This window comes from Neltuma alba, unplaced genomic scaffold (assembly GCF_004799145.2).
Source record: "Neltuma alba isolate B1F8T4 unplaced genomic scaffold, ASM479914v2 tig00012187_pilon, whole genome shotgun sequence".
In the NCBI taxonomy this organism is placed as follows: Eukaryota; Viridiplantae; Streptophyta; class Magnoliopsida; order Fabales; family Fabaceae; genus Neltuma; species Neltuma alba.
In genome coordinates, this window is record NW_021636728.1 from 110,915 (window position 1) to 166,099 (window position 55,185).

The 55,185-nt window shown below is 32.5% G+C and overlaps 4 protein-coding genes across 13 annotated transcripts; 2 read left to right on the plus strand and 2 right to left on the minus strand.

Moving 5' to 3' along the window:
* Nucleotides 1-9,212: 9,212 nt before the first annotated feature.
* On the minus strand, nucleotides 9,213-15,993 carry LOC114724399 (pentatricopeptide repeat-containing protein At5g46100). 10 transcript variants are annotated; one of them, XR_003738311.1, is made up of 3 exons: nucleotides 13,282-15,970; nucleotides 12,129-12,167; nucleotides 10,722-10,803 (listed from the first exon to the last, which is right to left on the minus strand). XR_003738311.1 is itself a non-coding variant. In XM_028910733.1 (2 exons), exon 2 carries the CDS (start codon nucleotides 15,488-15,490, stop codon nucleotides 14,051-14,053), a length of 1,440 nt encoding a protein of 479 aa, XP_028766566.1. In that variant the 5' UTR covers nucleotides 15,491-15,811; nucleotides 15,917-15,993; the 3' UTR covers nucleotides 10,951-14,050. The 10 variants fall into 10 exon arrangements, 4 of the variants coding, with proteins under 4 accessions (XP_028766566.1, XP_028766570.1, XP_028766569.1 ...); XR_003738306.1 differs by adding an exon at nucleotides 9,213-9,702 and having other exon boundaries at nucleotides 10,595-15,970; XR_003738307.1 differs by lacking the exon at nucleotides 10,722-10,803 and having other exon boundaries at nucleotides 10,951-13,369; nucleotides 13,441-15,970.
* LOC114724400 (protein DMP6-like) lies at nucleotides 9,688-12,270 on the plus strand. The gene has a single exon (XM_028910738.1). It carries the CDS (start codon nucleotides 9,779-9,781, stop codon nucleotides 10,409-10,411), a length of 633 nt encoding a protein of 210 aa, XP_028766571.1. The 5' UTR covers nucleotides 9,688-9,778; the 3' UTR covers nucleotides 10,412-12,270.
* Nucleotides 15,994-40,558: 24,565 nt separating the features above from the next.
* Nucleotides 40,559-41,044, plus strand: LOC114724414 (F-box protein At3g08750-like). Its single transcript, XM_028910762.1, has one exon. It carries the CDS (start codon nucleotides 40,559-40,561, stop codon nucleotides 41,042-41,044), a length of 486 nt encoding a protein of 161 aa, XP_028766595.1.
* Nucleotides 41,045-42,765: 1,721 nt separating this feature from the next.
* Nucleotides 42,766-46,257, minus strand: LOC114724439 (uncharacterized). The gene is made up of 3 exons (XM_028910788.1): nucleotides 45,601-46,257; nucleotides 45,347-45,499; nucleotides 42,766-43,149 (listed from the first exon to the last, which is right to left on the minus strand). Exons 1-3 carry the CDS (start codon nucleotides 46,216-46,218, stop codon nucleotides 43,003-43,005), a joined length of 918 nt encoding a protein of 305 aa, XP_028766621.1. The 5' UTR covers nucleotides 46,219-46,257; the 3' UTR covers nucleotides 42,766-43,002.
* Nucleotides 46,258-55,185: the final 8,928 nt, after the last annotated feature.

Genomic DNA, 55,185 nt, shown 5'->3' on the forward strand with positions numbered 1-55,185 from the left:
TAAACATTTAATATCTTTGGTTTTATCCGATCGAGCTATACAAAATGGCTTTAATATTCATCATTTCATTAACACATTTTGTGCGTTATAAGAAAAATATCTCTGTCTAATTAGCTATATATATATATATATATATATATCGACATACAATGTTGCTTGTGCAACTTTTCTATTCAGATTTTAGAAGGTTGTTGCATTGTCAGACAAATCAAGCAGCTGATTCTGGCAGTGATTAATTAATTTTAATAAACATAAAATGATTAATTAGCTACACTGACATGCTAACTAAATCTGTAAATCACACTACATTTTCAATATTCCATTCATAAAGTGAAAGTAAACTTTCTTTGTCTTTTGCCACTTAGTTTCCAAGATTCTCCCCTTTTCCCAAAACTTAATACATTTCTGAATCGAAAGAGTTAAGAAATTTAAAGAAAGTTGCCAACTATTCTAGGATTTAACGTGTAAAAATGAAGCATTCTTTACTTTTTTATTTTCGCGAGGAAAGAGGTTGTTATGATTATGATAAAAGCATTTATGCTTTCATAATGTTTAAGTGATTATGTAGTGCACACAACTAACATACAATCAATGTGGGTTTCCCCACAAAGCCTCAATTTGAGGGGAAAAAGGGTTTTAAATAAAATCAATTGGTGCCAAAAACACACACAAAGCCAAACACATCAATCTCTTGAACAAAAAGTTCAGGTTGCCAATTATTTTGCGAGAGAAAAAAATAATTCGCTTTCATGCGGAAAGATGTAGACGACTTTCTTGAATAATAGTCCAACTTTAATTGAGACTATTTTAATTTATATGAATTATAAAATCTATATAAAGTGGTACGGTTTACAAGTTACAAATAATGCGACTTTTCCATGCTTTAGGTAATTTTTAAAATTTTTTTTACATATTTAAGTAGTATTTAAATATTATAAAATAAAATAGAATATTTAAAATTTTTTAAACTATATATTATGCATAGAACTTATCTATTTTTCTTATGTTTGTTTGATTTTTCTATTTATTTACTTCAAAGCCTAGTTAACTTCAGTTATTTAAGTTATATTGGACAAAAAATTAAGTTATTATAGTTTAAGGGTTATTAGATTAATTACTTTATCATTATCCAAAATGTTTATGATGAAGTGTGTTACTTACGCAATTTGTAACGTGAAAGAATGGCCAATTAATCTTTTCACAGTCAATGGAACCCATAATGATTAACTTTGAATCACTTGAAATATAATTCACATTGTGACATTCAAAGAATAAGTGAATTTCATCAATTAGTTAATTCAATTATTATTTTTGTATCTCTAGTCTTAAATTTACTATATGTGATTATTTTATTTTTTTCTTCGGAAAAAAGAAGTTAAGAAGATTCTAATCTCCCATCCCATGCAGGCATGCATCGCAACCTAACCCATTAACACTTTTCTCTCTCACACTCATAATAAAAATAATTAATGGTCATTTGTTGTATTTACTCTTGAAGTTGTTTTAAATCTGAAGCAAAGAACAAATTTAGATTCCCCCACACCACTAATAAATTGCACTCAATTAGTCGTCACTATGTGCCATTAATTTGACAGCATTTCGTAGTCATATATAATTAATTAGAATACTAATAATCACAATAAGTTCTTAAGTAGTGCCGTATATATATGGGTCCAGTTTCTATATGCTGATCATAATAATGACGCAGATATATATATAATTATGCTTCATAAAGAAGTTTAAAGAACTTTAACTTGTGGATATTACTGTTCCCTAGAACTGTGAAATAGCCAAACCAAAAACTGTGTTAGGACAAAGGAAATGATTTTTCAACAAACGACAACTCAACAAGTTTGAGTCACAAGATTACTCATCAATGCTGTCATTGTCTATGACTCTTGTAGTTCTATCTATGAGATACTTTTAAGTATGTTTTACATAGATCAAGAAAATTTTTAAAATACATTAATTCTTTATTAAAATATAACAACTTCTCAATTTATTTCTAGTTAATATATACAACTTAAAAAAAAATAACTATCAATACTATAATAAATAAATAACAAAATAGTATATCATATTAAAAATTTAATAAAATAATTTATAAAAAAGAACAAGAAAAATTTTCTCTCTTTTCCTTATAAATGGGAGTAGAGGAGTGTATGTTTGTATGCACATATGGCTGGAAAAATTGTTAATAATTAACACGCTATTTAAGTAAAGCGTGAGTATAATTATTGTTAATGAAAAAAATTGCGTTGAAAAGTTGATAAGCTAGTTTAGGTTTTAGGGGCTGGGTTGCGTTGGGTTGGGTTTGTGGTTGGCAAGGGTTCAAAAACATAACTCTTCTAATACAATAAAAACAAAATTGCCTTAAAAAAATTTCTTACTTGATAATGATATGGTGCAATTAATGGTTTATTTGGTAATAAGGTTTTCTGACCCTGTTTATTTAAGGGAAAATCACTAACAGGTCCCACAGAAGGTAATTTATTACTCTGAGGTCCCACGAAATGTCAAAATCATTAACAGGTCCCAAGGGACCTCAAAGTAATATTTTCGTTTTGTAAAATGACATTACTACCCCTCATATTCCAGATTCACATTTGCTCTGTCATTACGATTTACAACCTCAGCAGCGACTATTAACAACCTAATGAGAGGGCGTTAACAACCCTAGCAGTATCCGTTAACAACTTACTTTATAGAATTATATAACCTCTACATAAGAGTAAATTATAACCAAATAATATAATACAACAACTTTAACACTAAAATGGGAAGCTTTTTGATATCATTAAGAATTTTAACTAGATCCAATAGGATTATAGTAATATTTTAATGCGAAGATCCATTTACAACCTCAATAGCGACTATTAACAACCGAATGAGAAGGCATTAACAACCTAAGCAGTATCCGTTAACAACTTACTTTATAGAATATATAACCTCCCCATAAGAGTAAATTATAACCAAATAGTATAATACAACAACTTTAATACTAAAATGGGAAGCTTTTTGATATCATTAAGAATTTTAACTAAACCCAATAGGATTATAGCAACATTTTAATGCGAAGATTCATTTACAACCTCAATGGTGAGTATTAATAACCTAAAGAGAACTGTTGACAATCTAGGCAGTATCTATTAACAATTGACTTTATAGGATAATATAACCTCTAACAACTATATAAGATTAACTTTAAGACTATTTAGTTATAGTTTAGTTAGTTATAGTTAGAAGTTATATTATCCGATAAAGTTAGTTGTTAACAGACACTGCTATGGTTGTTAACAATTCTCCTTAGGTTATTAATATTTACTGTTGAGGTTGTAAATGGATTTTCGCATTAAAATGTTGCTATAATCCTATTGGATTTGGTTAAAATTCTTAATGATATCAAAAAGCTTCCCATTTTAGTGTTAAAGTTATTGTATTATACTATTTGATTATAATTTACTCTTACGTGGAGGTTATATAATTCTATAAAGTAAGTTGTTAACGGATACTGCTTAGGTTGTTAATAGTCGCTATTGAGGTTGTAAATGGATCTTCGCATTAAAATATTACTATAATCCTATTGGATTTAGTTAAAATTCTTAATGATATCAAAAAGCTTCCCATTTTAGTGTTAAAGTTGTTGTATTATACTATTTGGTTATAATTTACTCTTATGCAGAGGTTATATAATTCTATAAAGTAAGTTGTTAACGGCTACTGCTTAGGTTGTTAATGTCCTCTCATTCGGTTGTTAATAATCGCTGTTGAGATTGTAAATGGATATTCGCATTAAAATATTACTATAATCCTATTGGATCTAGTTAAAATTCTTAATGATATCAAAAAGCTTCCCATTTTAGTGTTAAAGTTGTTGTATTATATTATTTGGTTATAATTTACTCTTATGTAGAGGTTATATAATTCTATAAAGTAAGTTGTTAACGGATACTGCTAGGGTTGTTAACGCCCTCTCATTAGGTTGTTAATAGTCGTTGCTGAGGTTGTAAATCGTAATGACAGAGCAAATGTGAATCTGGAATATGAGGGGCAATAATGTCATTTTACAAAACGAAAATATTACTCTGAGGTCCCTTGGGACCTGTCAGTGATTTTGACATTTCATGGGACCTCAGAGTAATAAATTATCTTCTGTGGGACCTATTAGTGATTTTCCCTTTATTTAATAAGGTGTATTGATTAAAATAATACATGCAAACATTGTTGTCAAACTCACGAGTTAACTCTCTAAATTTAACGTTTTTATGTTTTCAGCTAACAAAATCTTGTTGACTCGTTCTTAAACTCGTGAGAACTGTAAACTCGATTAAACTTATGAGTTCATTTGCCGAGTTTACTGTTTTACGTTTTTAGCTTACAAAATTGTGTCAACTCGCTCTTAAACTTGTACTAAATTTTTAAATTTGATTATGTTTAGTGACTTTATATGTGATTTTTATAGAAATTTCTTTGTTGAATATGATAAATTATGAACATTGATAGATATAATTTTAAATATTTAAATTTAAAATATATTTAAATGAAACTGCTCTAATTTTTTATATATTAATTATTTGATTATATACGTTTAATATTAGTTTATTAATAAAAATAAACTCTTACGAGTTTACGATCCGAGTTCACATTATTATCACGAGTTTGTTTAAACTCGCGAGTTTGACAACCTTGCATGCAAATCTTAAAAGCATATTGTAAGAATCTATATTGGCCTTGAAATATCAGTCGTTGTTGAAAAGTTTGCAGCCGAAGAAGTTAGAGTCTTGTGATACATTTGTGATACATAGTGTATATATCTAATGTAGAAAAGGCACAGTGTATGTGATATAGTTTTATATTATTCATTTTTTAATGTAAAATTTGGACATTCTACTATACTTTTATATATGACCCTCTGCATGCAGTAATAGTTCTAGCATAACTCAAATTAGGATTAATTCATATGTAATATTAAATAAAGGATCATTCTCAAACACATGTAGGTTTCTGAGATTGAGAGATTGATAGAGAGCTCATATCTTAAAAGTAATTAATTCAATATTTGTTTCCTACAAAAATGAAATTGTTTTCGAACATAATTGAATTTAGAATGATAATGATTGTTTAGAGGTTCAAAATAACTTTACAAAATCACTTTTTGGTTGGGTTTGGATGAACTGTTCACAATTCAAAAATCAACACATGTTCAAAGCTACCAAACCCGTAGGACCAGATTCTGCATTCTAAAAAGTTCTTGTTTTTCTCAAGATTCCCCTGAAAAAAAAAATTGGAGTCAAAAGAAAACAAGAAAATTAAAGAATTATTAGGATAATTGATTATAAGGTCGAATAAAACTAAATTTCATTTAATTTGTAATTTTTCTTACCTTTTTGACAAAACACTTTATAGTGGCTGGCCTTTTATTTTGATACATAACTAAAATATTAGCGCATATATTAATGACTGTTTTCCTTTTTATTCTCTCCTAATAAATTTTAAATATTATTATTGTATGCTTTATTATTGAAAATTTTTAATGAAATTGAAATGATCTTGTTTTGGCATATGAATATAAAAAGTTTAAGCATGAAAATGATTTCAATGGCGACAATTACTTTTCAAATATTGATATTGATATTATCATTTCACGGTTCATTCAAGCATAAGTTAGAAAAAAAATGAAATTAATTTAGCCATTATTTCTTTGAAATAATTTTTGTTTCAACTAGCATAAAATGTGGTCTCATAGTGAGCCCTCCAATATGTAATGTTGGGATTCTGAGTTAAAATGTTGGTATAAGAAGCATAAATAATTACTGGATTAATACAAATTTTGGTTCTTCAAGTTTGTCTTAATTTTAATTTTGGTTCTAGTTCCTCAAGTTTATTTTTATTTAAAATATTAATATCTATAATCTAATAAAAACCTGAACTATTTTACTTCTTAAGGGACTAAAATTTATAGTTTGAAATTTGAAAGACCAAAATTAAAATGAGAGTAAACTTGAAGGATCAAAGATTATATTAACTCATAATTATTTTTAAATTTCTTATACATTAAAAATGTCATTTTCATAATTAATGATATGCTGTTATGCATTCTCAAGTGGGCTTACTTAGCGTAAGGCAAGTTGAGTAATAGATTTAAAAGTTTTTTTTTGTGTGATAATAACAGACCTACAAGTTTGATATTATATTGAGACACTAAAAATTTCTTGAAGAATATAATAAAACTCTCCGAAATTGTTTCTGGGAACTAAACGCAGGTTAAAAGAATTAAACTAAACCTATATATATATATATATATATATATATCATTATGTGATTGGTTTTTCTCTAACTTTACCATATTTGATGATATTCACTCTATTTTTATTTCATTTATTACTTTCATCATTAATTCTTTGTAAAAGAATTTATTTGTCCATTGGTAAGTAAAGTCCTATACTGATAATATCCATTTACGAAACCTCAAAAAACAAATGCAAGGAAACATCATTTTTATTTATAAGTTGAATAAAATACTAATCAAAGTTGGTCCAATCGAGTCGTTGCTTCCTTTTATTAGTTAACTAATGTTTTAGATCCGAGTCCTGCATATGAAGAAAATTATCATTCAATTAGATCATACCACTTATATGGTTTGATTTAACTTAATTTTAATTATTCAAGGTGTAATGTCGCCTCTTAAAATCTGTTGGTATAACCAAATTTTTTTTTAAAAAAATGAACAGCATAAATATACAAAGCTAGACTATTTTTTTTAAAATAATATTTATGCTACTTCTAAGTATAAGAATTAGATAACTAATTTATGAATATTAAAAATAAAAAATAAATGTGTTTTTTCTTAGATTAGTCCTTTAATAATATATATAATCAATAGAGAAAATTTGAAAAAAATTTATAAATTTAAGATCATACATTGTATGAGATAAAAGTAAATTAGGATCTTATATTTAAAACCAAAATAAAAATCAAACTAACTCTTATATTAAGGACCAAAGAAAGTATAATGTGAATTCATTGAGATCTTACACTTAAAATAAAAATAAATTTCTTAACTAGCTCTCACACGTTTAGGCTAGGAGCAAATATGTGTGTGTTGTATCAATATTTTACCAAGTACAGTTAAAAAAGCCTTGTTTCAGTTTGAATTAAAGTTGTTGGGGCTGTGGTTGGGGTTGTTGGGAAATTAGTCAATGACATAAAGTTCGTCACTTTGATTATAGAATTATATATCCTAATTAATTAATTAATTAATTATCATAATCAAACGAAAGTAAATAGGTTTGATTAAAAAAGGGCTATATTTTATGATTTAGCAAATCCATGTACTCTTTGATCTTTTTCATTTGTTGGCCAAAATTTACTCTTTGATCAAAGCTAGCATGAATGGCGCTCAACTAATGCTTCAATTTGCATTATATTTTTAATTGCTGAAATTTTCATCAGCAAATATAATTTCATTGATTAAAAATAGGTCAAGGTACAAATTTATTTAAGAAGTTTTTCACTTAATATCCCGAAAGTTTTTTTGGAATTTAACGTTATCCTATAAGTTTAAAATTATAGTAATGTTGTATCTTATTATTAAAAAAATAATATTGGTTATTTAATATTGACACTGATTATTAATATTTTTAACCATAAGGATAACGTTGCATCTTAGTCCACTAGATAAGAATTAGACGCAATTTTAAAAGTCATGCATAAATATTTTTGTAATAAGAAAATGACCCGAGTCAAGCCCAAGTCTTGGAAAGTGACGTTACAATTCTGGTCCAATTGCCGTTGAACATTTGTGTTTGCCTTTTCTCCTTGCATGGATTTAATCACTTTCAAGAAAAACTAATCCTTTATAAAACAAAATATTGTTCAAAAAGTTGAAAAATGGGGATTTTTTCCATCTTACCTCGCCATACCAAATTTTGGACCAATCTGAGCCAAGTTGTAAGGTTGAGATTTTAGTGCAAGCCCATCAAACATGAGAGACTTTTAATAATTGGGCTAAGTTAACATTTGAAGTTTCTTTCATTTTGAACTCCAATGATAAGATATAAGTCCAGCATGACAAAATAGTTGAATTTCCCTTTGTAACGTTAACCTAATTTTATAAGAAATACTTACTTGTTTTTTAAAATTTCTATTTTATTTTAATATATTACCTTTTGTTTTATTTTGATTTGCTTTAAGGAATGCTGTAATAATGAATTCCATGTCACTAAAGAAGGTATATTAATAAAATCTAATGATCATGTTCTCTTTTCTTCAAAAAAATTGGTATTTAAGGAAATCTCAAATATAATTTCATTAAGAAGTTAAAATATTTTTAAATAATATTTGAAATGAAATGAAAAAGATAAATAAATTATACTTTTTTGGAAATTAAATAGTGGTGGAGTCTATGATTAACAATTGAACGAAATAAAAGTGATTTCATCTTTTTTGAATATTGAAATGATAATACTACGACAAAAGTGCACACTTGAGTTTATTTTGCTTTCTTAATTTTTATAAGGTGTTTTTTTTAAACCTTTTGACTCTTAATGCTATTAATGAAAAATGTGATATATTTTAAACATTGACTAAATATTATTAACTACTAACATGTTAAATTCAATTTTAAAATAACGATAATTTTTATAAAAATTATCATTTGGAATTGATGATATTAGGGTTAGATTACTGAAAAGATGCTTTTTAAAATTAAAGAAATAAATTGAAACTTATTGTAAAGTCAAAAAAATAAAGGTAAAATTTTGCCTAATTACTCTTCTAACGTTATTTGATATAATATTAGTATTAAATTACAGTGACAAAATATTTGAGAGGACATACTTTACTTCAGCATTTTCCTAATTCAAATTTCTATAATGGAGAAAAAATTAAATTTATTTTTAATTTTTTGAGTTATCCTTTAATTCAAAATCAAACTTTATTTTTATTTTTACTTTTACTTTTAGTTCTTTTAAAATTAAAAATATAAAAGTTAAATTAAAACTTACAATAGAATAATTGTCGTCAAATAAAAATAATCTAATCTTGGTATCGTTAGCAGCAAGATTCCCCCAAGTCATTGCGTCTCAGCAAACCATTTCTTGCAAAGCCAAACTTCAATTCTCAAAAGCTAATAACTGAACACACACACCCTGCACGCGCGCGCACACAGAAAACGTAAACATGAGTTACATAAAGGTAATATATGCATCATATGGCAAAATAACGGGTTCGTCCTTTTGAGTAATTTTTATCCCTCCACAGAACCATAGGATCATGGTGAAATATCATTTAACAAAATTTCAGTTCATGCTTCTAATTCTGAAACTGAAAGTTTTGTTTAAGAATCTAAATTAAAACTTAATTGGCTCAAGAACAACAAAAACAATAAATATTACTACCTCCGGTTTTAATTATAAGAACGAGGTCTTATAATTAGGATCGGAGGCAGTATATCATATCCAAGCATTATATTTTGAGAATTATCATATCTGGCATTTTCTGGTATGCTTAAATGAGCAACATATAACTTGCAAGGCATGATGAGCTCAGAACCACAAAACAAGATTGCAGTGAACGCTGATTTCATCGAGTTTTCAGTTTGTTTCTTGCAAGGCATAACAAGCTTCCCTTCTCTCTCTAGTTTTACTTCCATGGTTCATCTCTGCCCTAACTATATAGAGATTCCTTTTCAACAAAACTATGCTGCAGAACAGAAGTGATTAGATCAGATCAGAACAGAATACACAAAGGCAAGTGAATAAAAAAGGCCTTTTATGTGATGGGGATCAAATTCGGACTTGGTGATTCTAAGGAACATGATGAAGAAAAACTCCCACTTCTGCTAAACATGGTGGTGCCGGAAGCCGAGAGGAACCTGATTCAGAAAGCCATGAACCAGACATTCCAGAGCTCGGCTCATTTAGCCAATCTATTGCCTACCGGTTCGGTCCTTGCTTTCCAGCTTCTGTCACCAATCTTCACAAATCTTGGAACCTGTGACTCTGTGAGCCAGTTCATGACTGCAGGACTTGTAGCTCTCTGTGGAGCTTCATGCTTCCTGCTATGCTTCACTGATAGCTTCAGAGACAACAAGGGGAACATATGTTATGGATTCGCCACCTTCAGTGGCTTGTGGGTCATTGATGGATTGACCACACTTCCACCTGAACTTGCGGCAAAATATCGCCTAAGGTTTATAGATTTCATGCATGCAGTAATGTCTGTACTAGTATTTGCTGCAATTGCAATGTTTGATCAGAATGTGGTTAACTGCTTCTTTCCGGAGCCATCAAATCAAACACAAGAGGTCCTCACGGCATTGCCTGTGGGCATCGGCGTTATTTGCAGCATGTTGTTTGTTGTATTTCCTACACAGAGACATGGAATTGGCTTTCCCCTTTCCACAAATTAACAGTTTGGAGTTCCTTTTTGAATCTTTGTATGTTGCCTTTTGGAGCCACTTTCAGGCATTTGACAGGTTATTAAACTCACATCCACAAAGCTATTTTTATAGATTTGTATGTTGGAGTAAATTATACAATAGTCAGAAGAATTGCACAGTATAGAATGCATTAGAAGGTATAGAATATACAACCTTCTGATATACTCTGTTGTTAGAAGAATTCAATATCAGATGTTGAAGATTTTATGGAAGCTCTGAGGCGGACAAATCCGCCATGCAAGAAAGCGTTGGAACCTGAAATCTTCGTGAAATTTTGTAATTTGCATGCCACGTTTAAGTGACTCAAATTCAAAAGGCTTGTCATAGGAACATTTGAGAAATCTACAACGGAGATGATACGCCTAAAAAGTTAGAGAACCCATGTTTCAATCAGTCCTATCTAAGAATCCCATACTTCAAATAAAGAATTCGAATCCCAAACAAACGAATGACTAAAACAAAATGATAATAATCAATTATCGGAAGACCAAGGGGAAAAAAGGTTTTTTTTTTTTGACATAATGTAGGCAGTCATTAATATAGACTAATGCAAAGCATTAAACTTAATCTTCCTCTCATAAATATTACCATTCTGAATAGATAATCTATTTGAAAAAAAAAAGAAAAGAAAAAAAGATCAACACCGGCTCTTCCTTTTGGAAAGTCTACACACGCAGAAAATATCTGAAGAAAAGAAGGCAGTTTGGTCTTCTCAAGAAAGCCAGGAGCATGCCAAAGAGAAGAATGCACTCTCACTCAGCAAATCAAAGCACATTCAATTCTCAAAGGCAACAAGTATACCATGCAAATGCAATACAGCCTGCCATCATATAAAGTGATGCACTGGGCAAAGAATGAGGGGAACAACCTGAGACCTCCATGCCAAAGTTCAGCTCTCCTCAACTAATCTGGGAAACATTGAAGGAATGGACGATGGCAAAAGAAAAAGGAATGCGATAGAATGAGGAGCCCTGGGGATTCAGTAAGGACCACTGGCTAAGCAGTATATATCCTACTGTCTATAAAGACGAGTTGATTCAAAGGTCTAATTGAGTACTGAAATGATTTGCAGTTCAAAGGATAGTACAAATTTATAAAATTATAATCACAGGTGAGGATACAAAATCATTGAAAATGTCACATGGGGACGAACATGAACAAAGCGAAAGTTATGTCAAAAACAAAATTCATGAATACGAGACATTACTTCCCTTTTATTTTGATTGTAGTACTAGCTAACAAAAGTGCTCCTTTTTGTAAGCCAGAAAAAAGTGGTTTCTGGAGAACCAAAGGGCCTTTTTCCAAGTGCTCGTCCATTTCTGAAAAGGTTTATCCTAACACACCTACTTACTTTTATTTACTTTTTTAGAAATATTTCCTCCTTCAAATTAAGCTAAACCAAATGAGCTCTATATCCTGCAAAGGACCAGAAAATAAGGATGATCTCTGTTTCACAACTATCTAATTTCCAATTAACCATAGAATCAAAGTACTATCACTTATATGAAACAAGACAATAATATGCCAAATGCTACTTCAACTGAAACATTAATGTGGGATTGTCAGGGAAGTTTTACATATATGGGATCCTACTTAGATACACAGAGGTAGAATAAGTCTCCAAATATGTATCTAGGGTGGAGCAAGAGGAAACTGTGACTTGGCAATGAGAAGGAAAATATATTACCTGCGGCAGAAGCACAATATGTCATATGATCTGGGAAGGCTAAAACCACGTAAGTTACAGTGAGAAATTGATGCAGCAGCAATGAAAGGTAACATACTCTCCTTCAAGTTGAAGCAGAGCTTCACCTTCAACAAACTTTTTTTGTTAAAAACTTTTTTGGGAATGGGGTGTAAAGCAGGTGAACCTCTAAAACAGTAATGCTAACAGACGACGATTTATAACAAAGTGTTTCAAATCACCATAAGCAGGCTATTTTCTCTCCTTTCCATTTTCCGGTTAAATTTATAATAACAATTTGGGCACATCTATTAGAATCCACTGTTAAATACCACATCAACATGAAGAAAAATCACCCAAAGTCAGCAGTAACAATCTAGATATTCCGTCATACCTGAAATTTACAAGGCCTGGAAAAATTACTTTCACATGAAAACAAGATGAAAAGATGCCACCATTAAAATTTAGAGGACAAATTTTGGAAAACGATTCAAAATACTAAGGACAGCCTGCAAAGTTAAGATGAATTTGGCAATCAATCACATGTGGAAAAGGTGTTAGATTGTGCGAGGAGGGCACTCATACTTTTAGCTCTAAGTACCAATCAATCCAAATTTGTTAAGTAGATCAACAGAGATGAAGATGAAATGAAAGAACAAATTAACAGATATGGTCATCTACGCTAAGATTTTTTTTCACGTGTTATCTAGTGGAAGACAAGTCATTGAAGCCATAAATAAACCCATTGCAAATCAATTTATTCTCCCCCTGCCCCCTCTCTCCTCCACTCCATGTGCAGTGTGGCCATGCTTTGGGGAGTGGCATTCATTTTCTTATCTAGCAAGAATAATTGACTTGTTCAATTTTTTGTTATTGGATGAATACAACATAACCATTTAAAAATATCATGTTAACCCTAAATTCAACATAATAAAAGAGAAATTCTCTTAGGCCATAGACATAGAAATCCATAAATAAAAAACTTCAACAACAATGCAATAATTGAATAAATGAAGAACAAGGGTGAAAAACGCATGCTTTGATTTAGGAAATTTACAGCGCCTGACTGAAAAGTTTACAGTGCATAGGCAAAGAACTTCAATCATGAGTAATGGCTTTGAATGAAGCAGGAGACCGCACAAATCATAGAGCTTACCTTGCCCAACGACTCTAGCAAATACCTCCCTCCAAACAGGCTCATCACCAGAGTTTTTAAGGAGGTTGGGAAAGAAATAAGAAAGTGTCTGCAAAAGAAAAGAGTGAATCTATAGGCAAGAGTTGGTCATAAGGGAGCCCGTTTGAAAGTCTTGCATACCCAATTCCTCAATTTGAAGCTTTATTTACAAATCATGAAGGCTCTAATCATCACTTCATCAGGAGACATTAACCATTGGAAAAGAGAGAAAAGGGATCTAGGAGTTAAAAAGCATGTCAGCTTATGCTCAATGAGAAAGAAGCAGATACAGTTAGCTTGGGTCAGCAAAAGATTTGGTCAATCAAAATTATACAAGCTAAAAATAGAATAGTATTTTAAGGAAGAAAAAACCTCTAAGATCACAAGATCAAGTAATTAAAAAGGAATACAAACATTTGTATAAAATTTAAAAATTTTATGACTTCTAGAGGCATATCCTAGCAAAGAATTGAATTACGCAACTAACTCAAAGCATTAGGGAAATAACTTGTTTCTAATTGCAATCTATATGTCACGATTGTCATAAATGCCTTCAGCAGCCTTTGCGCAAATATGACAAGTCATGGAGGCGATTAACAAGCTTTCTGTTCAAACACTTTCCATATCCCTTTTAATTGACATCTAAGTAATTCTGCATTTTTTCTCCTTTCCCCAGAAGGGAAGGAGAGGATACTGCTAAAGGTTTTAGTGAGAATGCAGCAATGGTCACATACCAAAAGTTTATAAAGATTCAGCTTTGAGGTTCAACAAAGTCATGCATCAGCCCAGCCAGCAGGAGCTCAGTAGCTTCTCTCACCTTCTTTCGATCCCAAAGTCCACTCATCACTGCATTCCAGATTCCCTCATCTGGAACACAACCGTCTAACACCATCTCATCAAGAATGCGAGCAGCTTTGTGCTCGTCTCCTTTCTTACTATAGCATTTAATTAAACACTCAAAAGTACCAGCTTCAACAGAGATACCCCTAGTGCGCATGCTGAGATACAACTGAAAAGCACGTGTTGGATCAATGTTGTTGCATAGGCCTTGGACCACCATGTTATGGATTTTCACATGACGGACCCAAGTTACTCGGTTAGGTGAGACACCACTAAGCACCATCTCATCGATGAAGTTTGCAGCTTCCTGATACCTGCCTACGTCACAGAAGCCACTTATGATTTTCCCATACAGCCCTGCATCTGGCTTTAAACCTTGAAGCCTCATCCTGTCTAGAACCTCCACTGCTTTGCTAAGCTTTCCTTCACTACACAGTCCGTGAATTAATGTACTATAAGTAACCATGTTAGGCAAATGATGTTTTTTGACCATCATATCTAACAGCTCCTTTGCTTGAGAAGATTGACCACCTTTACATAAACCATCCATTAGAGAACTGTAAGTAAAAACATTTGGTTCGATGTCAGTTCTCTTCATCTCCTCAAATAATTTCATAGCTTCATCCACATTATTAGACTGACACATTCCACGTATCAAGCAAGTATAGGTAACAACAGAAGGTGCAAGGCCTTTCTGCCTCATCTCATGGAATAAATCCTTTGCGGGGGCGATTTCTCCCTGTCTACACAGCCCATTAATCAAAGTACCGTATGTATAAGAATCTGGTGGGTATCCTCGATCTGGCATCTCACAAAATATCCGTAAAGCAGCATCAATTGTTTCATTTTTTTTGCACAGTGCTTTGATCAAAATATTCAGAGAAACAACACTTCGTGGAATGCCCATTTCTCTCATCTCCCTATAAATACTAAGCGCCATCTTTAAATGGTTTTCCTCTACTAGGATATCAAATATTGTAATATAGGATTTTTGGGTGGGTCTTAACTGAAAGTCTACCATCCCACGGAAAATCCTGATGGCATCAAGGGGTCTATGAACACGTCCATAAGCTCTGCAAATGGTTAATAATATATCTTCCGTGACCGTACAATTTTCTTCCTTCATTCTGTGAAGCATCCCTTCGGCTGATCTGAACTGGTTCGCGGAGGCTAACCTAGAGATCATGAGACCAAAAGTATTGTGATCATGACGGAACCCATTATGATACTCAGCCGTTGCCGAATCAAATATCACAAGAGCTTTATGTATGTCCCTTTCTGCTTTTATTAGCTGCTCAACTAGACCAGCTGTAATTTGCTTCGGCCATTTCATCAAAATTTTACCGCCCATGATCCCCAGCTTGCAACACTCAGCAGATTTCAGAAACTTCTAATTCCAACACCTCACTAGTCACTACAGGCATCTTGAAGCAATAAAAAGCTGCAAGGAACAAAATATCATACCGTTTCTCATAAGAAGACCAATGTCTTTTTCAGCTTCTCCTGTACAGTACTACAACACGACGAAAGGATCGTGATATTCTATCGTAATCATTAGGTACACTCGAATATCGCTAGGGAAATCACATTATTCGCAACTCTCTCTTGTGCGTGGAAGCATCTTCTCAGCGTCTTTGAACTCCACGTTAACTAGAGCCGTCGGACCAGAATCCTTCCACCACCCGAAAGCGAACGAAGAAGATAGTAACTAAACCCACTCTGTAATAGGAAAATTAAAACTTATTTGAATTCGAAGAAGATAGTTAGTAAAGTATACATTGAAGTGACAAAGAAGTGAATCTGGAAAGCGAACGAAATAGACTTGTTGGTCTTGGCCGCTGTCTTCACCGCCGCGCCCGTATCAGATTGATGAGTGCGTGTTTGGCTCAGTCAAGGCGTGGGAAATCCGCATGACGGCACCGTTTGGGGTTTTTGTGTTTTTTTTTTTGGGGGGTTGTTCGCTTTTTTTTTTTTTTAAATTTTTTTATTAAGTTCAATTCAATAAGTTTATAATATTTTAAGATAAAAATTAATTAATTTAGTATATCGAATTAAGGGTGTTCAATCTGTCCCGTTCTCTCGTCCTGGTCCCGGTGAGTTCGAGACGGGACAAACAAAATTTCGGGACGGGACGGGGTCCTGTCCCGTCCCGTTCCGGGATTTTTTTCTTTTAAAAATTATTTATTAATAATTATTATTAGATTATTTAATTTACTTATTAATAATAACTCTTGTTTTTATGGTGATTTGTAGCTCTTAAATTGTAGTATTATTTCAACAAAATCTCCTTTCTTAATAAAATAATTCACAAAGTCATTATATAGTGTTTTTTTTACAATATTATTTTTATACACTTTTTATGCTATATAATTGAGTTTTCTACGTAATATTTTTTTATAATATTTTTTATCTTTATAAGCCCAAAAAAATAAGTATTAGAACATAAAAAAATTCATATAAAAAATTATAGTTTTTTTTTTAAAAAGGGGGAAGCGAGATGTCGGGACCGGGACAGAACCGGGACGGGACGGGACACGAGACAAAATCCTTGTCCCGTCCCTGTTCACCGGGACGGGCCTGTCCCAGTCCCGTCCCGTCCCGTAAACACCCCTATATCGAATGCTGTTGATGAAATATTTTTCAATACAAGATACACTAAAAAATAAATTTAAAATACTGAATGCTCCTAAAAATATATTTTAGGATACTGAATAGACTAAAAATTAGTCAATTTAAAATATTAGACACTTCTAAAAAAATATTTTAGAGTATTGTCAGACTTAACCCAAATAAATAAAAATAAAAATTAATTAAAAAATTTACCCAAAAAAAGGGTGGACGGGTCTTATCCCCCAAACGGTGTCGTCTAAGGGATAAGCATGCCCTAGTCATAGATGCAATGAGCAAGGCATGCAGACTTGGGAGGGAAGGGAGCTTAATTAACAATTATAAATGAGAAAGTTGACAAATATATTTTTATCATTTTATTTAGATTTACTCCTTCTTCTAAATGTTTTTATATACATTTTAAAAGATGATTTTATTAATTTCACATGTTATCTCATTAATCATAATATGCTTTTTATTAGAGTTTTTTTGAGCAAATAAAATTAGAAAATTAAGTTGGAAAAAAGAGACAAAGCATTGTTAAAACTTCACTTTTTTTTGTTGAGCTTAGAGTATTTACGGCTGATAATTGATCAACTCACATCCTAAATGTTCTGAAAGGGCTTTAATACTGGTTGTTAAAAGAAAATAGAGCATAGATTAAAATCAATGCTAATTCCATCTAACAAACCAAATCAACATCGATCCAATTAATAATAAGACATTTGATATAGAACAAATTATAAATAATATTGAGACATTTTATATGATATATTATCCTGGTAAAAAATAAGACTTTTTTTTTTGTCAATGCTTAATGAAGAAAAGAGCCAGCACTGTAAATTTCATCATTAAGGGGTATCTGGTTTACCTAAGAAAACATTTTTAAAAAATACTTTTATGTAAATTAAGACAAAGCTCTTCTAATATATTTAGGTTCTATTAGGATTGGTGTTCAACCCACTTATAAGTAGCTTATTTTTTGCAAGCACATTGGGACAATTTCTTTTTTGTTTGGACCAGTTTTTGGCTCATTTAACTTATGGGTCAAAAGCTATTTAAATCATGCGATTAGTAAAAGTATCTTAGGTTCTATTTTTGCCTTTTCAGTGCTTGTTTGGGTCAGCGTTTGTTAGTCCAAACGTGACTTAAATTCAAGATAAGCCAGATTGAATTTTTTAGTGTTGTTTGGGAGGACTTATCTTATATTGGGTTTATTAAAGTTTAAGATGATATATGTTAGGAATAAACCAGAAGAGGGAGCTTATTTTGAAATCTAAAGAGCTTATTTCCACCTGTGGGCTTGTACTCACCCCAATGCGACAACTTCACCAGTGCGAAAGTGACACACACTACCATCCTTCCTGCATAATACACACACACACATATATATGGGTGATTAAAAACAAACAAATGTTGGTGAGAGTAATAATAATAACAAGAAGTAACATTTTAGACCACCTTTTCCTTTCGGTTGAGGCCCATTTGTTGCCAACGTATTTTCAAATATAAATCACTTTGCTGTGTTTATATATACATGTGTTTAAATAGGAGGAAGCTTATTCTTCAGTTGCTTTTTGTAATAATTTTTTCCCATTCTTCATATATTCAATCATTAAATTACACTTCTTCATATTAAATTATTTTAAATTCATTATATTATGTAAAATTATTTTTTTAATCACGTTTTATTATTTATTAAAATTCATACCCATTTTAGTCATTTTACAACTAGACTTACTTTTATTCAATTATAATCCAAATAACTTTTTACCAACATCAGTTGTGCAAATTAACTTCTTTGAATCTCCAATCTAAACACAATTCAACTTATCCAATTTAACTTTTACCTAACTTTACTTTTCCATAAGCCAAATTAACAATAAATCGCTAATCCAAACAGACTCTCATGTTTAATAACTTGGAAGAGAGAGAGAATGTGGGACTAGGAGTGCTTTGATTGTTTTTATCCATATTTATAGAGTCACTTATTTATGTTATCAAAGTGACAATGTGCTGCGGAATTAGCACTCTGCATTTCAGTTATTTTCTATTATTAAATGATACATATTTAATAAAATTCATCTTCAGTTATTTTACAATTAAAAACAACTCTATTTTTACAAATTAGCATATTTAGATACTTAGGTCACATTTCTAAGAAATTTACTACTCTCTTTAATTTTTGTTATAAGCGATAAATAACTAATTTGTAGATAACAAAAAATTAGTTAAAATTAATTGAAAGTAATAAATAGGTTATAAATATATTTTAGATTTCAACTATGCTCTTATAATAAAATTCATCTTCAGTTATTTTACAATTAAATTTATTATTTCTATTATAATTTAAACAACTCTATTTTTACAAAGTAGCTTATTTAGAAAATAGTTAGGTCTCACCTTTTAAAAATTTACCACTCTCTGTAATTTTTATTATAAGCGATAAATAACTAATTTGTGGATAATAAAAAATTAGTTAAAATTAATTGAAAATAATAAATAGATTATAAATATATTTTGGATTTCAAATATGCTCTTTAAATGAGAAAATGTAAAAAAAAGTATATGGGAAAATGTAACTAGAGAGTATAGCAGAAGAGAGATGATAAACTATTTACATATATTATTTTATATCTGTTATGAATAAAGAAGAAATAGAGAGAAGAATCATACAGAGGAAGAGAGGATTAACAAGAGAGAATATTTCTCATTCCATTCAAGTGTGCTCAATACATTATATATGGCTTATATTTATAGGCACAGCTTTACACCTTTGATAGAATTTATAGATTATATAATAATATGATATAATTGTGGGATATAGAGATAATGGGAGATATTAGAGATTATAGGAGATATAGGAGATAATGGGAGATATATGGACATCCACAAAGATATTATTATGTTCATAACACTCTTCCTTGGATGTTCGATATATATGAATGTGCCTCGTTAAAAAAAAACTTCAACTAGGAAAAACCCTATGGGACAAAAACCTAGCAAAAGAAAAAGAGTACATCAGTCATTGATACACTATACAATATTGCCTCATTTAAAGTCTTGCTAGGAAAAACTAGTGGGACAAAACCATATATAAGGAAAAAAGAGTACATCGTGTATCAACTCCCCCTTTTAGTAACATTAGTTGATATCTTCGAGCCTGCAAAGTCTAATATAGTGAACAACCCTTTCAAATATTATAATGAGATATAAATGTCAAATATGAATTTCATGATCTTCTGAAAATCATGAGACGAATAGTCCTTTTATTGTTTACCCACATGTGGATCATACTATGATCTCTTGACATGAGGATCAAACAAGAATATTTTATCTATATAGCCATTAAGATTAGTCTTGGATACTTTTAAATAAAATAATATTACCTCCACGGTATCCTTAAAGTAATGAAGAATATTTTTAACTTCATTCCAACATCTTTATGTTGATAAAGAACTATATTATGCTATTCAGCAAATGATAGCTCAAATTCTATATAGCTAGATAGATATATAAATGCTTCAGTGACACTAAAATATGATACTTCTGGACCAAGTGTTTATTCATTACTTTCTGGAGGTCTAAATCGATCTTTTAGTCCATATCTAAACATCTTGCAACTACCAAAATATATAATGGATGTTGCTTATCCATATAATGAATGTGACTTATCCATATGTATTCTTCCGAAAGCTTTTATTTCAAATTTTTTCTTTAAGTAATTCACAGCTTTTGAAAACTTATCAGAAATTTTGATACTATTATCATAAATAGTACTGATAACAAACTCATTTTGAATTTTTTCATAAATAGACAAGTTGGAATGTGTTTACATCATTCCTTCGGTTGATATTAATCACATATGCCTCATATAAAGACTTAATTGAATAATGTTCTTGAGAACATAATTGTATGCTTTTGAAAACTCAAATCCTTCAAGGATTTTCATACATTATGATCTAGATCTCTTCATATATTAGATCGTTTGAATTTATACAAGAATTTGAATCCTTCTAGGATTCACATATAATTTCACTATAATGTGAGTCATATATTATAGTTATATTTTTTTAAGACGCACATGAAAATTTTTTATTTATTACTAGACTGTCAGATTGATAAGACATGTAATTTAATCCACCACAAGGCTTTATTTCTCTTTATATTGTACAAATGCTTATTTATATAATACTAGCATTACACTTCAAGTGTGTAGGCTAGGAATACACAGATCCTTGTTATATTGTGTCTTTTCTTTTCTGTTGGCCAACCATTTTTCTATTTATATCTCATGACAAATTTATATATAAGATCCTCATTTGATCATGTGATGTCATCAATAAAATTATTTTGGACAATTTTATTCCTTTATCAGTCCCATTTTCTTTTATGACTTAACATATCTAGATCTTTTTATTGCTTTCAGATATCTAAACCTCTTCAGGGGTCAAATAGTTATGTCTTAACCTCTTTTGCAATTCTTGCCTCCTTAGTATGATCATCATGATCGTTTGCTCATTTTTCTTTTCTTTTGGAACCGATCATAATCTCATGCTTTTAGCATGTTTTTAAGAATAGGAGCACTTTTAGTTAGAATATAAGAATTAAGAATTCTCATTTGGATCAGTAATTACATTGGGCAGATATTAAGAATATTTTATGAATGTAATACTTTATGAACTTCTAGTTCATACTATTATATTTGAGGATCCACATTTGATAGTAAAAATGCATTCTATGTATTCTCTTTTCCAGCTATACATTTTCTTTCCCTCATATTGGAAACATGCAATGTAGCTCTCCCAAATCCATAAGTCTTCTTTAAAAACATTATTTTTTTTCACTTAGAGACAAATAAGAATAAGGAGATTCTTATCTAACAGTGATCTCCACTCATTTTTAATATTCATCTATGTGAATTATTGTGGTGGAATAATAGATATTGCACATTCTAAGATGAAAAATGTCTAGCTCTTGACCAAAAGCCAATTATAACGGGAGAATTCACAATACATTGTTGGCTTAATGCATTTATGTGCAAACTATATAAAATCAATTATCTCAACACTCAAACGGGAATTCTGTTCTCATAAACTCTGGTCTAGCTACTTATGAAGGCTTTTACTAGGCATATAATCATCAGTAATATGAGAAACAATCACCAACAATCTCAATGAGAATCATATTGATTTCATAATCAAGAACTTATGTACTCAATATAATTATCTGAACATATTTGCAAACTTCAGGTTGCAAGTTGATCATAAACACTTATGATCATTTTATAGATGCATCTTTCACTTATGGAGTATTACTTTGGTCCACATAGTGTCTAAATAGGTCCATATATAAAGTTGATACATTATAAATCTGCACAGATTTGATTTTGAGCGTAACTAGTGATGTTCTCTTATTAGTTCTTTTGAAAACAAACAATACATAAAAATTCTTGAATCATATATCATTTTTAAAGAATCTTCTGGTTCTTTAATAAATAAAAATGCACATTTTTTATGATATTTTGCATTATTATGATCCGAGATGATCTAACCGGTCATGCCAAACTATAAATACATAAACTTTTGGTTTATTATAAAATTATTCTCAATTATTAGTAAACTTCTTGTTACCATATCATATTATTCATTTTTCACCTTAATATTTCATAAGGAATATACTATCAATTATAGATTTTGTCTTTAGGATAATAAATCATAATATTATTCTTTTAGAGTGTTATTTTTCATCTTTTACCCAATGATAAAAACTTGTGCACTCATGAAAAGTTGAGCACTATTGACTCTTCTGGAGCCTTTTTTAAAAGGAATATGAGATATAAGGAATGACATTAACATTAATAATAACAAATTCCATCCAATATAATTCACATTTGTATTTCAACAATCTCCCTCTCCAGTGTGAGTCATATAAATATATTTTTCTTATTTCTATATTTCAAATAGAGTGAATAGCATATAGTAAGCTAATAACATATTTTTAATTTGGAAATCCAAATGCTTTCTAATTCAGATATAATAATAAATTTCAATCCAACTACGTTATCAGTTTAAGACTTTTTGCTAAACAAATATTCTAATATATATGTTTGTGGGTTATAATTTTCATTATCAATTACCAGTTCTTCAGAAACTATATCAGCCTTTTGTTATTAGTTCTTCTAGAACTATATCAATTTTTTGATTATATATAGTTCTTCAGAAAATGCTATATATAGTTGTTCAGGAACTAACATATATTATATTTTCACTATATGACATACTTTACTTCTTGTTATGCATTTTCAAAATCTGAAGTATTTTTTTTTCAAAACATAAAATTCTCTAGATATTTCGTTATTCAAAAACTTCACTTCTTTGTATATATTATGTAATGATTCAAAACTTATTTATAAATTTATAAATCCAGCAAAAATTTGAAAAGATCTATAAAGACTAAAATCAAACTATATAGTTATGAAGATTTGAATCATAAGCCTTCAAGCTATTTATAAGTCATTAGTCTTCAAGACTCTATATAGTAATGTTGGAAATTGTGCCTTAAGGGCCAATTATTGTGTTATGAACATTGTTGATTTATGAATTTTTTAATTATGTTATCATATTATTTACATGTTTACTGTGATGACTGTCCTTGGATAACTCATGATTTTATCCTAAATGTCCTTGGTCGGTCATCTATGTGGGAGCAGAGATGAAATAAGACCAGTATGACTTTAAAGATGTATGAGATATAAATCAAAGTCATAGGCACATGTAAGAGTACAAGGTGTTGGATCGACCCGCTATGAGAGAGCTGCATGGGTTAAGTCATAAGCTTCTCTCATATACAAACCATGTCACTGTGCCCTTTGACCTGAGATCATCATGGATTCCTACACGAGAAACGCTTAGCTTTGACTTAGTCAAAAGTCACTTTTGACCGAGTGATCATAAAGACTATGTTCAGGCTTAGTGGTTTTTCATATGGAGGAATGTGAATGGTCAAGATAGAATTTGTCCCTCACATTTGTAGAGAGATATTACTGGGCCCCTTGATGAGTGAGTCTGAGAAATGTATGGTCATACTATAATGGAAAGGTAATTCCATTTCTATACTCAGACTACTCATGGATCGAGAAAGTAATAGTCAGGAATAGGAGGATGACGTTTTCCATGCTTCATCCATGACCAAAATGTCGTGTGACAAAAGGGACGTGACATGGTTGTATGAAAGGTTACATTTTCCTCATATGATTTGGGTAGTCGTGATGTCTTGCTAGAGACCGCTTACGACTTGTGAGTCATTATAGTAAATGGCCCATTGCCAATTTCATATGGGCCTACAGGGTCGCACACAAAATAGCCCAACACGAGCTATGATGTTCAGATTCATTGAATCTAAGATATGTCCAGATTCAATGAATAGTCTAGGGTGGACGTATATATATATAAATTCGCGTATATATATAATATGATATAAGAGATATTTATGAGATTTGATTTATAAGGATAAATTAAATCTGTATCATTTTTTAAATTGATAAGGTATAATATCTCAAATTTGATTTATTAGAATCAATCAAATATAATTCCGTCATATCTTTAATTGTGAATTAAATGAATAGGTGAATTAAATCTGTAGGACGGATTTAATATAAAAACTGTATTTATTTAATTAATTTCTTATCAGATTACGCAATATGTGATACTATATTAATTTTGGAGTTAATTTAGGATTAATTCCGAAACCCAATATCTTTAGTGTCCTATATATTTGATATTAAGAGCTAGGGTTTTGGGTGTGTGAGAGTGCAAAACGTTTGCAGATAAGAAACGGCTAATAGAGAGATGGTGAGGGCGGATTCTCAAAAACCCTAGAAGGACAAGAGGCGTTAGCACGTCGTTCGTGATTGGAACGCTGTTTGTGTGGATACTGGTAGAGGAAGCTGATCTGAGTCGTTGACTTCTCACGATCAGAAGAAGAGCATAGGCATCCCGAACATCGGAATCCCCGAGCCACCATCGATTCGAATACCGCAGGTAACACCTCTTACCACTTGACTTAAACACAATCGGTAGATCCGGGCAAGGAATTGGAATTAATTAAAGGTTATTTTCCGCTGTGTGTCTTTCAGTTCCTTACAAGTAAATATATATTTTAAAAATTATTTGTGTCCCTTAATATTTGAACCATAAAGCCTTCGGGGCTTTAAAAACATCATAAGTTATTATTTTCATGTTATTTAATAACATAAGTGTAATGACTGCTAGCTATTTAGTAATAGGAAATTATAATATTAATAAATATTAAATTGAATGTTAAGAACATATAAGAATAAGATAAGAATAAAACTTAAATTTTAAATTAATTAAATGTAAATGAAATAAGGAGAAAAGGTAAACTCTTTTACCAACACATCCTTTATTATATAGTCATTAGTTTTCTAGGCTATATTATTTATAATTCTAATTGTCATGATTTTTCTTTTATAAACAAACCATATAATGATCTTTCTCATAGTCAAAACTATATGGTTTCAAGCCATTTAATAAGAAAAATAAAGATACATGGCATCTAGCTATTTAATTTCAAACTAAAAAAAATTAAAGATATATGATTTCTGACTATAAGATAAAAATTTGATGTTATATGGCTTCTAGCCAATTAATGAAATAACAAAAAAATTAAATATTTATGACTTCTAGCCATGAGATAGAACATCAAAGTTATATGGATGTGAGCCATTTAAGAAGATATAGATAAATTATATATATATATATATGGCTTTTGGCCATAAAATAGGAAATTCAACATGATATATATAAATAAAGATAAATTAAATATATATGGCTTCTGATTATAAAATAGAAAATACAAATTATATGACTTCTAGCCTTTTAATGAGATAAAAAAGTTCAAATATATATAGCTTCTGACTATAAGATAGAAAATCAAAATTATATGGCAACTAGCCATTTAATAAGATAAAGAAAAATTAAATATATATGACTTCTAGTCATAAAATAGACAATTCAAATTATATGGCTTCTAGCTGTTTAATAAGATAACAATAATCAAATATATATGGCTTTTAGTCATAAGATGGAAAATTTATATCTAAATACTTCTACTTATTTAATAAGATAAAATATCAAATATATATAGCTTCAAGCCATTTAAAAAAAAATAGAGAATTAGCCATATATATGGCTTCTAGCCATAAGATAAAAAATCAAAGTTGTATAGCTTCTGGCTATAATATAAAAAATTAAAATCATATGGTTTTTAGTCATTTAATTTGAAAAGAATGGAAAATCAGAGTTATATGGCTTCTGACCATTTAATTACAATGAGATGAAATTTAGAATTATATAGTTTCTGGCCATTTAACTTTAGATGTTAACTCTTTAAGGATACTGCTAGTATCTATTGGAACTTCGGGTTCTATTGAAATAGTGACGTCAGGTGAATAAGAAATAGATGGAGAAAAAAAATCCTCTCATCATAATTAGTTCGGAAAGTATAATATCTATATCAAAATTAAATTGTAGTACTAAAAAGTAAAGCAAAATCTCCAATCATAGCCATGGAGCCTGATGTTTAAAACAACAATAGATAATCCTTTTAATTCCATGTAATGACTTAGATATTATCCTAGATAAATTGAATAGAAATACAAATATTCTGAAACACCATATATGTGATGCTCGAGATATTTTTATTTCATTCAAGTGTGCTCAATACATTATACATGGCCTCTATTTATAGGCACAGCTTTACACCTTTGAAAGAATCTACAGATTACATTATAATATGAGATAATTGTGAGATATAGAGATAATGGGAGATATTAGAGATTATAGGAGATATAAGAGATAATGAGAGATATATGGACATCCACAAAGATATTATTATGTTAATAACAATATCATGCCCTTTTTTGCCATTTTATAACAAAACTTACTTTTTTAATAATAATCCAAACAGTTCCACTTACAAACTGACTTATTTATAAAAGTCAATTCAAACATAAATCATATTATCTAATCTAATTTTTACTCAATCTAACTTTTCTAAAAGTCAAATTAAAAATAAGCTATTTTTTTAACGGCCAATCCAAACGGAAATGTCGTTGGGAGAGGTAAACATGCATGGAAAAGTGTGAAACCAAAGTTAATGGATTATTTAACGGTGATGTATCGTTTGGATTCAAGTTAGAGAAAATGGACTTATGGAGAAAAAGCCATGGTAAAGCAAAAGCCAAAATTTATACTTTTTGGGACTAACTTAAAAGCCAACATAGAGAGAGAAACAGTAAGGGAGAGAAATAATGACTAATAAGATGAAACAGAAGAATTTTGAAGTAGGTCCTACTTACTTTAATGAAAACATAAAAAGATTAAAGTGTATCCAATATCCTAAAATATTTTTTAGATACAGCTAACATTTTGAAATATTTTTGAAGTGCATCTAACACCTTAAAATATTTTTTAGTGTAGATTTATACATTAGAATTTGGACTTTGGAGTGTTGGATGCACTAAAAAATGATTTAGGGTATTGGACACACCTGAAAAAACACTTTAGGATGTTTGATGCACCAAGATATAATTTAAGATGCTCAACACATATTAAAAAAAAAAAAATTTCAACACCCTAAAATATTTTTTAGTGCAATTCTATACTTGGCAATTTCGTGTGTTTGCAAAAAAAAAAAAAGTATCCAAAAAAATTAAATAATAAGTTTTGGAGAAAATTGGGAAAAAGTTTTCATCAAAAATTTAATTTTATTGATGAGAAAAACTTGATAAATTTTTATAGGTAAAGGTGCAATTTTAACCCTCAATTTATTTTTTAGGTGCGTCTAGGACCTCGATCTTTTCGGGAGTGCAATTATGCCTTTGATTTATTTATTTTGGTGCAACTCTACCCATTAGTAACGGGGGCTCTAAATGCTATTAACACATGCCTTTTTTTGGGAAAAAAATTCCACATTAGAAGGGGTTAGTTTGACATATAATAATTGGGATTAAAATTTCCACATCCTAATTTATTTAGAGGTTGCCCAAAAACAAAAAAGAAACCTAGAATTTGTCTTTGCACGCCAGTTTGGAGAAAACGAAACTTTACTTGCCATTGTTTATGCGACTTGAAGATTAGCATCCAAAGAATGAGAAGGCCACAAATTTCAGTGCCCCAAATTGTCTCGGTTGGGAAAGGTAAGAACTAATTTGCGAGATGTGCTATTGTTTTCATTGTATGGTCCCACAGTAAGAATTTGATTGCTAAAGGGGATTTCATAATCAAAAAATGTCAGGAGATGCGAATTAGGAGATGATGTGGAGCGGGACAAAGATGATGTGGTTAACTATGTCATTTGCACTGATACAATTACTTCCCTCCAAACCAGTTTATTGTGGCAATTTCTTCAAATGATGTTGCAGTAGACACAGTATTCTTCAAATTGAAATGTAACATGACAGCAACCTTAACATGGGTGCAAAATCAGTACATTTGGAGCTCCAATTTCATACCTTACACAAAATTTCATTACATTACAAATCTAATAACTACATTAGCACTTTGTAGCCAAACATCAGCACTTTGTGACCAAAAAAAAAAAAAGATTACATAAGCACTTTCTTCAAAAATATACATATGAGAATAAACCATGATAAGAAGATAGCAAGTATGAGCATTGTAATTTTGGCTTCTTCTTCCTACTTTCGGCTACCACCTCCAACTTGACATATCTCTTCTTCATCTTTTTCACCATGTGATATATGCGACATCCATTTGCACCCCAAGCCACCCACCAAGGAGCAAACAAGCCGCAAATTAATACCTTCTTCGACCTTCATGCTGCATCTCTACTCTGATTTTGTCTCACTAAAAGAAACTCTTCTTCTGCTCAATGCCATTAAAGATGAGTTTGATTCACCCATCGAACATTCATTTGCAATGAACCGTAATAGTGCGCCTTCTATTTTAGCAGTGAGTATTTTCCATTCATGACTGTTTTTGATCACTACTGCACTACTCAAATTGCTTTTAGGTTTTTAGTTGCTTCTCTTCTTCACATTTTGTTCTCTTCTCAGCGTTTCTTTTTTAGTCAATAACCTAACATTTAATCCAATTAGATATCATGTTTCACTGCAATGCCTATGTGGAATCCCCCCCCAAAAGAATGCCTACGTGTTAACAGTGTTTAGAGCCACTGTTACTAATGGGTAGAGTTGCACCAAAATAAATAGATTAAGGATAAAATTGCACTCCCAAAAAGATCAAGGTGCTGAGCGCACCTAAAAAATAAGATGAGGGTCAAAATTGCACCTTTACCCATTTTTATACACGCGGAGTAATAGTGCTTTGTAAATTTTGTACACACAGAGTGCAAATTTTCCTAAAATTTAAGTATTTTAATATATTTAAAATTTCACAATAATGCATTAATTATTTTTATTTTATAATTTTAATTTTAATATTAATCTTAGAATTATCACATTATATATAGATAATATAGATATGTATTAACCCTTTTTATTTTTATAATTTGTTTCTATTTAATATTTTTCTTAAATTTATCAAATTATATATATTGTGATATATGTTATAAAATTTATGGCATTTTCAATCGTTTAATATGTAAAATTACTTTTTCGTTACTTATATAAATAAATTTCAATTTAGCGCACTGACTTTTATAAAAAAAAAACCAATCCAAAAATAAGTCACATTACACTAATGAGTTAGGATAAAAGTTAGTTTTACACTGCTAATCCAAACATTTCCTTACTTCGTACACAATAAATTCACATTTTAAACTGTGATTTTGTTTTCACCCAAATATTTTTTTAAGTGATTTATGAAAGAATAGGTCAGATGCATGAAGATAAAACTTACTTTTTCGTTACTTATCTAAATAAATTTCAATTTAGCACATTGACTTTTATAAAAAAAAAACCAATCCAAAAATAAGTCACATTACACTAATAAGTTAGGATACAATTTAGTTTTACACTGCTAATCCAAACACTCCCTTACTTTGTACACTATAAAATCACGTTTAAAACCATGATTTTGTTTTCATCCAAATATTTTTTTAAGTGATTTGTGGAAGAATAGGTCAGATGCATGAAGATAAAACTTACTTTTTTGTTACTTATCTAAATAAATTTCAATTTAGCACACTGACTTTTATTTTTTTAAAAAAAAAAACAATCCAAAAACAAGTCAAATTACACTAATAAGTTAGGATAAAAGTTAGTTTTACATCACTAATCCAAACACTCTCTTACTTCGTACACGATAAAATCACTTTTAAAACTGTGGTTTTGTTTTCACCCAAATATTTTTTTAAGTGATTTATGGAAGAATAGGTCGGATGCATGAAGATCATACCAAAGGTGATCTTCCATCAAAATCAGTTTTGTTCGGATGCAGTCTTGATCTAATCCAATGTTTCAGAGATAGAAATCCCCCTTATAAGCAGAACGATACAGCAACTACAGCATTTTTCATAACAGCGATCGCAAAGGTGCGTATAATATCATAATCATCTAACCACAAATTTTTGAAACAAATTTGCACATTAATCCTTAAAAAATTGATGTGAGTGTATGTGATAAATTATTTTTCTCCCATCTAAAAAAAAGGAGAGGAAAATGACACAATTTTTCCCCTTCTTCCAACTAAGAACTAACCAAACACATATAGCCCCTTTTCTCTCCCTCTACCTACTCCTCCTTCTCCCTCTTTTTTTTTTTTTAGCCAATAAGGGATTCATTAAACCATGCACAATCCAAAAACTACATCGTAACAACCAAGTAAAAGCAGAAATAACCAGAAAAAGTTCCTAACAAACACAAGAAGCAGTATAACATGATAATCCCTGCATCAACAAAAGATAATAGAAAGACGCAAAACCATCAACCAGGATCTAAAAGAACTCCTTGCAAGCCATCCGTCAACGCATTTGAAGAGAAGGCCACAACACCCAATCCGCCGGGCAAAACCATCTAATGAAGCTTTAGCAATCCAAATGATTACCAAATTTGCTTCTCTAGGAAACCATCCACAACAATAGTTCCCCTATTCCTCCTTCTCAAAAAAATCCCAACCAAACAGTAACTCTGGTTATGTTTGGCACACGGAAATTTTTTTTCAAGGAATTGGTTAAAGAAGTGTGATGTGAATTGGATTTTAAAAGTATATTTGATATGTAAATGAAATCTGGGATAATTTTTTATTCGATACATAGATTTATAATATCAAGTTACTAAATTATCTTTCCTAATTTTTTCTTTAAAAACCAATCCTTTGCAAATTGCAAGCCATATAAGCCGTATTTTCCCTTTTTAAAGGAAAATGAAAACTAACCTTAAAACATGTAAGAGCAAAAAATCTTTTATAAAACACCGTCCCTAAATTGTAAGGTGCCTTTTTTTTTATTTTTAATTAAAGATAGTCAAAACACTAATATAATTCATGACTTTTCCTAACTAAATTATTAGCTATGTTGTTAGATTCTCTATACATGAAATTAACAGAAATATTCCAATTTTTATGGATCATGTTCATAGTTTTCTGAATGACGTCTTGATAAGGATGACTAGTCCCTTGCTTAATTGTGATTAACTTGATAGCCTTTGCACATTCTCTAGATACATCTGATCTTTTTGAATCCACTAAGCCAACGAAGTTATAGTCCTGTCATAATCCCTAGCATTTTTGCTATCATGGGTTTAATTCCCAGCTTGTAGCAAAAACTAGATAACCAGTTGCCCTATGTGTTTGTTGTTACACCACCAAATGTTTCTTGACCTTCAAGCATGACAGATCCGTCTATGTCAAATCTAACCAAAATACTAACAAAATAGAAAATACAACACTAGTTTGATTATAATAATAACAAAATACAATAATATTAAAAATAGAGAATTGGAAGAGAACTAATGAGCTGGATTCCCTTCATTTTTTTCCTGTTTCCATTTGACCTTGTATAAAAAGACTTTAATTTGTGATACTTGAAAGCACAAATGGAAAGTAAATAATTGGCCAACTTGGTTAATTATTTCATTTACAAGGTTATGTAATTTTTTTAATTAAACTAATATTCTTTAGCCTCTTTGCTTGAGTAGTGATCTTTTTGTCTTGTAATTTTTATATTTTGCCTCCGAGGAGAGAGGATATTTGGTGTTCAGTGTTTGGATTTTAAATTGTTGGTGCTTAGTAGTTGTTCTATATAAAAAATCTATCTCTTTGATGAACTTTTGTTAGAACAAATAGCTGATTTGCATTTATTCATTTGTCACTATGTTGTTACCCATGAAGCAACGGATACTAGTTTTTCTGATTCTAGCCCAGGCTCTTCTTGGCATGGACCTTGTGGCCGTGGCCATTGCTCCAGAGATTGCCATGGAGGTTATAATAAGGGGTGTCATGGTGGAAACTATAACAATGATAATTGCCCTTATTGTTTATATTGTGACAGTTTTGGACATGTTGTTCCTCACTGTTATCAACAATATGACAGAAATTTTCCACCTCGGTTTGATTTTAATAGATATTCAGGAAGCTATGGTGGAGCACCTCCTTAAGCCCGTTATGCCTGTCCTCAAACTGTAGTTGATCCCTCCTAGTTCATGGACAGTGATGCCACCTACCATGTTACTCCAAATATTGATCAACTGGACAATTTTACTCTAGTAGGTAAGACTAATCTTTATAATTGTACTAGAGAAAAGACCATTTTTATGAGAATCAGTTCTGCTGCATTCTCTATTTCTAACTCCATTCTCCATCTGAAAGACGTCTTAGTTGTGCCTTTTGCTATCAAAAAATTAATGAGTGCACATGAACTTGCTAAAGATAATGTGGTTGATGTTAATTTTACTGATGATAAGAGCACTTTGAAGGATAAGAGAATAGGGCTGTCATTGGGTTGAGGGACAACAAGTCAGGAAATGTATCCAATGGATGATCTGGTTTGTGTTCATGCTAGAGCTTTTATGGCAACACATTTATTAGCTGACGATAGTGAATTTCTTAAGTGGCATTAGAAGTTACGACACACTAGTTTTAGGACCTTAAAGTTTATTCTGAATAAATGTAATGTTAAAGCTAAGTGCCGACATTTGCCATTTACTAAATCTATTCTTCATGCTTCTTCTCCTCTAGCTTTAATTCATATTGATCTCTTGGGCTTTTCACTAGTATAGTCTGTGAATGGTTACCATTTCTATATTCACTTCATAGATGATTATATCAGATACACTTGGTTTTTTCCATTGAAACATAAAGAAGAAGATGTTAATGCTTTTAATCATGTTTAGGGCATAGGTTGAAAATCAATTCAATGCTAAAACAAAGGCTCATCAGTGTGATAATCTTGTTGAATACAAGCTGTTCATTCTTATTGCTTAAGCTGCTGGCATAGAAATGAGATATACATGTCCTTATACTTCACCATAAAATGGTAGATCTGACCACAAACATAGATATTGTTAACATGGGCTTAACTTTTTTGGCTCAAGCTCACTTACCTCTCACTGATTGAGTTGATGTTTTTTAGGTTGCAGTTTATTTGATAAATCGATTGCCCACACCTGTTCTTGATGATTTAACGTCTCTATTCCAACTTCACAACATTGAGCCAAATTATAAGAATCTTCAACCTTTTAGTTGTGTCTATTATCCTTGTCTAAGGTCCTATAATATAGATAAACTTAAATATCATAGTCAAAGATGTGTTAAGGGATGCAAGTGCCTTAGTGCCATAGGTCAAATTTATACTTCTAGACATGTTGTTTTTAATGCATCTCTATTTCCATGTGTTGCAAGCTTTCTCAACAGACAGGCCCAATCAAGTAATGATGAATGTGTTATTCCCTTTATTATTATCTCTTCCAAGGTCTAGCCCGATGAGACTATTTTAAGTGATAAATTAAGAGAAGCCTCGTCCACTAATATGATCCCAATTCACAATATAGGCCCAAACTAGAGCCCATATAGAGACTCCTCACCACAGTCATCTAGTGCTTTAACTTTACCACAACATGGGCCAATATCTCCAGGCCAAACCTTAAGAACATTTGAAGCCTGATCTATCACACAAGCCTTGGCCTAATAAGAAGTACTAGCTCAAATTAATGCTCATCCAATGATTATTAGGGCAAAAGATAGAATTCATAAGCCATGCATCCCTCTGTTGGCCTCTTTGAAAATGAAGATCCAATTTCTCTCTCTCATTTTGCTAAACCACATATGGTTCAAGACACATTGGCCTTCCCTTACTGGAAGCAAGCAATAATCAAAGAATTTGTCGCTCTTCAGCACAATAAACATGGGTTATGGTTCCATATACAGATGCTCAAAAGCTCGTTGACTATGAATTGGCCTTCAAGAACAAATTCAAAGCTGATGGATCTGTGTTCAATCCTAAAGCTCATCTCATTGCTGAAGGTTTTCAACAAGCCACATGAATTGATTATGGACAAACCTTCAGTCTAGTCATCAAATCAACAACCATCCGAGTTGTTCTCATAATTGCCGTCACTTTTAATTGGGAGATTCACCAAGTTGATGTCAACAATGCCTTTCTAAATAGATATCTAAAAGAAGATATGTATATGAGACAACCCAAAGGCTTCAAAGATCCTAAACGGTCGAATTATGTCTACAAATTGGTGAAAGCAATTTATGGACTAAAACAAGCTCCCCATATGTGGTTCAATGGATTGAGGCTTACCCTGTTAAGTTGGGGTTTTTAAAATGCTCAAAGTGATATTTTCTTGTTCTTTCTTTATAAGCACAAACTCTTAGTATTTATTTCAATATATGTGAATGATATACTAATTATTGGGAATGATTCTAGTTACCTGATGATGCCTTTGTCGTTAAAGCACTCAATTAAATTAGGTCCCAATTGATTTGTAGTTTAGGATCGACCTAGGTCATTACTTCCAAGGAGCAAGTTATGTGTTTCTTTAGGTAAAAATTTAGGTGATAAAAAAATACAATAAATTGGACCTAAACTAAAATGCAAAATTCTAACCCTAAATGCAAGATGCAAATGCCCTAAAATCTATATGAAAATTAAATTAAACTAAATGAATGCAAATGTAATATTTGGGGGTTTTTTTTTAGAAGGAAAATAAAAATGATGAATAAAGAAAATTAACTAGAAAGCAAAGAAAATTGACAAGTGAAAATTGAGAAGTTCTCTTCAGTAAGGTAGAGGGGACAACTTAAGGTTCGCATGGATTTAACCTTTATAACCTTAATAAGTTATTTAGACCAAAGGGAAGTGATAAGAGAATGGAATTAATAAATTTAATCACCTACTTGAAATAAAGGGAACCCTCAATTTCAAAAACCCTTAAACTATTAGAGAACTCATAACAGTATAAGGTTGGTTAATTAAGCTTATTAAAACCAATGAAAGATAACTCAAATTAATTCTGGAAATTATGTTTGAAATCATCCAATTAAACAACTAGACAATTAACCAACTTAATTAAACAATTAAGAGTCAAAAGAATCCAAATTTTGCAATTCAAACCACATTGATAATTAAACTCATAATGAAAACTCAATTATAAATTCAATTAACAATGCAAAGGTTCATAAACATAAATTCCAGCAAGTGTCTGAACACAAATAAAATCCAAATATCAATCCAATCCAAGAATAAAGATGACAATCTAGAACTAAATTGTCTCAACAAAAATACAACTTAAAATTATCTAAAATTAAATAATCCCAAGTCCTTGAATTAAAAAGATAAATGAAACATCACTTCCTTATGGTCTTCAACTGCTAGCCCAAGGCTCGAGTCTCCTCTATGCTCCTCTCAAGTTGCCTCCCTAACAAGCTTAAGCCTCCATGAAAATTATCTTCCCTCCAAAAGCATTGGATGCCACAGCCATGAGGAGTAAAGAAGAGAAAAGGATGATTATTCCGTGGAGATAAAGTGGATCCTTGCGCAGGGGAAAAGGTGAGTGTGAGAGGGAAATAATTGTTTCAACCCCCCTGGTCGCTACGTGACATGAATAAAGGGAATATATGGGCCGAATGAAATATGGTGCAAATCGTGAATATGGATTAGGGAAGATATGGCGTAGGCTAGAGGATTATTTTGGTAGGGAAAAGGATAATTTTCTTGGATACAAAACTCAAGCCCATTAGTACTTAATTGACCTACTTGATATTAGCCATTGAATTGTGCTTAGATTTTAAGAAACAATCTTACACCATTGGATTTTCTATGTACTCTTTCTTGACCTACAAGAATTTAAGTGCATCCATTAATGTAGATTATATCCAAATATAATAAAAAATTAGATATTAAGTATGTACAAAAATTAGGCAAGAGATTGCAAAACTTTGTAAAAGTAATCCTTCTAAAAATATGAGATTTGTTTCCAAAGAAATAGAAAAAATTAATTCCAAGTAAAAAAATAGGAAATCACAAAATATTTATATTTTTAATTCAAAATCATGCAAAATCCAAAAATCAACCAATTAATCCAATAATGCATAAAAAGTTCATTTAAGCTCAAAATTATCATTTAAATCCTAAATTAATGTGGGATAAAATTTATAAAAATTGGACTTTATCATTACCCGGAGAATTTTGTTGCGAAATTGAATTCCCTATTCTCTCTAAAAGATCTTGGTCCACTCTACTACTTTCTTGGTATTAAAATTCACTGTGATTCCTCTGGTTTGTATCTAAATCAAGGAAAATATACTCTGGATATATTGAAGAAGTTTAATATGTTGGATTGTGTCCCTGTACTAACACTAATAGTAATGGTCGATCTTTTTCCATGAATGATGGAAAGTTGATGTTAGATTTATCACAATATCATAAAGCTATTGGCTCACTTCATTAGACATGGCTTATTCAGTCAATAAATTGAGCCAATTTTTATCTAGTCTAACAAATGTTCACTGTCAAGGTGTTAAGAGAAACCTTAAATATCTCAAAGGGACTTATCATTATGGACTACATATTTAACCTTTTAGTTTAGTTAGTTGACAACCTTTACTGATGCTGATTGGGCCACAGATGTAGATGATTGAAAATTAATGGCAGCTATCTGTGTCTATTTGGTAATACCTTAGTCTCATCAGCATCAAGTAAGCAACGTGTAGTGTCTTGGTCTAGTACAGAATCAGAATATTGAGCCTTAGCTGATGGTGCTGCTGAATTGAAATGGATACATTGTCTGCCGTTTGAATTAAGCTTGTTCTTAAGGAAACCTGCAATGACCTAGTGTAGCAATCTTACTGCTAAAGTACTAGCTGCCAATCCTATTCAACATGCTTGCAGTAAACATATCGAAATAGATCTTCATTTCATACATGATATGATTTCTTCTGGTTTCATTAATGCACACCATGTCCCTTTCGCTCATCAAGTTGCAGATTGCTTAATCAAGGCTCTAACACATACTCATTTCTTTCATCATAAAGACAAACTCAAGCTAAGTAGGATACCCTCTTGTTTGAGGAGGAATGTTAGAGCAAATAGCTTATTTGTATTTATTCATATGTTATTGTATTTAATTTGTTGTACACATGTAGGGTCCTAATTGCAATATTCTATTACTCACATTAGGTTTTGATATATAAAGCAACAATAGGGTCACATTTTGGTTTACCCTAGAATATTAATCATATCTTTACTGTTTTCTTTCCACTTTAGTTTTTGTAGAATGGAAGATGATGAATATAATGATACTTTTCTTTCCGAGAAGACAATTGCTCATTTGTATTGCGTGACAATGTTTAGGCAAGGTTTTTCTTTCAAATGTTTTTGCACTTATTTTTGATATGATATGTTTCTTATAGTTATTGAAAATACATTCACAACACCAACGATGGTGGTTTACAGGTTTCTAGTGATATATAACACCAATGATAATGGTTTATTATATTAAATATTTAAATCATTAAGTAATGATTTAATGTGACTTAAGATCACAAGTCTTGCTTTGATTGTATAACATTGGAAACTATATATTTTGAGGGCCTTTTAGGAAGCTTTGAGTTTTGGAAATCTTAGATATAGCTTGTTATTGATCATGAAAGGAAAAAAAAGATGTGAATTGTTATCACAACTGAGGAAATTGGTATAGTAGAACTGCACAGTAATTAAGTAAATAATAGGAATGAATTGTTGAGGCAGGTATTTGTTTCCCTATATTTCATGTCTAGATAACTTTCCTAGATGTTTGGATTTAAAGGGTAAAAGAAAATATATGGTTTCTTTTCCATTTAGTTTTCGTTTAATATACCATGTTTTTGGTCCTATTTGGCTATGCACGTAATTTACTCTCTTACAGTAGCATGAAAATTTGCTTTTTGATGCCTATATTTTTTGTTGCTTTCTTTGTAGTGGAGAAGGTGAGTGTCTAGGCATAACAATGTTCCATGGAATGATCATGATATCATGGAGGTATTCTATTCTTGCTACATTTTGTATGCTACTCTTACTATATAGTTCAAGTTGGAGAATACTACAAAAGGCATGCTTTGGCCACCAAATATTGATGTCACTCCACCAACATGAATTCCTTGCTATTCCTCCCATATTTGTGCACAAACTTATGTGCAAATGCAAACTTGTATATAGACACTTGAAATGCATATGAATTTGGAAAACATTAACCCACCCCTCTAAAAAGTTTCTTTCATTTCACACTGCTCATCTCACTATCTAGTGTCCCTCCACCATCAATATCTTCAACTTCGATAGATGTGTCCACATTAGATGACCCACTTCTTCCATCATTGTCACATTTACCAATATTTTCTTCATTGAGCTAGGCATAATCATAACCAAAACTAATGGGAGTTGCATCCAATTCCATTTGCTATGACAGACCCATGAATCTCTCCATTCTGCATTCACAACGACAAGAGTGGTTAACACGAATGACAAGATGATTCATAAATGACAACAAATACTTATGACGAACTTGCACTTATGTTTCTGTATTGTTCCTTGGTTGGGGGATCCCCCTGGCCTTTTTCTCTCACATACACATAACCGCTATTCTCATTGTATTGAAAAAGATTATACATTTCAGCATTGTCATGAAGTTCAATTAATGTCTTCTCATCAAAGGCCACTGTGTACTTAATGTTACAATTTCTTCTATCACCACCAATCCACTCATATATTATTAGCTTCAATTCTTCAAGTGTAAGCCCATCTTAACCTCACACTACCTCCATTTTATCTCACTTTACCTTCACCATTTGTCACAAGTTTCCCACCCACATGAAAATAACAGAACAATAATGATTATATGACTTAACTACCACATTTATTTCATCACTTCAATTTCACCAAAAAATACCATCATCATCAGCTTGCACGACCATAGTAGGATCTAACACATTCATGCTAATAATTTGCAACAAAACACTTGTTTCTTTGCTATCCACACTCATACTTCATTTTCTCCTAATAAAGCCACTCCATTATTCGAATTCCCCTTCAACATTGTCCTATTCTCTAACACTAATCACTCTGACCCATTTGTCACACCATTAAACTCCTTTCCCTCAATGTTTTTGCTTCCCCATTCATTCACTCTCTAATTACCGTCCTTCCCTACAGCCTTTTATACCCACAACATTTCTTTGCTTTGCCACCCTTGCCATCTCAAAACCAATCTCAGTTCGATGACATTCCCATCCAACAGAAAGAAGAAAAAAAAAACAAGTGCATAAAAGAGATAGCTCCAATAATTTATGTATATTGGACCTTTTGAGACAATTATAGATCTTGGGAGGCAATTCTAATTGGTCAATAAAAATAGATTTCAATCCTATTTCTTTTTTATTTTTTCTTAGAGAAAAGAAGGAGAAGAAGAATATGGTCACTGAATACTAACCTCCACTTGCTTCTTTCGTTCATCACTTGCTTCCCACGTTCATGCTCCCTTTCAACTTTTTTCCCCACCTCCCGCCATGCTTTTCTTCTCTCTTCCATAAATGTGTATTATTTGGGTCATAGAAGGGCTTATAGGTAATTAAACAACATTTCCAAAATCCCACATTAGGCAAAACTTCCTAATTTATAATATGATATGCTTAGCTTCCTCTTTTGGCATATAAGGATTTCAGGTTTCTTTTTATGTTATTTTCCCTTTAAAATATTGGTCTTTATAATCTAATAAAAAACTTTGACTATTTTGTCTTTTGAAAGACTGAAACTTATAGTTTGAAACTTGAGGGACTAAAACTAAAATGAAGATAAACTTAAGAGACCAAATATTATATTAACCATTTTTAAACTGCAGTAACATGTATAGCCAAATATTTCAAGATGATGGGCTCGTCAAAAAAACATATTTTAAGATGGCAGAGAGAAAGGAAAATGATAAAAAAAAAAAAAGAAGTTATAAATTACTAAATCTTAAATTAGGTTTAGTATCAACGCTTTATTAGATGTTGACAATATTGAATTTGTAAATAACAACACCTTTTTATTGAAATTCTTTATTTAGCATTTAATAATTTTTTAACTTTTTTCCCTCGTTTTTTCTACAGAAAAATTGAATAACATGTATTTTAAATATATTCTCACTCTCTCTTTGCCGTTAGCTTCCCTCCTCGACTGCTCTGTATTTGATTCAACTCGGACTTTCGAACAAAGAAACGCACACAGACCGGACGGCCAAGACGAGCAGGTACAAGAGGAGCTGGAGCAAGACGAGACGATGAACCCTCCTGTACCTCCTTCCAGATTTTTTTAACACTCCCGCCCCCTTCTTTTCCCATGAGTGCGGATGGCCGGCGAAGGCGTCAACCCCTTTCTGCCATTCGAGATTATCATCTGCATTCTCAAAAGGCTTCCTGTGAAGTCCATCGTTCGATTTCAATCTGTCTGTAAGGAATGGAAGAATCTCTTCAAAACGCCATCTTTCATCGCTGAATACCTCCACCACCCTGATCACAAAAACCCTTTTCTTCTCCTCCATGAATTCGATTCGGAGCGTATGCGTTGTTCCTTACGTTTGGTTAATCATAAGTTGGATGACGTTGAAGTTCTGAGCATTCCCTCGATCGATTCCTTCAGACGTTATTGGAGAATCATTGGTTCCTGCAATGGTCTGCTTTGTGTCCAAGTCAGTGATGATGGAGGCATGTCTCATTGTTCGCTTTGGCTGTGGAACCCAGTGATTAGAGAGGTCAGAGAAGTGCCCAACACACTGAATGACTATAAGCGCTCTTGCAGGTTAGGATTTGTATCCTGTAGCGCCGTCAGTGATTAAAAAATATTGAGATTTTATAATCAAGAGTTGCGTAAAAAGAAGGAAGATCAATTCTATGAATTAGTCAAGCATGATGGAGTGCAAATGTTTTCATTAAGCGCGGGTTCATGGAAGGAACTGGAATTTGAGGCTTTAGATGATAGGATAGTTCCAATTCATGGTTTCAATGCTGATGGAAAATTTTTTTGGCTTGGATACCGGCCTCCTTTTTTTTTTCACATATACTAATTTCGTTCGACATAGCAGCGGAAGTGTTTACAGTAACACCAATACCAATTGAACATGTTATTACTCCAATTGGGTTTGGTGTATATGAGAACAAATTTGAGTATCACCGTCTGATTGAAGAGGGCCCTGGGTCTTATTTCATCTGTGTATGTTTGTTAGAGGAGGTTGCTAGTGGATCTGGGAATAGTTTGACTTGTACTCAGAAATATAGGATTGGACCAATTTCAGATGCTTTACTCCCCTAATGTTTTTGGAGGAATGAAGTAGTCTGCCGTGACCTCAAAGACATCGAGGTGGAGGGTGACCCAAAGTGCGTTCTTCACATGGTCAATCTCATTACTAATGAACGGAGGGAGTTCAGCTGTTCAATTAACACTCACAGTTGTGATACTTTCACTTATCAGGTGAGTCTCGTGTCTGTTTGGAATACCCAGGTTGAATAGCCTTGCTCTGAAGTACAATCATTTCTGCATTCCAGATTTCTTTTGTCACAGTAATTTTGGTGGAAATTAATCCACAAAACCTTTTAATATTTTGGTTATATCTATGATCTGGAATGGAGTAATTCTTTACTAGTCATCATCATATGTTCACTTTCCATGGATAATATATAGTTTAATTGCGGCTATATAAATTTGCTAGGCTTGGCCACTTAACGTACAAAGCTTCTTGCTTTCTCATTTCTTAATCTAATGGAGCGATAGAATTAATACACAGCTCAAGAGAGTGAGCTAAGTTTTTTGGTTTTTATGGTTTAAACTGATGCCAATATTTACTTATGTTTGATTGAAAGTCTTTTTGTCATTTTATCCTGTTATTCCAATTCATATTCCTAAAAATACTTTTAAAAATATATTTAAAAACATTTCATATACTCCTGTATATGTAATTGTTAAACAAGGTTGTTGTTTTCCGCGTGCTTGATAATTGATGGTTCTCACATAATAAGCAAGGGAATTGAAGGTTTGGTTTTAATAAAACGAAGCTCAATTAGTTCATCACTTGTCTATATTTGTGTGAGCAGAACCATCTTTTTAATGTTGGCTTATATGGGGACATGCATATCTTTTCGGAGCAACAAGATGTAGCAGCTGATCCTACTATTTGGGTTCAGCTACATGAATTAAATGGTGCTGATTATCTCCTATTAACAACCAAATTTTTAAATAAATTATTAACCAAAATGTCCCAATCAATAATTTCATCAAGCATATATTTCTCTGTGAAGAAGAAGATATACATATTCTTAACTTCAAAATAATAGGGTTCAATTTGGTAATTAATTTTAGTTAGCTTTATATTAACAATACATAATAGAAAAAGACAAAAAAAATTTCACTCCATTTGTCAGAGAAGCAATAGAAGAGACAAATGCTATGGTATTTTGTTTTTAGTTGTAATATCAGTATCTTTCTCCTCTTCATATATTGATACATAGTTTTCTTCAAGTTCTGGTAATTTCTTTCAGCCTTCAGAATAAACCAACTAACAAGTTTTGGCAACCAAATAAGAACTATCATCATTATTCACCTCATTTGAATTATCCACTGTACAAGTCAAAATACCATCGATACAACACCCATGTTATTTTACACAACTTTGAACAGAGTTGTCTCATTCAATTCCCTGACAGTGTCAGTGGAAAGGGATGGAAAGCTGTATGATACTATATATGAACACTGGCCAAAGACCAAAAAAAAAAATCCTATGAACAAATATGAAACTCTCTATTACACAAGCTTGTAGAAACATTTGTTGCCTGAGAGAAGGATCTGGTATCCCTTACCACAAGGACATTTGAAATTGATGCACAGGCTCTTCTCAACCCACTCTACACTCACAATTTCTTCTGTACCATCTTCGGTTCCAGAATCATCCTACAATAAAAATTTGAATTAAACACAAATCCAAAACCAAAAAGGGTGGAAAGTATACTGCCAGTGAAAAGTGATCATAAAAGCGAGAGCATACAGCCGCCAGGGGAGGGGGTCGCCAAGCAAAGCCATCATACTATTCCCCGAATAGAGTGAATAAAATAGTAGTTTAAAAAATACACTTGACTCAACTGAACAAATTCATTTCTGCAATATTATTTATCTATTTTTATTGCTTTTTCATCGAAGGCACAAGTCTCATTTTTTTGTTTAAATTTATTCAACCTTTTAATTTCATTCTGTTCTATATACTAATTGGTCCATGTTCGGTTAGCATGCTGGTAATATCAGTGTGTTATTGAACGCAGGCCCATGATCTGAAATACTAATATCAGTATCTTATTGAACGCAGGCCCATAATCTGAAATACTAACTTCATTGGCTCCCTGCACCTAAACGGTGCGCTGAAGCACAACTTTTCCAGAGCCAATATAATGTATAATCGTTAGTGAAATGAATTACAGCTTGAACATCGAGACGAAATTAAAGCAGGGTAATGCAACCTTTTGTCCTGATGATGGATTTTGACTACATAAGGAGGAAGCCTCAATTTTTTCAGGTTCCCTATGGTGTGTGAGAACAGTGATGAAACATATCTTAAGACATGACATGTCCTCTATATAGTGCACCCCTTTTTTACTTTAAATACTGACTGTTGAGTTCTTGGCAAATTAGGAGCGATATAAACCGCAGCTCAAGTCTCTTTTAGCAGCTCTCCATTAATAATAAAACATAACATGCGAGTAGTTTTTAGATTCAGTAATGCATTGTTGACTCGTTCAAAAATTCTTTTCAGAAGTCACTACTTAAACTAAAAACTATACCAGCAAACATATAATTCATTTTGTCTCTTAGAAAGAGTAATTCTATAAATATCTGATCCTCATCTCACTTTATCACTTTAATCTATTTCAACTTGAGAAACTTGAAGATTTATCCTATGAACCAACCTTAGCTGCAGAGAATGTACATAAATTCTTCCAAAAGCCGGTATGTTGTAAAATCATTATTGAAATAAAATAAAGTTTGGAGCTTGTACAGCAAAGACATAAGCTGCACAATGCAACTTCTTGTCCTGGTGATGGTTTTGACACAAGCATGAAACATCAATCTTTCCAAGTTCTCTACTGTGAACGAGAACAGTGATAAAACTGTCACAGAAAGAACATGTCCTCTATGCATAATGTATCCTTTTTCCCCTTAAATGCTGACTCTTAGGTTCACGACAATTTAGGATCAATATAAGCCATTGTTTAAGTCCCTTCAATGATATGATACAACATGTGGATAGTTTTTAAATTCGGCAATTCACTATTGACTTCTACTAGAAAATACTTTTACAAGTAAATACAATTGAAAGCCTGACTTGCTTGCTGTTGAATCGACTATGGGAATGGGAAAGCTGAAAAGGAAGTCCTTACTTTTTGACCTGAGGGAAAGCCTTAATGAACTATGCTAGCAAAGGCATGCACAACAATTTAAATGTATGGTCAATATCAGCATTTATATATATATATATATATATATATATATAAGCCATCATTATGAAGATAGAAGGATATTGTGACGGATAGTTTTTCAAAAGACTGAATGTTGTACGATTTATTAATGAAATGAAATACAACCTAGAGCTTGGACAGTAAAGACAAAAGCTGCATGATGCCTTCGGCGTCCTGGTAAAGGATTTTGAATCAAGCATGAAACCTAAATTTTCCCCAGTTCTCTATCTATAGTGGATTTTTCTTAAACAGTAAAACACTCACCCTTAGGATCACAACAATTTAGGATCAATGTAAGCCACTGCTTAAGTCCAACATATGGATAGCTTTTAAATTCAGCAATGCACTATTGAATGCTGATAAACAATTCCTTTTCAAGTCAGTACTTAATTAAAACCATGCTAGCAAAGGCATAAACAACTATGTCGAAGAATTATCTTTTTGTCTTTTAAATGGATAACCCATATCAATATACATATCTTAAAGCAGCTCAGGGCCCAAATTCTAGTTCTATAAAAAGCCTAACCACATTCTCATTTTATCATTTTAATCTATTCCAACTTTGGAATCTTGATATTCGCCCAATTATTACAAAAAAGGAAAAAGAACTAGTACATGATTAAGAAAGAACAGAAACATACCTGAGAGACAGACACGGCTTTATCACCTTCGTCAACTTGAGAGACAGACACGGCTCTATCGCCCTCATCGACTTGCTCCCCTTCCCCCTCCTGCATAACCTCATCCCACCATTTCTTCATCTCTCTCAACCGATCTTTCATTCTTCTCATTCTCTGGAAATTCAAATTCCATCTCATTATATTCTCAAAAGTCATGACTCATGATCAAGTGCAAAATAATTGAATTTAGAAATGACCCAAAGAAAATTATATACCATTAAATTCGAATTCTCTTCCTTGATCAAATCCGCTCCCATTCCCATATCCTCCAAACTAGAATCCTGACGAGTCGTTTTAGCAGGAGAAGAACTGGGATCCGATACGCAACGCTTCAGACTCGGAGGCCTGGGAGGCAAACGGGAGGCCAAGGGAGTATTCTCTGGCGAAGGAGTCGGAGTCGACGGAGCTCCAGTGCCGGCGGCCGAAGGCGCAGTGTAAGGATCGGAAAAGCATCGGCGAAAAACAGGGAGAGCGGATCTTTTGTTCTGAATGGCAGCGAGGTTCTCGAGACTGAGAGGGAGCGGAACGGCCGAGTATCCACCGGCTTGCGTCTGGTCTTCTTGCTCGCAAGAAGGCTTCTTGGGACGCGAGGATTCCAACTTGGACTCCGGTGATCGACGCTTCATGGGATTGAAGCCCTGACAGCCGCAGTTAATGCATGGAGGATGATGGAGGAGGTGGCCACATCCACCGGCGGCGACAGCGGAGGAGGGTGAAGGATTGTTGTTATTAAGTTGGAGCATCGAGAACCTGTTGGCGGGCTCAGTGAGATCTTCTTGGGGTGACTCGTCAGGAATCTGAAAATCACTAGGCTCTTGAATATTAAGTGCCATTCTTGATTCTTCAAGAAATTCCTCGGAGATTGCTCTCGTTTTCTGCTTAATCATACGTCACAGAAAATCAAATCAAATTCTCTAGCGAAAGTGAAACTGTAGAGTGAGAGTGAGCAGAGCGAATGTTATTTATACGTTGGGCAGGTGGCGGGTAAGAGGTTTTCTTGAATATATACTATTAGACGGATAATCAGTATTAATATTAATAATAATGAACTCCAAAAATTAGTCTAACAGACTGCCACGAAAGAAACTCTTATTTTTAGATTTTTTAATGAAAACATTTTCTTTTATTTGAAAGAAGATGCCTTTTATTTTTTTTTTGGTCTGAATGTTAACAAATCGCAGTTAAAATTACATATTTTTTCAATAGTTATTTGTATTTAATAGGTTGTTTCAATTAATTTTACCCTAATTATATTTTTTTAAAAAAATTTGTTAATTAGACTTTAAAATATAAAAAGGGAAAAAGACAGAAAAATGAAACGTTAACTTCAAAATAACAGAAACGTCTGCCCAATTTGAAAAATCCCCTTTTGGTCTCATCAGATGAAATTGGCATTATTTTGTTAAATGAAAAGACCCAATTGCCCTGAGTATTATTTTAAACAAAAGTTGGGGGGAGAGAGGCGGGGGCTTTTCACACTCTCATTCCCGGATCCCGGTTGAAGCCGACAGAGCGAAGAAGAGAGAAGAGAAGAAGGAAGAGCGTTAGGTGGTCATCGTCAAAGAAGAGAAGGAAAAGAGCGACCGAATGGTTACATTGCGGCAATCGATCGAAGTCGAGGAAGAGAGAAGAGGAGCAATTTGTGGTGAGACAGAGGTAAGTTTGTTAACATTCCTTCCTTCTCTATGTTTGTTGATGGGTAGTGAAGCTAGAGTCAAAGACTGGGTCTCCAATCTCAGCTCCATCTCCGTCCTTCCTCCTCACACAAGGTTTGAATTCTGATATCCTGCCGTATGAATCTCTAGAAAACAAAGGAAAGTTGACAGGAATTCGATACTTGTCACACAAAATTCTAAAGGAAATACCAACAACAACAACAACAATAATAATAAAGGATTACGAGCTATCCATCTTGGTTCATCTCGGCTCCATATTCATTATTCTTACTTATAGTTTTTTTTTTTGGGTTCTATGTGATTTGTCTATTTTGTTTTAAGATCAAGTTCGGTTGGTTGGTTTGGATGTGATCAAACGCATTCCAATCTAGAGAGAATGCTTTGGTAGCATTGGATTCAGAATCAAACTACCTTAAAGAAATATGCTATGCTAAATCACGGCTTCGCTCATGTTTGGCTGTTTATTCCGGTTTTCTTTATGATAATAAGAATTAATTTGGGTTGCAGAGCTTGAGCAGTCCACTAAGCCAACTTATTTGTGTTATTCTTCAGCTCTGTCACCAACACTGCACCCCTCTGTGTCTCCAACTTCTGTCAATAGCACAAATATTTATCTTCAAATTAAAACTTATATATCCCTGTTGTTTACTTGTTCATGTGTTCTGTTTGCTCTGTGTGTTCCTTTGTTGGAGTTATATTTGCCAGTGTATATTTTAACGTAGGATTAATATACATTCAGAATTTTATCCTATATAATTGTGTCATTATCAATCACAGTTCCTAACTTTTATTATATTTTTAACATTCCTCAAATGAAACCCATGTGAAGTGATTAATCCCACTCTTAATTATGAAAGCTTACAAATTATGTTTTAGATAACCAGTGCTTCCTTGAACAATGAATTATCGAAACAGTTTATGTTGTTTGGATGTTTGGATTGGATCTATTTGAATCGTATGAATGAAAGCTTGTGAATTGTATTGTTCTGGAAAAATGCCTTATAACTCCACTTTTAAGCTTGTAAGGTTTTGTTTAATGCTTTTTAGCTTATAGCCCCACCCTCAATAATTGTTTTCTGACATGCTTTTATGAATGTGTAATGTGCAGAAAAAATGGTGTTGGAGGGAGAGACATCAACTTTAAAAGGGTCAAGGAATGGGTATGTCTTATTTAGAGAGGAATTTGCTCAAGGGCAAAAATTCAAGGGTGCAGTAGATAGAACTAATAAGGCAAAGAGGCATGGGCAAGGCTGTCTATCAAGGAGAACAAAATATATAGTGAAAGAGCCAAACAAATGAGGCCGGAGAAGAAGAAAAGTAAGAGAATATGGAAAATGTTCACCCGTTGCTCTGTTTATCAATTCATGTCACTGGCAGAATTTGTTAAAAGTGATGAAAGTTTAAGACAAAGGATAGAGAATATAGGATTCTCTAAGTTGTTGAATGTGGATTGTGACAGACTCCCATGTGAGTTAATTGTAGCTTTCATTCAATCGTACGATCCAACAACACATCAATTCTGATTGAGGGGGAGGACAGAAGAAGTTGAGGCAAATGATGTGGGAACATTGCTTGGTGTGCCCCATACTAGGCAAGAGGTAAAAGGAGATGTTGATGAAAATCATGACACATATAAGAAGCTGAGAAGAAAGTATGGTAACATTGCTTATAGCACGATATTAGCTGACATAAAAAGTAGGACGGATGATGAGCATTTTGAATTATTATTTATGTTGGTCACACTTGGCACATTTCTAGCCCCAACTTCAAGTGCAAAAGTTGGTGAGAAGTTATTAAGGGTGGTGTGTTCAACTATGACAGTATGATGAGGCGACATACATCATGAATGATCTCTAGAAGGAAATGGAAGATTATGTGAATTTGTTCAGGAAGGAGAGGGATCTGTGTGGCACTGTGGGTGGATGCCTGTACTTCTTACTGGTATGTTTATAGCTAAACATGTTGTTCAATATTGATGTAACTGTTTAATTTAATTGGCTAATATGGGGTGTGCTATGATTGTGGCTGCAGCTATATTTGGGTGAGAAATTCCCATTGTCAAAAGCTATTAACTATGACCCAACAAATGCTATTGCATATTGGACAGACCATAGAATAAAGGAATTGGTCAACAAAGAGTCAAATATTAATATAGGCCTATTGTACAAAAGGAAGTCTACAAAAGTACAGGAAAATACAATAAGTGTTGCTCATCTACGGCCAGTATGTTTATAGTTTTATAAGTATAAACTTCATTAGTATGTAAAGAGTTTAACCATTTAACAAATGTATTACACAGGAATTGAAGGAAGTGCATTGAAGGAAGTGCATTGAAGGATGATGGATGCACTTGAGGAAAGCCATAAAAGGCTTAGTAACCAATTTGCAGAGGAGCTTATGAAGGTGCAGCTCCATCTACAGGGGATGCCAAGTTCAAATCTGAAGGACCCTGTTGACAACACAGGCGATGAGGCAGTGATTCTTCTATCTGATGGTAAAGGTGAAGAAGGAGGTAGTGACAAATGTGAGTGATAGAGATACTGTTGAAGGTGAATCCCATGATTAGGAAGGAGGTAGTAATGAAGATGATGACGATGGAGAGGAAGGAGACAATGAGAAAGGTGATGCTGATGGAGATAAAGTTGATGATGATAGTAATGATGAGGATGAATGATTGACAGATTGCCCACTAATGTTGTGTATGATGAAAGAGATAAAGGAGTGGAGTCATTAGATGAAGAGACTGACAAGGGAGAAGACCGAAGGACATCAAAGAGAACAATCATACCAAGTCATCAAATAACTTCTTCGTGGATTTCCATGTTGAAGCTCGTTAAGAGGAGAAAGAGAGTGATAACTGAGAAGGACAAGTTTTTCAACATTGTCTCTCACATGTGTTCACGGGAGGAGGGTTAGAAGTAAGATATGCCGTGCAATTTACATTAGAAGTAGGAAAGTTTTTTCATCTTAATTTGTTATTGCTGTTTGACTTACCTATGATGTACACATTACAGGATAATGGTTACAATGTGTGATGAACAAATTGATCGGGATCAGTTGTGTACGATAGGTGGAATCGAAAGAGTAAGTAGCCCTCTGATAACAATGGTCAGTAGGACATTAATGGCAGAGGCAGGTGAGGGAGGACAAGTGAGGCGACACATTTTTAATGCTGAATTCATGGTAAGCTTTGTTGTATCTATGTTTTTTTTTTGACAAATAAGGATTGTAACGATTAAACTAATATGTTGTTTTGCAGATAAAAATGCTTGGTAACCCTTCATGGTGGCGAGCATCAGAGAATAAACATGCAATTTTGCCACAGCATATCGAGTATAACCTAGCTTACTGTGATTTAATATTTGGACCCACAATTTTGCTTTATGTTGGATCCAAAAACCATGCATTTTTATGTCCTGGATTCCATGAGGCTGACCAATGATATGTCAAAGAAGACCAAGAAAAAGGATTCGTTGGAAGAAAAAAGGATGTTTCATCTTCATGCATGTGTAAGAACTAAACTAATGTATCTGCGTATGACAAGTTTCCAACGGTTCCAACACCAGCGTACTCATATTTTGGATTTCTGTTTTTCTGTTTGCAGAGAGACAACTTTTATGACATAATTGCATTAGTCAGACCTAAACTTGTTGAGAAGAAGCCTGAGAATGATATTATTTTTCAACCTGTGCCACAACAGAACAATTTGTATGTTGTGTTGACTGTTGACATTGATTTTTAATTTAAGATGTGAATTGGAGAAGTGATCGTACTAACTAAAATATTTTATTTCCCATTGGCTGTATAAGAGAGATTATGGCGTTCATGTGTTGATTTGGCTAAGCAAATGGGTCCCGGATGTGACATTTGACTTCAATGAGGTATGAAAGTTGTTTGTAATTAATGATTAATTAATTGTTCGATATGGTGGATACTAACATGTGCACTTGTCTTATATACAGAATCATGTAGCTGAGTTTAGATGTGATCTAATATGGGGGCTAGTTAATCATCCGCTGAATTCAAGTCCGGAAGAAGCCTTAACTCTCCTTCCAGAACAGCAGAAAAAGACAACCACCAAAAGACGATGTTTGTCATAGTACTTATTAAGAGGTTTCTTGTGCATGTCTGTGACAATTTGATGTGGTTGCATCTTATTTAACGTTGGAGAGGATTTATGTACATGGCAGAAGGATTGATTTCAATATTACTAATTGTGTGTTGTTAGCAATAGATTCTTACCATTTGAGACATTAGTAGTCAGAATTTATGTTGAATTTTACAATTCCAGTATAACTATTAACAACATCTTTATATATATTTACCATTTCAGCATGAGTATTCACAACAGCAATTTGAAGATAGAAAAAAGACTCGCCTGTTATAACTTCTGTTAAACTTTTAACAACTCCATTATAACTTTTCACAACTCACATATACCCGTTAACCACCTGCTTTCTTGCCTGCTTGCACCCTCGTTGGATGGCTTGTATAAGGATTCGGGGAGAATTTTACAACTCTAGTGTATGGATTAACAACATCTTTATATATCTTTACAACTTCAGTATCGCTATTCACAACAGCATTTTCAAGAAAACATAAACCCTTTTTTACAACTTCGGTTAATATTTTAACAACTCTATTATAAGTTTTTTACAGCTCACGTATACCCATTAACTACCTGCTTTCCTGCCTGCTTGCACCCTCGTTGGATGGACTATATAAGGATCCAGGAAGAACTTTACAACTCCAGTGTATAGATTAACAACATCTTTATATATCTTTAGAACACCGTTGGATGGCCTGCTTTAGCATCTGGGGAGAATTTTACAACTCCAGTGAATGGATTTACAACATATTTATATATATTTACCACTTCATTATAGATATTCACAACAGCATTTCCAATAATGAATAAACCCACCACATTACAACTTCAGTAAACCAGATAATAATGCCAAAATAAGCTTTTAACAACTCAAGTATATTTTTTCACAACTGTCATAAAAGGAAATGATCAATAATGCCAATTTGTTAAACTTAGTTCATACAAAGATCATACTTTTTTTTTACCAGCACATACGAAGATCATACTTAAAACATTAAACACAAGGCAAGAATATCAAACATGAATAATAAGTAGACTTGTCTTGCAACTTCTGTCATGGTTAACAACACACTTAAAGGAAATAACAACTTCAGTAAAGGTATTTCCCCAAAACCAGATCCTTCGTGACAGTACTTACAATCAATGACAAGTTAACATTAATATTCCATCGCCACTTAATGTTTTCTTTTCACTGACATCAAAATACATATTTCACTGACTATGTCTGACCTACGATATGGATTTATCATATGGCACAACTCTTCATCCAAAAAAATATGAAGAGTTACAAAATATTTACAAGCCACAACAAAAAATGACCTTTACAAAATAGACCCATATGCAGACCACCAAGTTTAAATTGGGTTTGGATTTCTACATGTTCTTTTACTGTGCCCAGCTTCATGACACCGTCCACAGTGGTAAATCTTCCTATTTTGGAATTGGGATTCCCGCCTCCTAATTCTTGGCCTTCCCGAAGGTCTACTAGTTTTAGGTGGATATAGCAACACTTGATTTTTTATGTTTTCCAGCATTTAATCATTAGGATTAGGCTTGTCAATTGTCACTACTTGAATCATGGTGCTCCCATAAATCTTCTCTTGAGATGTTATTTTATAACATTCCTCTACAAAATCATACACATTTGCATGGACCACCCTTATTGCAGTACAAGTATGTGGACACGGAATCCCTGTCATTTGCCATGCAGCACAAATGCATTCATTTGACTGAATATTGACATATAACGCTCCATGCGAAGTATATACATAGACCCTGCCACCTCCATAAGGTTCAACATGCATATGAACCGATCTAGCCATATTTTCCATCACCTTTCCATCAATGTTTGGACCCACACCATTTCTCCAGTTTCCCATTCCCATACTTGCTGCGCACATCTTCTTTGCAACCTTCTCATGATATTCATGAATAAGTTGGGCAACATTATGGCGCCTCTCTTTTACGATCCAAGCATTGAATGACTCAGCAAGATTCATTGTTATGTTATCCCATTGTTTATATGGAAACTTACTCATTGCCTAATGCCTACTTATGAATATCACCATGATTGTTAAGCCACTGAAGTAAATGAGGACTGAAATTTCCCATCCTTGTCATTGCCTTATCAAACTCAAAGTTAACCCTCGTGTATGCAATGTCATCAAACAACTTTAATCCAACTTCCTTACTAATACCACTAGTTCTCCTCCTACCTCTGTATAATTTATTCATTTCATAGCTAAAATTTTCCTTTACATGCCTATAACAGTATGCATGACTGTCACCTCCAAATATTGCTCCAACAGCTCCTATTATTGCATTGTAACGATTTGACATAATAGTTAATTGGATTGTACAAACTATCTATTTTATCATATTTAGGAACCATGCCCACTCCTCATAAGTCTCTCCCTCCACAATAGCATATGCGAATAGTAACAATTCATTGTCCGCATCATATGTTGAGACTGATAGCAGTGTTTCCCTATATAGTCCACTCAAATGTGTTCTATCTATGTACAGTACATGTCTTACCCTGAACAAAAAACCCTCTACACAACAACCATATACTATGAAAACGCGCTCAAATATGTTGTTAATAATTGCTACCCATTCAGCAACCGTCTTCCCATTGGTTTCCTTCAATCGTTGACATATCCATGGTATCAACATATATAACTGTTCAGGCCTCCCTTGTATTTCCTCTGATGCTTTTTCCTTAACCATATATACCTGCTTATATGTCAACTTCACACCATAATCCCTTGCCAAGGTCCTTCTTATTTCATTTGGACGCTTATCTGTGTGATCCCTTACCTCCTCAATGATAATTGATGATGTCAAAGCTGCTCTTTCATCATGTGTAACTTGCATAATCTCTTGGGCATTATGCACATATTTATTTTTGAGTTGAGTTACAACGGGGAAAGGACTTCTCTTCTTAGCTACTCTTGCTATTATTCGCCAAGGACAACCTTCAACATTGTATTTCACATGCACACATTCCTCACAATTTTTGACATATTTGTACTTGAACTTTTCTGTAATACTAAATTTATATACCTTCTTTTTGAATTCTGTCGTATTTGCAAAAGTTTGCTTCTTTTCTAATAACAATTCTTTCCACTTCACAGCACTCATCTCGGGCATGGGTGTTGGTGCAATCTCTACTGTACTTACTAGCCTCACATGACATCCCCCACTGCCTTCTCTTACACAGTCACCCCCATTTTCATCACAAACAGTTCCGTCCATATTATTCCCGCAACTTGACAAAAAATACCTTTTTTGTGACAGTCCCAAGAAGTTGTCAATGCTGCATGCATAATTACAACTTTTGTTAAGAAATTCACAACAACAATATAATAAATAACAACTGCAATAACTATGAAAAAAAATATCTCACATTTGTGGATCATCCATTACTTCTGGTGTACTCTCCTTCGATGCTAGATACACATGTGCACTAGTGTCATTGTACTGAAAAGGATTATCAACTTCACTATCATCAACCAAATCTACTAATGCCTTATCATCGAAGCTCACTGTATATTTCATGTCACAAATATTAACATCTATATCAAACCATTCCAATATCATTGACCTCAACTCTTCATGTTCTATCCCTTGTTTTATCGTTTTAACTCTCACACTCTCACCATTGTATTTCATTTCACCTTCAACATTGTTAACAAAGTTTCTACCAAGATGAAAAATCAAAGCAAGTGTCTTTGAATATGTTGACCCAATATTGCATGTCATTTTGCATTATACCCCACAACAAACAAGGAAAATATTTCATCACAATGTCATCTCTGTAAAAAAGATATTTCATAAACCCAACACAGCCACTTTCAAAGTTAACAACTTCAATATATCATTTCATAAATCCACTTTACCTATTAACAACACACTTCACAATGTCATCACTATTGATATTCAGCCTTCCTATATACGTGATCATCGCCGAGTTTCTTCCAATTTCCCTCAACTACCATCTGCTATTCCCACAA

Coding starts and splice junctions, on each gene's coding strand:
- LOC114724399 (XM_028910733.1), bottom strand. CDS start 15,490: ATGGGCGGTAAAATTTTGATGAAATGGCCGAAGCAAATTACAGCTGGT.
- LOC114724439 (XM_028910788.1), bottom strand. CDS start 46,218: ATGGCACTTAATATTCAAGAGCCTAGTGATTTTCAGATTCCTGACGAG. Junction 45,500..45,600: donor AAGAGAATTCGAATTTAATG/GTATATAATTTT, acceptor TTGAATTTCCAG/AGAATGAGAAGAATGAAAGA. Junction 43,150..45,346: donor AAGCCGTGTCTGTCTCTCAG/GTATGTTTCTGT, acceptor TTTTTATTGTAG/GATGATTCTGGAACCGAAGA.
- LOC114724400 (XM_028910738.1), top strand. CDS start 9,779: ATGGGGATCAAATTCGGACTTGGTGATTCTAAGGAACATGATGAAGAA.
- LOC114724414 (XM_028910762.1), top strand. CDS start 40,559: ATGGCCGGCGAAGGCGTCAACCCCTTTCTGCCATTCGAGATTATCATC.